General features: G+C 47.4%; 3 protein-coding genes across 5 annotated transcripts; all 3 read right to left on the bottom strand.

Annotated features, from left to right (window-relative positions):
- Positions 1 to 1,106: 1,106 nt before the first annotated feature.
- Positions 1,107 to 5,178, bottom strand: NMB (neuromedin B). Its single transcript, XM_063170157.1, has 3 exons — positions 5,006 to 5,178; positions 4,337 to 4,539; positions 1,107 to 1,373 (listed from the first exon to the last, which is right to left on the bottom strand). Exons 1-3 carry the CDS (start codon positions 5,136 to 5,138, stop codon positions 1,326 to 1,328), a joined length of 384 nt encoding a protein of 127 aa, XP_063026227.1. The 5' UTR covers positions 5,139 to 5,178; the 3' UTR covers positions 1,107 to 1,325.
- Positions 5,179 to 14,896: 9,718 nt separating this feature from the next.
- On the bottom strand, positions 14,897 to 22,469 carry SEC11A (SEC11 homolog A, signal peptidase complex subunit). The gene is made up of 6 exons (XM_063169303.1): positions 22,375 to 22,469; positions 22,154 to 22,263; positions 19,529 to 19,678; positions 16,005 to 16,124; positions 15,517 to 15,574; positions 14,897 to 15,372 (listed from the first exon to the last, which is right to left on the bottom strand). Exons 1-6 carry the CDS (start codon positions 22,423 to 22,425, stop codon positions 15,322 to 15,324), a joined length of 540 nt encoding a protein of 179 aa, XP_063025373.1. The 5' UTR covers positions 22,426 to 22,469; the 3' UTR covers positions 14,897 to 15,321.
- Positions 22,470 to 23,270: 801 nt separating this feature from the next.
- On the bottom strand, positions 23,271 to 63,691 carry ZNF592 (zinc finger protein 592). Of its 3 annotated transcripts, none has more exons than XM_063169300.1 (9): positions 63,608 to 63,691; positions 57,707 to 60,009; positions 42,119 to 42,297; positions 35,548 to 35,724; positions 34,621 to 34,780; positions 31,769 to 32,047; positions 30,623 to 30,735; positions 26,533 to 26,701; positions 23,271 to 24,989 (listed from the first exon to the last, which is right to left on the bottom strand). In XM_063169300.1, the coding sequence occupies exons 2-9, from the start codon at positions 59,999 to 60,001 to the stop codon at positions 24,474 to 24,476; spliced, it is 3,888 nt and encodes a 1,295-aa protein (XP_063025370.1). In that variant the 5' UTR covers positions 60,002 to 60,009; positions 63,608 to 63,691; the 3' UTR covers positions 23,271 to 24,473. The 3 variants fall into 3 exon arrangements, with proteins under 3 accessions (XP_063025370.1, XP_063025369.1, XP_063025372.1); XM_063169299.1 differs by lacking the exon at positions 63,608 to 63,691 and adding an exon at positions 62,589 to 62,864; XM_063169302.1 differs by lacking the exon at positions 63,608 to 63,691 and adding an exon at positions 62,589 to 62,861 and having other exon boundaries at positions 26,566 to 26,701.
- Positions 63,692 to 70,515: the final 6,824 nt, after the last annotated feature.

Here is a 70,515-nt window from a genome sequence, read left to right as displayed (position 1 = left end):
AGTGTGTGATGGTCACAGGGCCTGCAGCTAACCCTGAGTGTGTGATGGTCACAGGGCCTGCAGCTAACCCTGTGTGATGGTCACAGGGCCTGCAGCTAACCCTGAGTGTGTGATGGTCACAGGGCCTGCAGCTAACCCTGAGTGTGTGATGGTCACAGGGCCTGCAGCTAACCCTGAGTGTGTGATGGTCACAGAGCCTGCAGCTAACCCTGAGTGTGTGATGGTCACAGGGCCTGCAGCTAACCCTGAGTGTGTGAGGGTCACAGGGCCTGCAGCTAACCCTGAGTGTGTGCTGGTCACAGAGCCTGCAGCTAACCCTGAGTGAGTGATGGTCACAGAGCCTGCAGCTAACCCTGTGTGATGGTCACAGGGCCTGCAGCTAACCCTGAGTGTGTGCTGGTCACAGAGCCTGCAGCTAACCCTGAGGTGCCACAAGGACTCTGAGCCACAACCCCAGCACTGCCAGGACAAGATTTTGCTGGGAACATTCCCAGCAAAGAGGGTCACAAATGCTCCAGGGATGTGTGGTGGGATCAGCTCACCCAAGTGTGTCGCAGACATCTTCTCATGAAAAATCCTTTCCTTGGGATTTTTCCTCCTGAGAAGCTGAGAGGCCTCAGGAACAAAATGCAAACAATGATTATCTGCTGCTGTGGAATGCAACAGGTGCATCTGTGATTGGTCTCGTGGTTGTTTCTAATTAATGGCCAATCACAGTCAGCTGGCTCGGACAGAGCGCCAAGACACAAGCCTTTGTTTTTCATTCCTTTCTATTCTTGTCTTAGCTAGCCTTCTGATGAAACCTGTTCTTGTACTCTTTTAGTATAGTTTCAATATAATATATATCATAAAATAATAAATCAAGCCTTGTGAAACATGGAGTCAGATCCTCATCTCTTCCCTCATCCTCGGACCCCCGTGAACACGGTCACACAGGTGTGCTGTTTTATATGTCAGGGTCTCCTTCAGTGAGCAGAGGGTGCAGGGATATCAATCCAACCCTCTGAGCTGTTGGGAGCTTCCCTTCACCCTTCCCCAAGGTGTTCCCCCTGCCCATTCCCCTGCACAAGCCCTGGGCTCTGCCTTCCTCCCCCCAGAGAAGAGTCTGTGCAAAGAACCAATTTTATTCACACAGGCACGTCAGACAGCAAAGAAACACAAAACACACAGGGAGGCTCCACGTCCACACACACCGTCACTATTAACAATATTTCAGAAAGAATAAATAAAAGTGCTGTTGCTATAGGAGCCCACAAGGACGAAGCTCTCCTCTGTTCACAGGCACAGCTGACCTTGCACACCTCATCCTCCCCAGCTGCTCCTCCTCAGTTTGAGAAGTACTTCTCCAGCACCTTTGTTAAAAGCCCTGTCTCCTGCAAAACAAAACCCAACAGTGAGAGAGGGGGCACGCACACAACCAGCACCATCCCCACGCTGGGCAGGGCACACAAACACCCCATGGCACCCTCACTGCCCACTGCCAGCCACAGGCCCCCTCAGGGCACATGAGAAGGACAGAGCCAGGAGCTTCACAACCACAGCTCAGATGTTGAGGGAAACTTCATCCCAGGGAGGCAGCAGCTGCTGGTTGAGCTCCAGGGCAGAGCAGTCACTGACATAGTCTCTGAAAAATCCCTTCACTGGGATTTCTTATCCTGGGAAGCTGAGGAGCCACAGAAATGAAATGTAAACAATAATTATCTAATTGCTTGGAATGTGGTTTGGAGGCTGCTCACCAACAGGAGCATCTTGGATTGGTTCCATGTGAATTGTTTTTACTTCATGACCAATCCCAGTCCAGCTGTTTCGGACTCTGGTCAGTCACAAGTTTTTATTACCATTTTTTTCTAGCCTGATGTCTCCTTTCTCTTTCTTTAGTAGAGTTTTAGTATATAATTATAATATAATACATATAACAAATATAATATAATAAATATAGTATAATAAATAGAATACAATATAAAATATAAAATAAAATAAAACATATTAATTAATATAATTAATAAATTATATTATTACACAATAAATGTAATAAATATAATACAATAACTATAATATTATATCATATGGTATACGGTATAATATAATATGGTATGATATATTATATTATATTATATTATATTATATTATATTATATTATATTATATTATATTATATTATATTATATTATATTATATTATATTATATTATATTATATTATATTATATATCAGCCTTCTAAGAACTTGGAGTCAGTTCTCATCTCTCACCTCATCCTGGGACCCACAACAACACCACAACAATTAATAACCACAAGCCTCATTCAGCAGAGAACGTGAGAGGGCAGAAAGAGGCAGAAAACACAGCAGGGAAGAGGCACAGAGGTTTTGTGGGATTGGCACTGAGCACAGGCAGAAGGGCTCTCCCCAAACCTGGAGCTGCTCCGTTCCGTGGGGAGTCAGTGCCACACACCCCAGGAGATGACAAAGGATGGGGAGAATCCTCCTCTGCCAGCCCCATCTCTGTCACACAGGGCAATGAGGCTCTCTCAGCTTCTCGGGAGAAAAACCCTGGCAAAGGGATTTTTCAGGAAATATCCCAGTGAAGCCTCAGCACGCTGAGAGCCAAACCCTGATGGGACATACGTGGCTGGAAAGCTGAGATGGAACCAACGGATCCTGAGCAAGGCACGGACAGGGAGTTGCAGGGCAGAGCCATGCAAAGGCTGTGAGGGATGAGGGAACACAGAGGCAGCTCTGAGAGGGACGAGGGAACAGCACACAGAGCAGCTCAGGCTGGCTGCTGACACCTGGTGTCCAACAACAGCCACGCTGAGGGCAAAGCTGGCACGGTGGCAGGGGTTTGGAGTGGCGCTGTGACTACCACAGAGCAAGAACAGTTTTTCTAGGTGGGTCACACAGACCAGTACAAGGTGGGCAGCACTCAGAGGCAGTTCTGGAATACCCACAGCAGCCCAGATGTGAGGCTGCCCTGGGGATGGGTGGAGAAAGGAGCAGGAGGGCAGGAGCTGGGCAAGGGAAGTGCTCAGAGGTGCCCAAGGAGCAAAGCCAGAAACAGAACCCAGCAAGGTGCCCAAGGGGACCAGGGCATTGAGCAAGGAGAGGCTCCAGGCTTTGGGGAGAGAAAGTGAGGGGCAGGAGCCAGTTTCACACCAAGCAGCCCAGCTGTGATGGGCACACCACCCACCTGGCCCCAGAGAGGCAGCAGCACCTGCACGGGCACACACAAATCACCCAGCAGAGCAGGGCTGTGGCAGCAGTGCCACACTGGGCAGCACCCAGCCCTGGGCTCTGGGAATGGCACTGCCAGGGCTGGCAGGGCTCTGGCACACCCAGCTGGAGCCTGTGGCACAGTAACAGCACTCTGGGCAGCCCCTGCACAGACACACCTGTGCCCGAGAGGAGCAAGCCCTGCCCAGCAGAAACAGCTTTACCTGCATGCAGGGCTGCTGGATGGCTCCTCAGGCACTGCCTCAGTGGGACAGCACAGGTGGCACTGACCCCGGAGGATTTCATCCTTTTTAGACTCCCAGTTACTTCTGCAGTGACTGGAAAGGGTGAGACACCAGGGAGGTGTGCAGGAGGCAACAGACAAGCAGAGCCACACAGCCTAATTCTATTTATGGATGCAGAAATTCCATCTCTGGACTGAGCAATTCAATCTGTGCATCCTGCCCGAGGATCTGTGCCTGTGCATTGCTCCCAGGGGCAGGTTTTCCACCAGGAGCTGGGGGAGCTCCAAGGTGAAAGCCACAGTGAGGGTGTGCTGATGCACAGCGGCACCAGAGGAGCTCCTGCCCTCTCCCTGCTCCCCCAAACCCACTCTGCAGCAGCAGGAGCAATGCACAGCTACCCTCTGCAAGGCTCTGCACCCTCAGCATCGAGGGATCCCAACCACAGGGACACAGAGCCAAAGCTCTTTGCTTCACAGATGCTTTTCCCGTCGCACACTGTGTCCCCTCTTGGTCTCCTGCTGTGGCAATAACAGGGAGAGAGGATTTCCCTGTCCCTGGAAAGGGGACACCATCCTCTTCTGCATCTGGCTGAGGAAGATCCAGATGTTTATTAACAACCCCTGGACACCTCTGCTGCCACAGCTCCATTGCAGATTTACCTGCTCATCCTCACACCCCTCCCAGGCACCTGGGACTATTTGTCACTGCCCAGCCGGGCACAAGCCTCAGGACACTTCTCCTCTCTCCCTTTGGGGTTGGTCTTTAAAAGTGGCTTAAGAAGAGTTAAAAGGGAGGGTGAAGAGGGGAGTGCACCTTCAGCTGTGCAGGTTCTCCCCTCACCAGCACAGCTCCTCCACCTCCCTGTAGCTCAGTAAACGTTCACCTGGCCAGTGAGGTCGTATTTCCCTTGGTTCTCATCCAGCAGCCTTTCCTGCAAGAGGATTTTCAGGAGCTCCCGGGTCAGCAGTTCCATCATGTCCTCCAGCAGGGCTCGGAGAGAGGGACCGAACACCACGGGCACCGCAGGCTCCTCGGCAGCCTCCAGGTGTGGGGAGCCCGTCACGCTCTTCTTGCCCATGAAGTGACCTGCAGCAGCACACACGGCATGTCTGGGGGGACACGGGGCTGCAGCTGGGCTGGCACCAGCACAGGGAGCACCGAGTGAGCTAATGCCCAAAGCAGCGAAGGGAAGAGAAACCCAGAAACGCCAGGTGCTCGCTAGCTCCACGCGGGATTTTGGGGAAACTTCACTCTGTGTTCGCATTAACAAGATCTCTGGGCTTACAGAGATGCTGAACCTCACACCCAGGGATGCTGAACCTCACACCCAGGGATGCTGAACCTCACACCCAGGGATGCTGAACCTCACACTCAGGGATGCTGAACCTCACACCCAGGGATGCCAGACCTGCTGGATGTGACTTCACCCCTGCCCATCGCGCACTGCCAGCATCCCGTCCCCGGTGGGAGCAGCTCCCGAGGCAGCCACAGGACGGGACGGGATGTGGCCGTGCCCGCACCTCCCGCGTGTCCCCGCGTCCCCGCCCGGTACCTGTGGCCCAGAGGTTGCCGCGGGGGTTGACCTTGATCTTGGCGGCCTGGCTGCGGTGCTCGGCGAAGTCGAGGTGCACGGCGGGTCCGAGCGCGGCTCCGCACAGCAGCAGCAGCAGGCAGCGCAGCGCCATCGCCCCGGGACACGGACCCGCCGCCCGCCCGGTTATAGCGGCGGGAGGGACCGCGACACGGGGAGGGACAGCCCGGTTATAGCGGCGGGAGGGACCGGCACACAGCCCGGCCCCCGACTCCGCCTGGTCGTACCGGGAGCGCGACCCAGCCCAGCCCGCCCGGTCTGACCCGCTCCGAGCTCCGCCCGTGCCCGCCGTGCGTTATCCCAGCACCCCGGGGGAGCGGAGATGTGAAGGGCTCACTGCTGAGTCCGATCCCCGTCCCCACATCTCTCCATGCCCATCTTCCACCTTCTCCTTTCTCCTTCTCTTCTTTTTGCCCCGGAGCTCAGCCCTGAGCTCCATTCCCGGTTTAGCTCCAAGCCATCTCCCAGTACATGAGTGTAGTGGATATTTTTGCCCTCGATGGGAGGGAGAGAGTGATAAGATCTGATAAGATTCCATCTTATCAGACGGCTAATTAATGACTTTATTATACTCTATTATTCTATATTACATTACATCTAAACTGAATCTGCCAAGCACTCGGCTCTGCACACACTGCACAGAATCTCTTCCTGCCGGCTCAGCCCTGAAGATGCAGTCAGGATTCAGAGGAAGAAGCTGACACTGCCCAGACAGAATCCTGTGTTTCAATGGAATTGATGCATCATGTATGAGGTGTATGAATATGCAACAGGCTGTTGTGTTTAAGGGTTAGTCCTCTGTTAACATTTGGGTCCTTTTTTGGGCTTATGTTGCCCAGAAAAAGATACCTGGACCATCTGTAACTCTTTGCTCTTATTGTCTCGTATTGTCCTAAATCCAAATCGCCCAAATTATGATTACTCTAACGATATTGCTATTTTTATGACCATTACTATTATTATTAAACTTTTAAAATTTTAAAAACAAGTGATGGGCGTTTTTCACAGCACTGACAAAACACAGCTTAAAATGGATGGACACTGCCCTGAACCTTTTCTTCAAAACAGTTTTAAATTCACTCATGGTGGCCAAAGTGATGGAAATTTGGGGTGTCTGGAGAGGGTGGGGGATATAGGAAGGGGAGGAGGAGGAGGAGGGGAGGTCCAGAGGAGGTGCTGAGTGTGAAGGAAGATCCTGGTGCTGCCCAGGCTGCTGAGTTTGGCTTCTCCTTGCCCTGGGGATGTTTCTTTGGGAAGCTGAGCACAATCCTGCACTGTGGGGAACAGCAAGCTGAGGGGTTCCCCGCAGGATTAGGGAGGATGGAGGCAGGGATAAAGTGATCCCAATTAGAGAGGGCAGATGGAAGAGCCCTGGGCAATTATGGCACCAACTGAAGCGTGACAGGGTAAATCCCACTCCTTCAGGCAGCCCCAGGGACAAGGGAGGAGCACTGGGAAGCTGCAGGCTTTCAAACAGGATGAAGGCTTGTGCACTGCTCTAATTAGCCAGATGCAGCCAGATGTTCCTTCTTTTCCAGCTGCCGTTGCCTCAGCCAGGGTGGGAGCAGAGGAACAGGCATTTTCCATCCCAGTGGCAGTGCTAAGGAAGATTGGGGAAGGATGGGAAAAGGAAATCAGGGAATTCCTGCCCTTTTGCAGTGCCCTCAAACACTGAGGGGATGTCAGATGGATTGCTCAGTGCCAAGGCTTGGCCTCTTGGTGTGTGTGGGGGAGATGTGAGCCCATAACCCTGATTCAAGTCTGCAAAGAGCACCAGAACAGCTACTCAGGGCTGTGTTGGAGGCTGCAAGCAGGAGCACAATTCAGGGCAGCCAGGGGGGCTTTGCTGGAAAACAGCTGCTGAGAGGGTTCAGCACTCACTGAGCTGCAGCAGCAGTGCTGAGATCCAGGCAGGAGCAGCAATTCCTTCCTCCACAGCAGCCTTGGTAAAAACCAGCCCCAGACACCAACAGAGAAACCTGATTTCTTCTGGATTTTCCAGCCTTCACAAAGAAGTTGCTCCTAAGTTTAGGGGAAATAATTGGCACCCAGGACCTGAGCTCCAGAACCTGGCCATCACCAGCCTGGTGGGGTTTGTGGTAGATTTTCTGCCTCCCACTTTGGTGGATCAGGGCAAGGAGCCTGCTGGGACTTGCAGCATTCCAGGCAGGAATTGTCACTGCAGTGCTTCTCTGCCGCTTGCTGTGTCCAGCTCAGCAGAGATTCACCTTCCCAGCCTCCAAGGGAATCCTCCCAGCTTATATACAAAAAAAGCTGAAGAAATTCCAGTTTATAAATCAGTTTTGCTGGCAGTCAGCACACTGACTTTACCAGGTGACGCAGGAGATGGGGCTGAGGTGACTCCTTGGAAAATTCCAGCTGCCCATGGCTATATCCTCGAGGATCTGCAGAGAAACCCTCAGAGGAGGGTCTGCACAGAGATCCCCTCCCCTCTCTGCAGGATTTACCCTCTGGGGCTGGGTGAGAGCAGCCCTGCACAGCCCCCCACCCTCCAGGAATGTCCCTTCCCACCCAAAACACCTCCGAGTTCCAGGAATCCTCAGCATCCCCTGCAGCCAGAGGGAGCAGGGGTTGTTTTGCTCTGTTTTGCCCAGCAATTGACACACACAGTTTGCTCTGGATGGCTGCTGACCACAGAATTGACATTTTCACATTTTCACAGCACAATCTGTAACAACCCCGATGTTTCAGATGGTAACACTTAACTTGGAACCCGTTGTTTCATAAATAGAGTTAAAATTGGTTTTTCTCCCTGTGCACCATTTTATATTTATGCACATTTAAACTTCATCTCTTTTATTACCCAGTCTCTTCCCTCTTCCCTTTTGTTCTTTACCTTTTAGCAAACAATTTCCCCTGTAAGGATCTCACCTTCTATTCCAGGGCTGCTTCCTTCCTTCAGGAGCCTTTGCTGGGGGACCTTGCCAAATACCTTTGGGAAATCCAGGTGGATGATCCCTGTTGCAGACATCTTTTATGGAAAATCCTTTCCTTAGGATTTTTCCTCCTGAGAAGCTGACAGGCCTCAGGAACAAAATGTAAACATTGATTATCTGCTGCTGTGGAATGCAACAGGTGCATCTGGGATTGGTCTCATGTGGTTGTTTCTAATTAATGGCCAATCACAATCAGCTGGCTCGGACTCTGTGTGCCAGACACAAACCTTTGTTATCATTCCTTCTTTTTCTATTCTTAGCTTAGCCAGCCTTCTGATGAAATCCTTTCTTCTATTCTTTTAGTATAGTTTCAATATAATATATATCATAAAATAATAAATCAGCCTTCTGAAACCTGGAGTCACATCCTCATCTCTTCCCTCATCCTCAGACCCCAGTGAACAGAGATCCCTGTGGCTTCACCTTGCCCATAAGCCTCCAAATTCCTTCCACAAGTTCCAAGTCTACTCTTAGTGTGTTCTGCTCCTTACCAAACTCCTGTCCAAGCAGGGATAAGATGAGCAATAACAGCCCTGTGAAACAGGCACTTGTAGCAAATCCCCTAAATGCACCTAAGGATAAAGCAGGATTTCACCAGGAAAACAAAGGAAACCACAACCAGGCAGAATAAATGGATGTAAAAACTGCACAGCCAGAAGGGCCTCACTAACAAATGTAACAGACCAACCTGAAAATACCCTGGGTTCAAGGGCTTTAAAGCAAGGCCCATTTTTGTTTTTTCCTGTGCTCAGCACAAGGAAGACATGGACCAGCTGGAGCAAGTCCACAGGAGGCCATGGAGCTCCTCTGCTCTGGAGCCAGGCTGGGAGAGCTGGGGGTGCTCACCTGGACCAGAGAAGGCTCCAGGGAGAGCTCAGAGCCCCTGGCAGGGCCTGAAGGGGCTCCAGGAGAGCTGGAGAGGGACTGGGGACAAGGGATGGAGGGACAGCACCAGGGGAAATAACTTCCCACAGCCAGAGAGCAGGGTTGGATGGGATATTGAGAAGGAATTGTTCCCTGTGAGTGTGGTGAGGCCCTGGCACAGGCGCCCCATCCCAGGAAATGTCCCAGGCCAGGCTGGGCATGGCTTGGAGCACCCTGGGATGCTGGAAGGTGTCCCTGCCCATGCAGAAGTTGGGACTGGCTGGGATTTAAGGTCCCTCCCAGCCCAAATCACTCTGAAATTCCATGTTTTAGTACCTTTGGCACTGCTGCACCCTCAGAGAGGTGGCCAGGCTGGCAAGAGAGAGACTCCATGCTGGGGAGCTGAGGCTTCCCAGGCCCTGCAAATATCCACCTGGGCAGGCAAATATGTGCTCAAACTGATGGCTCTAATAAAAAACAAATACAAGGAGCAAAGGCCTTGAATTCCCCTATTTGTCTCCCTCTCAGAGCTCCTGTGCCAATAAAACTCTTAGCAGCTGTTAGGTTGCTTCAGCCTCTTCTTCACCATTTCTCCAAAGCCAGGTCCTGCCACATGCCTGAGGGTCTATTTTGATGCATTTTTCTCTTGTTTACAAAGATTAAATCCCTCTGTTACAGGGATTCATCCACAGGCAATAGCTGTTGTTTATAAAAGATAAAATTTGAAATCTTGCACATCTTGTTTTCAACTCATTTTCAAGTTCCATTTAAGCTGTAAATGAGCTGTGGTTTTCCCTGAGGTCTCCCTTTCACTCCACACTGCTGGACATATACAAATAACTGTTCTGCAAGAAGACTTAGAGAAGAAAATCGTGTTTTCTTCCAGGCAAACCCAGGCCCAGCTCAGAAGTGTCCCAGCCAGAATTATCCAGCAGAAATCTGACATCCCACTTTGAGTGAATCAAGGCTCAGAGAAGTTCATTCCCTCCACATTATTTTTCCTTCAGGACTGTTTCTATGGGGAAAGGGGAGGTTGGGGGAAAAAAAAAAAAAAAGTGATACCAAGATATTCAGCAGAGAGAGATGCAGGAAGGGTGTTTGAATTGCTAAACAGAAGGAGCACAAATAGGCAAAATATGAGGAGCTGGGCAGAAGGAGCAAGAGACTGAGAGCTCCATCCTGCAGCACAGAGGTTCTGAATCACAAAGGGTGAATTTCCAGTCTGCCCCTATTTAGGCTGCTCTCTGTGAAGATGGTTATTTCCCCTCAGGTTTAGGGAACCCTGCTGGATCAGCCACTTACAGGACCTGCTAGAAGTGAGCAGGTTTATGAATTTCCCCGTGAGCTGGAGTAGGTTTGGCACACAATGTGGCCAGCACACAGAGGCAAGACCTGCTCCATGGGCAAGCAGGACTGTGTGTGATGGAGCTGGTGGGTTTTTACAGAAACTGAGGGATAAGCAAATGTGAAGAGGGACTCTCACAGTCCTGGGCAGATTAGGAACCCACAGCAAAGCCACTCAATTAGGGCCCAATAGAGCCACCAAGGCAGATTTCTAGGAAAGCCCCTCTGTCCCACATGAATCCAACCTGCTCAGGCTGGTGGATCACCTCTGGCAGTCCTGTGGCTCCTGACAGGTGAGAATCTGAGTGCAGACAACACAGGGACCAAAGTGTAACGAGGCTGGGGAGAGCTCAAAGGGGCAGGAGGCTGTTCTGAAAACACAGTGTGGGTGCTGCCTCTCTTCTCCCAGAGATGAGAGCCTCAGATCAGTCACCCACACACACCAACTCCCACCTGAGCTGCTGCCACCGTGGGAAAGGCACAGGCTGGGCCCTTCTGGCATCACCCAGTGCACCTTCCTGGGGGATGGAAGCAGGACATTCCTTATCTGATTCAGCCCTGAGTCACTGGCACTGTGGGGGTCACACCAACAGCTGCTCTGGCCTGCACTGCCCTGGCACAGGAGCCATCCCCAGGGTGCTCTGAGCACCTCCTCTCTTCCTTCTCTGCCTCTTCTCCTTCTCCTGGCCAACTTTTGGGCTGTCCTGGGAGCTGCATCCTTTGTGTTGGGCATTGTGGTCTTCAGGCATGGACCAGGTTTCATCTTGAAGATGCTCCTTGGAAAAAAACCACAGTTGATCTGTTCCGATTTTAAGGGCACGAAAATCACCATGAAATTACCCAATCTCATTAAAGACAGTGGGGAACTGACAAAACCTGAGCTCTGTGAACCCCTGCAAAGCAATAAGCAGCAACAGATCTGGATGAAGCACCGTGATGTTCACTGCTGTTCAACCAGCAACCGTGCACTAAAGCGTCACAAATACACAAACCCAGCCTCTGGCTCACAGCCCCAGCTTGCTGCAATCACCCCTCACAGCTCACTTCCCAACCATCACGCTCCTGCTTATGCATTTAGCTTTGACACAAAAAGAAAATCACCCCCTGGAATTGCAGCAGCCATCAGACGGAGCCCAGCATGGCTTTGCTTCATGGAACAGCTCCTGCCCGTGAAGGAATCTGTGCCTGCACTGAGGATGTGACTGAGCTGTAATTAAGCACTGGAATTGCTCACAGAAAACCTGCCCTGTTTGGCTCTAACCAACCACAACAGACACTGCAGCAATCAGCCCTGGCAGATTTTTCCTTCCTTTTTTTTTTCTCCTTTAGAAACCAGACCTCTCAACACCCACGTACTTTACAAGCAAATCCCATTCCTGTGGTGACATGAGGATCTCCAGCCATTTCCAGAGCCTCCAGTGGCACTGGCTTTGCTGGAGCTGCCCAGACAGTTTCACCTTTAAAAAAAAGTAGCATAAAATTGAAATAAAACATAAACACATCAAGTTCTATCACTGTGACAGTGTTCACAGGGGTCTTAAGATGGGGGAAGAGACGAGGATCTGACTCCATGTTTCAGAAGGCTGATTTATTATTTTATGATATATATTATATTAAAACTACACTAAAAGAATAGAAGAAAGGATTTCATCAGAAAGCTGGCTAAGAATAGCAAAAGAAAGAATGATAACAAAGGGTTGTGTCTGGGACAGAGAGTCTGAGCCAGCTGACTGTGATTGGCCATTAATTAGAAACAAATCTATGAGACCAATCCCAGATGCACCTGTTGCATTCCACAGCAGCAGATAATCATTGTTTACATTTTGTTCCTGAGGCCTGTCAGCTTCTCAGGAGGAAAAACCCTAAGGAAAGTACTTTTCATAAAAATGTCTGTGACATATCACCAGGCACTCTGGCTCTGTGGGAGCTCAGCACTGCTCCCAAACACCTCAGCATGAGCACCCAGCCAGCCACACATCCTGCTCACTCTGTGCCCTTTCTGCTCAGCAAAGCAGAATAAATCTGGTGGGGATGGAGCCAGCAGCAGCTCTGTGTCATGCTGCCCCCATATCCCCATTTTCCAGCCTGGGCAGGCTCATCCCAGCACTCCCTCACCCCACTGTGGCAGGAAAGGTTTGGCTGCAAGGCAGGAGGGAGCTGGCACGGGAGGTGGCACAGGGGGTGCTGGGTGCTGGAGTGTGATGGGGTTGGCTGCCAAGTTATCCTTTGCCTATTGGAGTCAGCTCCCCATTTCCCAGCTGCAGGAAGCACAGCCACATCCCCAGCTGCACAGAGCTGAGAGCAGGCACAACAGGGCTGCAGAGACGAATTCCCAAATGCCACATGGCAGCAGCCCCTGCTTCAGGGCAATGGTTCCTGTTCCCCAAGTGCCTGCAGAGCCTGGAGAGCAACCTCTGAAGCTGGGCTGCAGCAGGGGCTCCCATCACCCCTCACCACAACCACCTTGCATTTTTAAGCACTTGTGATATTTTATGAAAAATCCCTTTGCCAGGATTTTTCTCCTGAGAACCCTCAGAAAATAAATGTAAACAATAATTGATTGCTTTGCAATGCAATCTGGAGGTTGCTCACCAACAGGAGCATCTTGGATTGGTTCCACGTGAATTGTTTTTACTTCATGACCAATCCCAGTCCAGCTGTGTCAGGACTCTGGTCAGTCAGAGGTTTTTGTTAGTCCCTCTTTTCTAGCCCTCTGATGTATCCTTTCTGAATGGAATGGAATGGAATGGAATGGAATGGAATGGAATGGAATGGAATGGAATGGAATGGAATGGAATGGAATAGAATAGAATAGAATAGAATAGAATAGAATAGAATAGAATAGAATAGAATAGAATAGAATAGAATAGAATAGAATAGAATAGAATATCAGCCTTCTGAGAACACAGAGTCAAATTCTCATCTCTCACCTCATCCTAAGGGACCTCACACCACCACATTTGCTCAATTCCTTCCCACAGCACCAGGTGAGAGCAGGGCACACCCTCTTGCAAGAGCTCACCTTGTGTCCCCCAGCCCAGGGACTCCTGACAGCAGCTGCCACCCTCTGGAACTGTAGGCTCAGCACTTGGAGAGTTAAACCTTTGTGTTTCAGCCTTTTTTTGTTGTTAAATCAGCTCAGCGACAGGAATAAACTGCTTTCACACACTCAGAATTTTGGAGACAGTCTGAAAGGGAGAGAACTTGGAGAGCAGCAGCAGCAGCACTCCCAGTGAGTGTTCATGGGGAGGTGTTGGTTAGCAGCTTTCAGACAAGCTCAGCTCAGCCCTTTGGTGTGTAATTCACCTCCAGAGATGGGAGAGGCCTGACAAACCCAAAGAGAGACGTGCAAGAAACTGCAAACAGCCATAAACACCCCATTAGGGTTTGTCCTTGCTTTTCCTGACTGCTTTTGCTTCACACAAGCTGTTTGTGAGGCTGCAGGAACCATCTGCAGTGATTCCTGTTGCTCTGGAATCCTGGAGCAGTCATGGAGAAGAGCTGATCAGCTGCAGCATCACTGCCTTGCACCTCCTGACAACACCTCCACCAGCAGGATCACAAGGCTGAAGGAGAAGCTTAGAAAAAGCAGTGGTGACAAGTGGGTTTTTTATTTCAAACCCCATGGGTTTTTATTTCAGATCCCAGTGGGTTTTTTATTTCAGACCCCAGGGGTTTTTATTTCAGACCCCATGGGTTTTTATTTCAGATCCCAGTGGGTTTTTATTTCAGACCCCATGGGTTTTTATTTCAGATCCCAGTGGGTTTTTATTTCAGATCCCAGTGGATTTTTATTTCAGACCCCTGTAGGGTTTTTATTTCAGATCCCAGTGGGTTTTTATTTCAGACCCCAGGGGGGTTTTTATTTCAGATCCCATGGGTTTTTATTTCAGATCCCAGTGGGTTTTTTATTTCAGACCCCATGGGTTTTTATTTCAGATCCCAGTGGGTTTTATTTCAGACCCCATGGGGGTTTTTATTTCAGACCCCAGGGGGGTTTTTATTTCAGATCCCAGGGGGGTTTTTATTTCAGATCCCAGTGGGTTTTTATTTCAGATCCCAGTGGGTTTTTATTTCAGACCCCTGTAGGGTTTTTATTTCAGACCCCTGTAGGGTTTTTATTTCAGACCCCTGTAGGGTTTTTATTTCAGACCCCTGTAGGGTTTTTATTTCAGGCCCAGGGCAGTCTGTAGCTTTCAGGTGAGCTGTGAGACGTGGCCAGCTCACAGGCCACCTGAAGCCCCTTTTTCAAAACAATTTTTGGCAATTGCAATTTTCAATACATTTCAATAAAATTGCAATGAATTACCATTTTCAATTTGCAACAAAAATTAAGCAATTTTTATTATTGCATCCTGCTAAGTCATCCCTGTCAAAGAGCTGTGGGTATTTCCCATCTCAATCCTTCTGTTACCTAGTGGCACAATGCACAAAGTAATCCTTTGGCATCTTCTACCCCAAACACTTTGCAGTGTTTGGGCAGATTATTTCGGTGTGATTTACAGAAACACAGAAATTTTGAATATCTACAGGTCAGGACAGATTATTCCCCAAAAAGGGGTGAGATGAGCAGCTGCTACTGCTCTGTGGAGAGAGAACAAGTCAGATGGTGGCTTTCAGCAAAGCCCAGGTATTCCCCAGAACCTGGGCAAGGAGGCTGCTCTCATCAGGGCAATAACAAAAAACATGGCAAGAGGCAAAATCTTTATTCCAGTTCTGAATTGGAAAAGAGCTGTCCTGGCCACAAGTCACCAGAGGACAGTCCAGTGAGCACAAGGGAGGGGGCACCTGGCCCTGCCAGGCACACACTGAGCACACGGTCCCAGAGGCACTTGGAGAGGAAGCTCAGCTTCAAAGTACAAGCACTAAACACTTTGGCTCAAATTTTTAATATAAAAATTCACTAAAAAGGCTAAAATGTGACAAACCATTGGAAATACTGTGACAAACATTCGCCCTTGAGCAGTAAAAACCAAAACAAACCCAAACTGGCACGAAGCTTTGAAATGCATGCTTTCTTCTTTCTCCTGGTACACTGGACCATCAGCTACTTTAAAGGTTCATCTAGAAAATTCCATGGCACCTTCATCTTCAGTAGTTCAGTGCAAGGGATTACTCTCGATGGACCAGCACAAATAAACCCAGTAAAAAGAGCACTGCATACTGGAAGAGAGAGCAGAGGAGACACAGCAGTGCACACTGACAGCTACAGCAGCAAACCTGCAGGGCACAAGGCTCTGCCTGTGTTCACATGAAGGAATTATAGCTGGGGTGGGAAAAGCAGGCAGGGAAAAGAAGAGTTCTTACCTTAAATTTTGGATAATCGTTCATTAAGATAGTCACTATTCCAATGTAGGGCACAAATCTACAAGAATAAAGGTTTTTTTTAAAAACAAACAATGTTCCAGGGTGCAGAGGGAGAGTAACTCAAGCATCTGAGGGCTGTAATCAAGGGGCTGGTGACTTCTTCCTGCCTGTGGCAGTGGGTGACAAGCAGCCCAGAGGGTGTTTCAGTCTGTGCCTGGCTCAGATTTCACCTGCCTGCCAACACTGAGCCTCCCAGGAGAAATCTGATAATTCTGACCAAGTCTGAGCCCACCCACCCTTACATCTGTGTCCATCCAGCACCAACACCTCAGGACACAGCCCACACCTCAATGCCTTTGCTTAAGCCAAACTGAGAACTGAACTCTCCACACTCTCAGGCAGGTTACAAAACCCAGCAAGGGAGGATTTACCAGATGGCTTTTGGGGACAGCACTGGGAAAAGCCCCATTGTTTTCAACTCCACTCACCCTCTTGCTCGTCCTACTACATCCTTCTTCTCCAGCCAGTGCTGCCCCTGCTTGTAGAGCCCTCTGTCATCCACAGCATTGTTGTCTCCCTTTGTCAGAAATTTGATGTCTCCATTTTGCCTGGTAAAGACAAGACAGCCGGGTAAGGCAGGGGAGAAAGTTGTTAAAACAACAACATAAGGGCACCAGAAGCATCCATGTCCACAATTCAAGGAGGATAAAAGAGGGAAACTATCAAATGTAGCAGAAAGCAGATGGTCTGGAAAAAGCTGCCATGGGAAGAATGAATTCTGGCCCCAGCAGAATTTCAGAACAGTTTCTAGAGCAGGTGCAGCTATTGCCTCTTGCCTTTTAACCCATCTTGTGTTGATGTTTCTCTTGCTTCACACAAATATTGAATTCTGGTATCCCTACTACAACACAAAAGGAGAAACGGGGATTGAAGCACACAGCTCTACTCAGCAGTGGGCAGAAGCAAGCTGAAAATTAGAATTGATTAGGAAAGGGGAACAGAAAAACCCAGATAATACCACAATGGCACTGCATGAACTCACAATGTGCCCACACCTGGAATGCTCTGGGCACTGCAGAGCCCCCCAGATCCTTTTCTGCAATGGAGAGAAGAACTGGCAAAGGTTGAGAAATTATTAACAAGGTCTGGAACCCCTTCCATACAAGAAACTACAGACCAGGACCCTCCAGCCTGGAAAAGACAGAACTGATGGGACAGATATGACACAGTCCACCACAAATGACAGCAACAATCAAATAGATTTTCTCTTCCAATGCAAGAGCCAGAGGGTACCAAAAGGAGCTCAGAAGTAATGGGTTAAAGCCAGGCAGGGAAGAACTAAACCATGTCTCTCTGCAAAGGTATTTTGGTTGGCAAAAAATTGTATTGGCTGAAAAACTGACCCAATATTCCATATAAAAGAGGAAATTAGGTTGTTCATAAAGAACTAGGACTTTGTGCTTGAAACTGTAACCTGCAGAAAGCAGGGAAATTATCACTACATGCTCTTTCTAGCCTTTAATTAATCCTGAGATGAATTAGCTTGCCAGAATCAGGACTGAGGAATAGATGAATCTTTGCTTTGACCAGGAAAAAGATTCTTTCCCTGTTCAGGTGCTGAGCAGGAGCATCCTCAGTGCTTGAATCTCAGCTCTCCCAGAAATGACAGATGGAATGCAAAGAGGAGAGCAGTTCTGTGGAGCTCAGGCTGTTTTCATCATGCCTGAACACCAACAGGCTCCTTGACAGGAGAAGCCTGGGAAGGAAAAAGGGAAAAAACCCACATCTCTTTCTCCAAAGCACATCTGGCTCGTTGTGTGGGAACAACAAACACTGTCTGGGAAAAGATAAAGATCCCCAGAGGTGCAGACAATGAAGTTTAGCTCTGAAGAGTGATGGTGTGGGAGTGCAGCACCTTATTGAGCAGAGTCAGGGCTCTGCCACCATGCAGCATGAGAAGCCCATGGTGCAATCCTCTGCTGTCTGAGGTGAGTGACCCTGCTCCAAAACCACTAAGTAAATTTGGAATGCAGACTCTGTGTTAGTAATAAAGAATGAATTCAATTTAGGGCTGAAACAAGAAGAAAAGGCCAGCAAATAACAGACATTTTCTCACTGACAAAATATTGATGTGAACTGGGGCCTGAGTTGCCCCAAAATCACAGAGAACACTGTTTCTGTCTTCCTGCATTTTGACACTCCTGTCAGCTTCTGCAGAGACTTTTCACTTCCAAACTGGCACTGGAAAATTATTCTTTAAGTAGTGAAAGAAGCAACTGACACCCAAATCCTGCCTTCAGCTCCCAGGTTCAGGTTGCAATATGGATTTTTCAGTTTATCTCTCCTAATAAAAAGATTAGGCTTGTGTTTGGTTGTTTCATTTAAATAAAACCTAAAATACTGCAAAACGGTTGCCCTGTTACATTTAAACAAAAAATAGTGCTGGATATCCTGATATCTAGAGATAGAGCCACAAAAAAAAAGAAGGGTGGGCAACATCTGGAGAGAAAATGCTGCAACATCTGGAGAGAAAACAGGGGAGGAGAAAAACTGCATTTCACTTGAAAGAGTTCCCACAACATGACAAAAAATGCTTGTGCAACATCAGGTGTCAAATTCAGCCCATAAACCGAAGTTATTTTTAAATCAGTGGTATCAAAGAACAGCACTTTGCAAACTGGCACTGTTCAAAGGTCTGGGTACAGAATAAACCTGAACAGCAAAGAATGGGTGAAGAAGGAATCTGAACAGCTTTGCCTGCTGGGAGAGGCATTGTTTCACTGCCTCAGAGCCAGGATTCCAGCTGGGTATTCACATGCACAAGGCTGGTCACCCTTCAGCTGGAGCAGACAACTGGTCTGGATATTCCAGCAGCTTTGGGAAAGGAACCTTCTCCATCCCATGGACATCTCAGCCAGAGGAATCCTCAGGTGCCACCTGGCTCAGCTCCAGCTCCCACCAGCAAACATTCACTCAGCAGGAACAGATGCTGGGACCCCAACCAGCCTGCCAGAGATGCACTGAAGAATCAGGGACTCAGTTCTGGATTCAGTTGTCACTCAAACAACTCACATATATCCCCACAGACTGGCCTGGAGAGGTCACTGCTCCACCCAGCAAAGCAGGAAAGCTCCTGGCTGCCGTGGAAGCCTTGTCTGGAAAGCTAAGCCCTGATGAGCCATGAAAGCAATGCCTGCTCCATTCCTTCACACATAAAACCTCCCCAGTGCTGAGAGTGAGCAGCACACAAAGACTGAGCACAGCAACACAACCTTCTAGAGAGATGAAAGGCTCTGAGTGTGCAGGACAGCAAAGACCAGGACAAGCTCTAAAATAACACACAAAACACCTTCTGCCACAGCTGTGCCCCACAAACAAGACTCACACACAAACACAGCCCTGCTCCAGCAGACAGCACAGCAGCTGGGCACAGAGAGGATGGCTCAGGAGACAGGCATGGTGTCACTTCCAGTGCCTAAAGGGGCTCCAAGAGAGATGGACAGGGACTGCAAACAAGAGCCCTGAAGTAACAGGGGTAATGGTTTCCTACTGCCAGGGTTAGATGGGATAAAATAATTAAATTCCTCCCTGTGAGGGTGGGCAGGCCCTGGCACAGGGTGCCCAGAGCAGCTGTGGCTGCCCCTGGGTCCCTGAAGTGCCCAAAGCCAGGTTGGACAGGGCTTGGAGCACCCTGGGATAGTGGAAGGTGTCCCTGCCATGGCACAGGGTGGAATGAGATGAGCTTTAAGGTCCCTTCCCACCCTAACAATTCCATCATTCTACAGTTTGGAGTGTGCAGGGCACTGGCACAGCTTATGATCTTTACAAGTAAACAAAGCAGGACAGATTTTGTCTGTGTGAAACTCCTGTGTCACTTCCTACAGTGGAATAGGAGTGTCCTACACTTCCTATACCTGCATTTCCATGACTGACATTCCCCATCCCTTGTTTACCCATGAAGAACACCAGACAGGGACACAGCAGCAGTACAACCCCCAGACCCTTCACATACTTCTCATGGATCTTCAGGACACGATGGACAATGGGAATTTCCCTTCCTTCTATCCTGAAGACAACAATTTCTCCCACTCTGATGGGATCCTCAATTCGGTTGGTGAGGAACAGCAGATCCCCTCTGTGGAAAGCAGGCTCCATACTGCCACTGAAAAACAGGAGAGGAACAACTGAACAACATTTCAACACTCAGTACCAGGTTTTCATGGCCCTTTAAGAAAAATCTCACAAGAACCTCCTGAGAAAGAGAAGCTGTGGATACCCCATTGCTGGAAGTGCTCAAGACCAGGCTGAAACCCTGATGAAGAGAAAACCACCCTGGGGATTGGGCAACTGTGTAATCTCTATTGCAATCAGGTTTTCAGTCATCATACTGTTTGGACTTTGTTGGGAAAAGAGCACTGTATTACAAGCACATCCAAAGGGAAAAGCTTTTTTTATAAGCAAAAAGCTGAGGATGAACACTGCCTTTTGATTCCTGAGCTCACCATTGGCAGGGCAATGCTGGCAGCTCTGTAATGATGGGAAGCTTTTTTAAATTTAATTTATTTTTTAGAGATAGACAGATTATCATCAGAAACAAAGCACTGAAAGCATTCCCATCTGAAACAGACAAAGGGACTTGCCAAAAATTTGTTACAATGATTCATTGCTCTGCTTAATTATCTCATTTCAGGCACCACGACTCAAGTTATTTTTCTTCTGTCTTGTAAATGGCAATTGTTACCAACTACTTATCCCTCCTAATTCCACATAAATAATGCAGACAGAACAATGAACTTTCAGTACCGCGTGCATTTGTGTTTTATCTTCACAGAGCACAGCAGATGCAGCTCAGAACAGCAGATCAGTCACTGCAGAGGGGCTGTGACCTCACCACCCCGTGTTACTCACTGCGAGGAGCAGGGGGAAACAGCTGCCCTGCACCTCATCAGGAGGGGGTGTTGGTGAGCAGCACTTGGTCATGGCATTGCAGCATTTCTGCATCAGGAACACGGAACACAGAAACAGAAAGGAAAGGGCAGTGTGGCCACAGAACAGGTGCAATATCCATGCACGGGGCAGGTGCAATATCCATGCACAGGGCAGGGGCAATATCCATGCACAGGGCAGGGGCAATATCCATGCACGGAGCAGGTGCAATATCCATGCACAGGGCAGGGGCAATATCCATGCACGGGGCAGGGGCAATATCCATGCACGGGGCAGGGGCAATATCCATGCACAGGGCAGGGGCAATATCCATGCACGGAGCAGGTGCAATATCCATGCACAGGGCAGGGGCAATATCCATGCACAGGGCAGGGGCAATATCCATGCACGGAGCAGGTGCAATATCCATGCACAGGGCAGGGGCAATATCCATGCACAGGGCAGGGGCAATATCCATGTGTAGGGCAGGGGCAATATCCATGCATGGGGCAGGGGCAATATCCATGCACAGGGCAGGGGCAATATCCATGCACGGGGCAGGGGCAATATCCATGCACAGGGCAGGGGCAATATCCATGTGTAGGGCAGGGGCAATATCCATGCACAGGGCAGGGGCAATATCCATGCACGGGGCAGGGGCAATATCCATGCACAGGGCAGGGGCAATATCCATGTGTAGGGCAGGGGCAATATCCATGCATGGGGCAGGGGCAATATCCATGCACAGGGCAGGGGCAATATCCATGCACAGGGCAGGGGCAATATCCATGTACGGGGCAGGGGCAATATCCATGCACAGGGCAGGGGCAATATCCATGCACAGGGCAGGGGCAATATCCATGCACGGGGCAGGGGCAATATCCATGCACAGGGCAGGGGCAATATCCATGCACGGGGCAGGGGCAATATCCATGCACGGGGCAGGGGCAATATCCATGCACGGGGCAGGGGCAATATCCATGCACAGGGCAGGGGCAATATCCATGCACAGAGCAGGGGCAATATCCATGCACAGAGCAGGGGCAATATCCATGCACGGAGCAGGTGCAATATCCATGCCAGCACCCAATGGCAGCCCAGGGAATCTGTCCCAGGCAGTGGGAAGGTGGGATAACAGTGGAGGCACCCACTGCAGGAAACTGCATTAAGGACAATGTGTGACACCCAAAACTTGACACAGTGACAAATGTTAAGCTCAGGACCACCTCTGTAATGGAAACTCATTGAACCATCGCAGATAGGCTGGAAGGCACTTTACAGACCATCCCGTTCCACCCCTGCTATGGGCAGGGACACCTCCCACCATCCCAGGGTGCTCCAAGCCCCATCCAACCTGGCCTGGAACACTTCCAGGGATGGGGCAGCCACAGCTTCTCTTTGCAGCCTATGCCCGGGCCTGCTGCCCTCACAGGGCAGGATTTCCTCACACTGGCCCGTCTAACCCTGCCCTCTGGCAGGGCTGTCCCGTCACTACCTGCCCGGGTATAAAGTCCCTCTCCCGCTCTCTCACCAGCCGGCTGGCAGAGCCAGGAGAGAAGCTCTTTCTACCCGCTCCCTCCTCCCTCGCTATTGCTGAGCCTGGATTCCTGAGGAGCTCCTGGCCCGCTGCGGCTGCGGCTCCGCCTGAGCCGTCACTGCGGGGGCCCCGGTTAAACCCGCTGGGTTCAATCCCCCGCATGCCGGCACTGACCTCAGCACCACCACGATGGGGCTCTCGCTGCCCGTCACCACCATGAGCCCCTTCCAGATCATGAGGGCGGAGGACACGATCATGCCGAAGTTGAGCACCTGGTAGTAGAGCTGGGGAGCAAGGGGTGGGTGAGGCCCCGCCGCCCGCGCACGGCGAGGCGCACCGGCCCCGCCCGCCCGCCCGCCCTCCCTCCCGGCGCTGCCCCCCGGCCCCTCCGGCACCTGCCGCTTGTTCATGCGCCGCACATCGTCCAGAAAGTCCAGCGACAGCATCGCCGCCGCCACCGCCGCCGCCGCGCCCGCACGGCCCCGCTTCCGCTTCCGCCTGCCCGACACGTCACCGCCGCTTCCGCCGCGCGGGAACCGGGCACCGGGGCGGGAACGGAGCGGGGCGGGAACGGAGCGGGGCGGGAACGGAGCGGGGCGGGAACGGAGCGGGGCGGGAACGGAGCGGGCCTCAGCCCACAGAGCCCCCGCACCCGGCACCCGCAGCCAGCGCAACACCCGCAGCCAACACAGCGCCCATGCAGCCAAACACCGCAGCCAGCAATGCCCCGCTCCATCAAAAGCTGTCCAACCCGTGCCCAGTTCCATCCTGCCATCCAGGGAACACGCAGCGAACCAAACACACAGTGTACCAAACACACAGCGAGACAAACACACACCGAACGAAACCCACACGGAACCAAACTCAAATGGAACCAAACACACACTGAACCAAACACACGGCAACCCAAACACACATTGAACCAAACTCTCATCTATCCAATCCCACACTGAACCAAACCCACACAGAACCGAACCAAACACACACTGAACCACACAGCGAACCAAACCCACATTGAACCAAACTCAAATGGAACCAAACCCACAGCGAACCAAACACACAGTGAACCAAACCCCCATTCAACCAACGCCAGACACCCCTTACACTCCACACCCCAGTCGGCCAACATTTCATCCAACCTACACCCCCCTACGACAGCCCTCCCCACCACCCCCCATCCTACAGACACCCCACATCCTACAGACACCCCACAGCCAGCCTTTACTCGTCCAACCAACACACCATTCAGCACCCAGACAGCTCCGTATCCAAGCATCACGAGACCACATGGTGAGGAGCCCAAGCAAGGAGATAAATAGTTCTTAAATTATTTAAACATTGTCAGAGTAAACAATAACAAGCGGAGTTCTGGCTCAACAGAATGAAAAAAAATAATGGTATAGAAGGTAATTGTATTACACAAAGCATGGGTGTGACAAGGAATGAGGGAGGAAAGAGAGAGTCAATGTGACTACATGGAAAGAAACATCTCCTAAAGGATGGGAGTGCCGAGCCACAGCAGCACAGGAGCTATGGAGATACTGATGGCTGCAGGATGGTGGCTCCTGCTGTTCCAACACCTCTGTGAGCTGAGCTCTGCTCCTCTCCCCTCAAAATGAGCTGTCAGGGAGCCCTGGCACTGACACATGGGGAGCTCTGGAATAGTTTCACTCCAGCTGACCCCACTGATGGGGGATTTACCCCCTTCTGGTGATGGTGCCAGGCTGAGCTCCACACTGGGATGAGCCACGGGGCCTGGCAATGCCCACCCCAGGATGGCTTCCACAGACACACGGCCAGCACAGCCCTCCTCAACACCCTACTCACCAAGGAGGACTGGGGCCACAAAATCCTCTTTCAAGGATGATTCAGGTCCAAGACATTTTTCATTAAACTGTGTTTTGGAAAAGAATGTTGTTATTTGGGCATAACTAAAGAATAACCAGCACAACTTCCAGCTCGAGGCCATCCCGTGTAACGCGGATCCCAGATTGGCCAGCACGGTCCTGACAAGCGCGTTCGGCTGAGCCAGCGTTATGAGTTAAAATGAGTAACACAAAGGCAGGATGGGGAGAGAAAAAAGAAGCCATAAATAGAAGGAGAAAGAAAGGGAGATTGGGAAGGCGAGGCTGGGGCTCTGGGCAGAGGCTGAGGCGGTGCACACTCAAAGGAGGAGAGCTCATCTGCAGGAAACTGCAGCTGCGAAGTGCTCCTGGATCCTCAGGAGCTGGCCAGACCCCACTGAGGGCTCTGGCCCTGCTTTCCCTTTTCACCTCTCTGGGCTGGCAGAGAGTTAGTGCTTAGGATGCAATGGCAGGGTTGGTTTTTTTCTGTTTTAAATTTCCCTTACAAATAGGAGTTGCAACGTCCATCTCAAGAAATCAATAGAATATTTCAAAGATTTGCCCCATCCCCACCCTGTATTTTGAGTAGAAACCCCTCAACAAAAAACCCCCAATCAACCAAAAGGGCTTTTTTTCTTTTTTTTTTGCTTTTAAGTCTTAAGAGACTTTGAATGATTGTTCTGTGAGGTGCTGTTGGGGCCTTCTGCTCCACACGTCTGACTGTGCTCACAAAGAGCTGAGTCCCTTTTGCACTCTTTGTATTTGCTCTCCTCTTCCGCCGTAGTGTTCAACTCGCCATTGTAGTCCTCATGTCCATTCTTACCCATCTCTATTTGTAACTTCTGCCTTTCATCCCCCTCCTCCTCCTCCTCCTCCTCCTCCTCCTCCTCCTCCTCCTCATCTTTGACTTTATGAACGATGAAGAGGTGTCTGTTGAGGGAGATGTGGGAGGTGTAGCAGAGGCCGCAGAACAAGCACTGGAAGGTGGAGCTGTCGCTCTTGTGCCGGGGGATGTGTTCCTGGAACTCAGTCCGGACGTCCGTGGCAAAGCCGCACTTGGCGCATTTCCAAGGCGCTCGCAGTTTTTTGGCGGGCGGCGCCTCCGAACCCGCAGCGCTCTCTGCGTCACCCAGCTCATCCCGTGCCATCCTCTTTGGAGATCTGGCCTTTAAAAAATAAAATTAAAAAAGTTACTTCATCATTTGAACCCACAGAAAAGTAAGTGCTAAAATCCACACGCGAGTCTGGAGATGCCTGAGGGTGAAGTCATGCCTAGGGATCCCTTCCCTCCCCACACCCAAACACCTCACCAGGCACAGAATTTCAGCTGCTGTGCTGTGATGTGAGATGGGAACGCTGGGAGAGGCTGGCTGGGCACAAATATGATGGGGAAATAGTTTAGAATCAAGGAATCATGAAATGGTTTGGGTTGGAAGGGACTTTAAAGCTCATCCAGTTCCACCCCCTCATGGGCAGGGACATGTTCCGCTATCCCAGGGTGCTCCAAGCCCTGTCCAGCCTGGCCTTGGACACTTCCAGGGGTAGCCATGACCTCTCTAGGTAAAAATCTGGTTTGGTGTGGGAAGGAGGAGCCCACAGAAGAGGGACAGCTGAGGGACACAGGGGTGGTCAATAGCCCAGACAACGCTTCTCAGATTACACTCTGAACATTCTCCCCTCCACTCAGATTTTGTCCTTGTGGCATCTTGTCACAGACATTTTTTCCGAAAGATCCTTTCTTTTAGGAATTTTCCTCTTCTGGGAAGCTGAGGCCCCAGAAAGAGAATGTAAACAATAATTATCTGCTGCTGTGGAATGCAATAGGTGCACCTGTGATTGGCTCATGTTCCATGTTTACAATTAAGGGCCAATCACGGGACCAAGCTCTCTGGGAGACAGATTCACAGAGAGCTCTCTTGTTTTTAGATTCCTATGCTATTCTTAGCTTAGAAGCTTCTGCAACTTCTCTCTCTATTCCTATTAGTATACTCATAATGTATTATATATCATATATTAACAAATCCAGCCTTCTGATCATGAAGTAAGAGTCTCGTCTATCTCAAGTCATGCAATAGCATCTCTCAGTAACTCATCCTCTCTATCTTAAAATCTTGCAGCTTCTTCTCCTTTGAGGATGACTTGCTTAAATATGCCCCTGCAGTGATACGCAAAATGTGTATTTTTAAAATAAATGGAGCAAAGAAGGCCAAAGCAGCCAACCCTCCACTCCAATCCAAAACAAAAATCAGTAGAACAGTTACAGCTGCTATATGAAATTACACACTTCTGCTTAAGAAAAATGCAGTTCTCATAGGTAATGGATCTAGCAAGTACTTTAAAACAGAAAATAAATATTTTATAAGTAGCAGAAAAAATAAGGGAGAAAGAAGAAAAATGTGCCATGCTCATGAATGGAGTACCAGGGGAAAACAAGGGTAAAAACATACTTAAATAACAAAATAGACTGAATAAATGCCAGAGAAAATCTGGAGAAATGCAAGATGAAAGGCATGGAGCTGTCATGGAGCTGGTGCAGCTCAGCTGCACTGACACTGCTGCCCCTGCCCCTGCCAGAGGGAACCAGGCTGGATGGAACTGAGTGAGGGAAGGAGATCTGCCCCAAGGGTGGGAGGGTTTGACTGGCACGACGCCACAGCTCGACGTAACACCCCGAATGAACAGCTACTAGCCAAGCACATTTAATTGTACATTTAATTTTCCATGAAAATAGGGATCAGTTACTTCTGCTCTGTCTCTCTCTGGAGCTTTCACTTTGGCCATCTGGGATAAGTCTGGGTTTTTGATGCCGTGCATGAGGCTGATGTGGTTCTCCAGCATGAATGGCTGAGGAAATGTCTGATTTTCATCTGTGCAGTACCTTGGAAATAAAAAAAAAAGAAGACAATTTATTAGAGGATGTGCTCTTTGTATTGTGCCAAATCAAGAGGTGTAATTGGAGACAGACTCTGGTAAGTAATGTACCATCAGATTACCAAAATACACAGCAAAGCAATGTTTTAATAATAAAATATTACATTGAGAGAAAGCTAGAACAGTTTGGAGTTTGCCACAGTGCTCATGAATGACAGTAGGACATGTCTTCTTTCAGTGCTAAATAAATGTAGGGACTAGAGAGGATCAGGCACCTGTGACAGATGCCAAAGAGGATAAATGATCAGGATGGAAAATACATGGGAGAACAACAAAAATGGACTCTGACATGAGAGAACTACACAGAGAGAGCTGGTGACTCGTGTGAGACCTGGGAGGTGTGTGACACAACCCAGCCCTGCACCCAGGGAGAACCAGCACTACACCCACCAGACTGTGCCACAACACAGCTAAAATTCTTACCAAGCTGCTGAAATACCAACTTTTATCCCAAAAATCTAGGCAGAAACACTCATGAACACGTCACTTACATGTAACCCATGTTCAAACCTGGCAGAGCTGCTCCAGAGCTGGCTGACCTCTCAAAAAGGAGCTGGTGATGGGGATGTGCTGTCTGCACCTTGGCTCCTGGATCACTGAGATCTCCTGCAATAGGTGCCAGGCCTTGCAGACATAAACCACCCCCCTGAAGTGCACAGAGGGCTCTGTTAGCAATTGGGGAAGCCAAAATTGAGTATCTGTGCTGTTCTTGCCAGCACAACAGGGTGAAAGTCCATCACACACAGACCTGAGCAAGGACAAGTGACACCAGAGTCCCCTGAAGTGCCCTAATTGCATCTGGGACAGAGCACAAGAGAGAGGAGCTGAAGTGTCTCTGGATAACAAAGATACCTTCTAAAAGAACAGAAGAAGATTCCTACTGATCTTCCAGTATAACTAGAGGGAAATTAAATGATGTGAAAATGCAGACATGCTCTTTGAATACTTCTTGGTTTTAACAGGAATTGCTCAGAGGTTAAATCAATATTTAATGATGATGGAATTTTTCTTCTTCGTGGAGGAAAGCTGAGAGGTTATTAAGTGGTATTTATCAAAAATAAACATGTTGAAAATCAAGTGTTTCAGACACTTTGTACTCAAGACTTGGAAAAGAAGAGTAAGATAACAATAACCAAGTGAATTATGAAAGAAAATACACAATACATCACAGTATTTTGCAATTTGCCCTAATTTAGAATTCTTCTCATGTGAGCAGGGAAAGATGCTTGCCTAACCTGAATGACTCCAGTGACAAGCATGGCAGGAGGGTGTTCAAGCAAGTCCTTCATCACTGGTTGCTCCCTACAAATTTATCCCAAGCCAGAGACCTAAGCAGGGCAGGGGGAAAAAGGGGAAATCACAGCTGGGAATGTTAGAAACCAGAGGAAGGTCACCTACAAGCAAGAGTCACAAAAATTGTCAATAATCAGATCCATGACAGATTTTATTCATGTTTCACATGGAAACCCAGGAGAAGAGGGTGACATGAAGTTAAGGCATCAAAACCCCTGAAGACAGTAACAGGTGAGAGTGACACAAAATGCCAAACAGGAGGAAGGAAAAGAGACACCAGAACCAGAAGAAAGGAGGAGCAGTGGAAGAGTCAAGGATGTGCTGAAGAGTCAAGGAGGAATGCAGAGACTGGAGGGTAAGAGTTTTAGAGCAGTGCTCTATAAGCTAAGAGGGATCAAATGGAAGACAGGACAAGAGACCTCAAACCAAACAAAGAGCAGCTCTTAGAGATGCTGGCAGAGTATTTCAAGGAAGAGGTTTTCTCTGCAGAATGCTGTGATTTCAGTGAGTCTGCCCTACAATGATGAAGAGAGCACAACCACTGTCCAATTAAGACTTCATCCACAGATTTTTGGAATGAGAAAGCACAAGCTGCAGAATTAAATGCAACCACAATTCCCTTATATTGCTAGCTGTGTTTTCTCTGCTGGCATGATCACTGCCCCTTGGGTGAACCAGTGGATCCACAGCTGTGTGTTGTTGTGAAAAGTAACAAGGTAATGCACTGCAGGCTGGCATATCCTAGGCTGTCAGGAATTTCCACACAAATCCTTCTTCCCAGTAACATCTTCCCAGAAACATTCCACTTTAAAAACAACTGACCCAGAGAAAACAGATTTACACAGATCAGGTGAGTGGAACACCCAAGACCATCACCCACAAACTTAAAGCTGAATGAAACACAACAGGAGCCAACATTTCATCTCCTCCAGAGGTTCCAAGTCAGAGCAGTTACAAGAAAAGGGAAGTTTAGAAGTCCTGGATGGAAAAATGTCTCAGGAATGTATTCCCAGTGGTAATGCCTGTGCTGTATCAATTTACTAAAAGCTGCTGTGGCTCACTAGGTAGTTCAAAGAAACACAGTACATGAGGAATGTACTTGTGCTCTTCAGATATTGGTATGAGGTTTTAGCAACTTCAGTGCAGTGAAGTGACAACAACACACATCAAAAATGCTTGTATTAAACCAAAATTTTAGATAAATTAGAAAAATCCTCCAACCATCCATCACTGCAAACTTATTTTCCAACCCAAATGCTTTCATCCTATTTCAAAAGGATGTCTCAGAATGAGACAGGAAGGAATTTTGCATGGTCACTCAGCAAACAACTCTATCTGCAGCAGATATAAAGGTAGATTCATAAGCACTGGGCTTTGTCCTGAACTGAGATTGTATCCACAGTGAAAACACATGGACCAGCAATGATCTTCATTCACCACTGATTTCCATAATTTGTCTGAAGTCTCCAGATCAATTTTCCAGCTTTGAGGTGTGACTTCCCAAGCAATTCCAGCAAGATTAATTCTGTGCAGTCAGTTCTGCCCTTCCACAGCAGTGCCAAGATCTGGTTCATTATTAGGATTTTACATACCTTCTGCACCCAAGGAGAAGGCACAAGAGTGCTGCATGACCACACCAACCACAAAGCAGTGAAAGACTGACCCAATATTTTATTGGCTGAGCCACAACCATGCAAAAAATTAATCTCATTTACCACCTTGTCCTGGGTTGACTATATGATGCTTTTATCCCCAATTCTGTTCTGTTTATGCTGAATAATAAGTTTTGCACCTTTAAGACTTGATCCAAGAGTGAAGGGGGGAGAGAAGAAGCAGCAGTTTGTTTTCAGACACTGCACTCACTCCTCCACATTCCTGCTCCTGGACTGTGCTGTCTGCGGATGGACAGACCGGGACAGAGCTCTCCTTTGCTTTTAGTTAGTTTTAGCTAGCTGAGGCAAAGAAATTCCCTGGACTGTGGTTTTTTCCCTTTTCTTTGGACCTGTTTAACCTGCTCTGGACTGAACACCCAGGGCAGCACCAGCAGCTGCACCTGTGGCCCACCAGGCCGGGCCTGGCCTGTGACATTTCCAGCACTGAGGGACTGATCAGAGACTGAGTAAGCTCAGCTGCAACCCAGGGAGGGGGTTTCTCAGTTTGTCATCTCTTTTGGAGCAGCAAGAGGTTTTATTGTTTAGGTTTTATTGTTTAATAAACAGGTTTTATCACTTTTCTCCAAGGACGTATTTTTCTCCTGGACCAGTTGGGGGGAGGGACCAATTCAATCTGCTTTCCTAGAGGAGCCCCCTCTGGGGATTCTCTCCAAAATTTGCCCTGAACCAGGACACACTGCAGATATCAAACCACACCTTCCCTTAAGTTTCTACATTCACTGTGCAGTTAAAAGCAAGAGAGGTTTTTTCCCCACTGAGTCTCTTGTGTTTAACACATTCTTCTCCTCACTTTCCTTCAGTAACTCACAGTCAGGAGCAGACAGGAGCAGCAGACATGAGTTATTACAAGTCCCAGACTCAGAGGGTGAGGGTGCTGCTGCCAAGGGGCACAGGGTACGTACCAGCAGGTGTAGACCTTCTTTGCTGTGTCGTGGTTGTTGCGGATGTGTCTGCGCAGGCTGTTGGAGGCGTTGAAGGAGCGCTCGCACTGCCGACAGGGGTATCTCTTCATGGACTGCAGGCAAAGAGAAACACCTCTCAGCAGCAGGGACAGGGAAGGCACTGGTTGGATTCTAATTCCCCTCCTCTTCACCTGGACATTACCTCTCTCATGCAAAAAAATCCCGTAATAATATGTAATTCTGCTGATGGAGATCACTAAGGCTTTGAGATCTCGCTTAGATTCAGCCCTACAGTTGGGTAATGCCAGCACTGATCTTATAAAAGCAGGACTACCTAAAGCATTGATTTTATTGATGTTTTTATTAGGAATTACATATATTCACTACTGGACCCCATGCAGAATTCCCTCAGTGGAAGATCCCTTCAGCCTCAGAAGGCAGCAGGACCCCAGTTAAGTACAAGTCCACTTACCCTTCTCACTCCTGTAATTCAGCACAAGAAAAGGGCAAGATGCTAAACAGCATGACATGGGCCTTTCTGTTATCCCTATTCTGTTATCATACATTTGGATGTATGATATCCACATTCCCCTAAGAAAGTCTGTCCTTTAACCAGCCTCCTCCAAATTTTTCTACAGCCCTTTATATAACCTGCATGTACATTCCAGTTAAAATCTTCTTAGACTTGTTTAATGAATACATCTATGTATTAAACTGAAATATTTGTCCCATTTCCTACTTCTGTGACATTCAAATGGGAAAATCCAGCACTCAGCCTGCCCTCATCTTCTTCTCTTGAAGTGAGGGCATCATCAAGTGGGACAACCCAGCCCTCCTCAAATCAAGCTAGAAGGACTCAAACACAATGATCCAGATTCCCATTCATGGCTGGGTGACTCAGGATATCAAACAAGAAATCCTGATGCCAAAGTACTGAGAAATCTGGCTGCACACAGCATCTTGGCCCATGTTCTGCCAGCAACAAGGATTAGCTTGACAAAAGTAGGTCAAGGCTTGAGCTGGATGAAACACACAAAAATTGAGATTTGCAATTCTTGTAATGACAGCCCTGCAAAGGGGCCTGGAATGTAGGAAACTGGTGCTCTTCCCCATCTCCCTAGCTCAAGTACTTCATTCCAGTCTTACCCTTCCATGATTTCTCTTCATGTGGGACACATAGGTTTCCCGATCAGGGATCCACTGTGAACATTCCTTGCAAGTCCAACCAGTTCTTCTCAGCCTGGACTTGGATTCAGGGTTATGTCCTTCCACCCTCATGTCTTTCCTCGTCAGAGGAGAGGGGGAAGTCCCATTGGCTACCAAGAGCTCCTTTGGTGAGGTGTGAACCTGGTTCCTTGAAGCCTTCTCAGATTTCTGCCGAAAGTTTGAGAGCTCCTCAGGATTGCGGGGGACTCCATGAACACCCTGTGTAACAGGAATAGTGGAAATGCAGGTAACATTCACATGTAATTCATATTCCACACCTTTATTTATAAATAAATACCATTCACTATTTAAATACATTATTTAAATCCCCACTGGCCAAACAACGTGTTGTTGTCTTGCTCCTGTATGCTCTCCCATTTCTCCAAGAAGCTGCTGCAGTGCTTTCCCTGACAAGAGATCTTCCCAAGGAACACTACACTTCTATTTCTGTTTCCTGCATGACAACAGCCACTCCTTGGTGCTGCCTGTTCAGCATTCTGGATGAGCCCTGGGAACTCTGGTTAAACAGGGAACATGTAATGGAAGAGAAATTTCAATTGTCATTATTTCAAGAGGCTAAGCTCCAAAAACATAGAGCTTTGGTAAGCTCTGAATGAAATGTTGCTCCAAAGCTGCTTCATTTTTGCTCAAGGGATGGAAGGAGAAAATGTTAAGTTTCTCCAAGTCTATTTCCTTCAATTCCACTCCATCTATTGATATTTACATTTTTCATGGTTCAAAACTTTGCTCCTGACATATAAGACCAAGCATAAAGCCAGGAACCAGCCTTATAAGGAATATAGCTCCAGGCTCTTTGGTTATTCAACAGGCCAGAATCCAAAAGTCCCCCAAAAAATTATTTTAACAAAGAAAATTGAACATAAGGAAAATAATCTAAAAACGAAGAGCTGTGGGAAAGCAAAAGCAAGTAAAAGAACAACATACCAAAGAAACCTCAAGAAACTCCCCCAGGAACAACAACAGTTCATCCACACAAAAGGCTAATTTAGAGGTTTAATTGTGCACAGTAATTAATAACGGGTAAAGTCTCAACACATGAAAGCCCCAGGCATTTGGAAATCTTTCTGTGGGTTAGACACCAAACAAACCTCCAAACACAAGGGCTCAGCTGAGAAGCCTGTGTGTACTTTGCACCTGGCCCAGCTGATGCCCACAGAAGCCACAGCACTGCCAGCTCCTCAGGAACACAGACACATCACCTTCCTCCCCATCTGGAAATCTCTGGAGTGTTTCAGTGCCCATTACACCACTGTTAAGCCACAAATGAGGAGCATGGAAAAATGAAGTGATTTCTCTGCAGAATCAACACCAGGAAGCAGAGTAACTCCTGCTCTGCAATGTTCTAAACCTGAGGAAGATGAGGAGGCACATGGATTCTTTATTTTGCATATAGGCACACACTAGACAGCACCTCCTAAAAAATCTACCACATGAGGGTGATCTCAGAGGGAGTGCAATTACTCCTCTGCCACAGCCAAAAAGCCTTCAGCCACCTCAGAGGTTGAGACAAAGTTTTGTGGTGAAGATCTTGGGGTGCTGATGCACAGACTGCTGCAGGCAGGTCCCTGGGCTGGGATCTGACAATGAACCACAAGGTATCTCAGCCCCAGTTTTTTAGCACTGGTGATGAACACCTCTTTGAAGGTCCTAGCCTTAATCTCAACTCTATTTTCCTAGCTATAATGCACCAAGATTAGCAATCATCAGCTTCACAGGAGGGCTTCAAATTGCAATTCATTACTGCATGCAAAGCACTTCCAGATTTGCAAGTTAAAGATATGGGGGAGAGAGCAAGGAAGGAGTTTTGAATGGGTTTTGCTTTCAGGAATGAGCTAAAAAATCTTCAAGCTTTCTCAGTGTTAGTATAAACAAAATAAAGTCACTGATTAAAAAAAAAATCATTTTTTCCCTCATCAAAGGGCAAGCTCTTTCTTCAGAATGCCACAGAGAAATCTTCTGAGATGATTTTTGTGAGGTGTTGTTGGGGACTGAACATAAAAACATCCTAAGATAACAGAAAAATGTAGTCCCTTTACATTTATGGGATAATCAAGACCTGTAAGGCTGATACTTCCAGGGCAATCACTCCTGCCTCCCTCAGTCCCCTCCTGCAGCCTGGTGTGGTTCAGAGCAGCAGGAATCAGGCTGTTAAATGCCACATAACCTCCTCTGAGGCTGCTGCAAAGGGACCAAAGCTCTCCAGGGGAGCACCCAAAATGGCAGATCCAGCTTTCACTATATAAATTCAGTAACACTGTGGGCAGAGAATAATTGTTCCTGTCTCCCAACCAACAAAAAGCTGCCACGTGAATTTAATTACTTTCTGTAAGAGGTTGGGGACTCCCCATCCCTGCAAGTATTCAAGGACACATTGGACAGCACCCAGAGCAAGCTGGGACAGTGGAAGGTGTCCCTGCAGGGGTAGAATGTGATGGCCTTTAAGGTCTCTTCCAACCCTAACCAGTCAGTGATTCTGTGCTTCCATGAAAATAAGAGAGTTTAAAATCAAAGAACTTTACCTGTATAAACAAGTTTTTGTCATACAGCTAAAATGCATCAAGGTGAGAGGAACTGCCAGCACTAAGACCAACTAACACAAACCACTCCACTGACATTTCCAGATCCTGTAAATCACTGCAGTCTATATTTTCCACCAAGATACTCCTCAAGAATCTTCCACTTCTTGAACCACTTGCCCCACATGGTTGATGTAAATTCTCTGTGAACTCAAAAAATAAGATTTTACACCAGTAAGGGAGAGAGTTACCTACCTTGACATGCTGCATTAGCTGCTGCTTCTGCATATACACCAGCTGACACTGTGGGCACTTAAACACTCCCACTAACAACTTGCTGGGGTTCTGCTGGAAGTGCTCCTGGAGCAGCTTCTTCTTGTTAAAGACCATCTCACAAGAGCATTTGTAGATCACCCTTAAACAATTAAAGAAAGTAAATTCAGTCTCTCAGCCTCAAGAAAACAATGTAAAAAGTTATCCCAGCAACTCCAGAAAGGGATGGACTTCTGAGGAGGGCTGAGCTCTCCATGTATTGTCAACACACACCCACGTGGGCAACTGCACCAGTAACTTAACTGGGAAGAACATCAAAATGCCTCAGGCACATACCACAGCTTGCTAAAAATAAGTTTACTTCTATGCATATGCATAACCCTGTGTGTATGAGCACAGACAGATGGGAGCAAACACAAAGCAAACCAGCCAGAGCTACACACTGCTTTCAATCCCACCTTTCCATAGTTCCTCACTTAAAGCACAGATTTTTGGCACTAGCTCAAGCCTTGGAGGGAACAGCTACAGGGTGGAAAAATCGGGAGGCTTCTCTCTAGTGATTTTTGGGGGTAACACTGCCTGGGATAACTCTCCTCTTCCATAAAGTGCCAGATTCCCTGGGGACATGTACCAAGAGGTGCCACTGAGGGTCCTGCTGGACAAAGAGGTGACAATTAAATTCCTTTTATGAATGTTTAGCTCTTGCTTGTCCAAAGCCCTCTCCTCCTGCCCAGGAGACTGTGTTTGTACCAAGGCATGCTCTGGTTTGGAACAGACCCCTGCTGGCACACAAAGCAGCAGCTCATCTTATACAAGGATAAAAAACAAAACTAGATAAAAAACTGTGAGGGAAAGGGGGAATCCTGGATCCATCCAGCAAAGGAGAAGAGATAAAACCAAAACACTTACTGAGTAGTCTTGTGAGGCTCTGCTGGGTGCTGGCTGGCCACGTGAGCCATGGTGGTGTCAGCAGACTTGAAGGCCTTGGGGCAAAAAGAACACTTGTGGAAGACTTCGCAGTGTTTCTCATGGATGTGCACTTTGAGCATGGCCAGGGTCATGAAGACAACTCCACAGTGGATGCACCTGGAGGAGGCAGGACAAAGAGCTGAGTTACAGCCACAGCACCACTTCCATCACACCCGTGGAATGGCACAGATGGAAGGAGGACCAGGCTGTGGTGGGTCCTTGATTCAATCAGTTCTATCTCTTCTGTGTTAATGTGGAAGAGTCAAGGAGGAATACAATACAGGAATCTGGGCAGAACTCACAGCTAAATGGTACCAACAAGATCTATAAAAGAAACCTTCAGAGACTAAAACAACCCAAAAAAGAATGAAGATGTGGTTCAACAGAATGTCAGCCCTGTACCTGTGAAAGCCAATTCCAGCACAGTGCATAAGTGAAAGACTAAGTACCTGATGAGATCTCCCTGTGGCAAAAAGCAGCACAAATACCCAGTACAAAATAAAGAATATCCAGTCAGGAATCTTCAGCAATTGCTACTGCAGTGAATTCCAGAAAATCACAGCAGCAATAGAAACACCCAAGAAACTGATAAAGCTCATTAAGATACAGGTGCTGCCTAGAAAGTGCTTGTCTGGAAGGGCTGTTTGGCTGCTCAGGGAAGAGAAAGGGAGAAGCAGAAAAGGATCTTCTCAGCAGCTGAAAACAAGGCCAAGAGGAGAGCAGGGCCACCCTGCTGTTCCCAGCTGGCCTCTCCTCCAGACACACACCTGTGACAGGTCCTGCCTCACATTCCCACAAGATGGCAACAATCAGCAGCCTCACTTCATTTCACTTTGACACTCCCCACATCTGCCTGCTGTGCTCAGAGAGGCCACACTCCAGCTCAGAAGGGCATGTGAGGATGCAGTCACCTGTCCCCAGTACACCAGCCACAGGGTTTGGTGCACCTCTGCTGATGTGGGACCAGAAGAGCCTCTCCCAAGGATATTCCACCAGAATGACACCAGTGGAACTCTGCTTAAGCCAGCACTCATGTCCAGCTGTTAGAGCAGGGGAGCCCAGCCTGGCAATGCAAGGGCCAACCTTGCACAGGTGGGATGTGAGAGATGCACAAGGGATGACCTCCTCACCTCATGAACAGGTTTTTGCTCCCTTTCCCTCCTTCCCCTGAGGGCTGTGTCTGCCCACAGCACTGCTGGGGGAGCGTGCTCGGTGCTGCTGGCACAGATGGACCCCAGCTATCGTGCCCTGGCACAGCTCCAAGCCCCTGTCATAAACAAACATATCCTTCCCTCCAAACCAGCCTCCCAGCAGCGTTTAGGAAACAAGCCCAGGCTTTGAAGTTGCACTTCAAAAGCTCATTAGGCAGAAGCCAGCCTGAAGGAGCCAAACCCTCTCCCCCACACTTTTAAGAAAACACAGAATTGCTGTTTTCTTAAATTTCAAGAGGGAAGCAGTGACAGAAGCTGGTGTGACCTTTGGGGAAGCATGAAAACATTCTGCTGGGGTAGTTCTGCCTTCAAGCCTGATCCTCAACATACGAGAGGGGGACAGAGACTTTCCAACACAGTAACTAACACCAGGAACCAGGTTATTGTGGAAGAATGAATTCCCAAAGTATAAATGGAAGAACAAATACCAATCCTGGCAGTAAGGAATATCCAAGGGGCTTCCTCCACAAATACTCCCTGAATTAAAAAGAGATGGTTCTGCCTGATGCTTGATTTTGGGAAGTACTTCATTAAGAATGAGGACTGAAACAAGCACTAACTCAGGGTCAAAGAATCACAGGTTAATTTAATTTACACTAAATGGAAGTCTAAACAACAGCCACGTTGTAATTAAGAATCCCAGTGCCAGAAGGACAAGGTCTCATAAACTAATTAGCTGAACAAAGTGGATGGAGGATGTCAAGGGGCTTGCCATGTAATTCCTGCAAATTGCAAATCCTGCTATCATCCCCAGTGCTGCTGGATCCCTCAGGGCAGGGAGGGTTGGCTGGAAGTCTTGGAAAGCATCCTGTGAGAGGAGATAACAGCTACAAGATGTCGTCTTAACCCTCAGAACGCTTTCTATGCCATCACCTTCCAGCCCCTCAATTCTCCCAATGGCACCAAGCAGAAAAATGAGTCCCAAATTAGTGGGGACACCTGGAAGGGGCTTGGAAAAAAATGGGGAAGGTGATACTTAGAGCCAAGAAGAAAGGAGCATTAAGGACAATCTTGTAAAGTTTCATTTTTAACTGTAGAAGACCATTCTCATTTTCAGTGCATTCACCAGCCATGACTCAACTCCAAATAAAACAACAGTAGCCCAAATTTAATTAAAAGCATAGGGTTATGAGCAGAAAAGGAGACAGAATAAGGACTTATCACAAAGCCAAACCTGTGCTCCAGAAATTCAAGAAAAATAGGGACATAAAGAGAAGCAGCTAAAGTCAAGCTGATCCCAGGAGGGATTTAAAGAATTCCTCAGCTTTTCAGCTCTGCAAGTAAGAAATGTGAAAGAAAAGAATTAAGTCACTCTGTGACTACAGGGCAGATGCCACAGATTATCTAGATATGGTTCTGCAACCAGAATTTATCTCTTCTGTTTTCAACAATGTCAGTGACATCAGCCTGCAGCAGAGTCAGGCAGGATAACAAGGATGGCACAGTCAGACATTGACCTGTCTGGTGGACCCAGCTTTCAGAAATGAGCTTCAGTAGATGTGAATTAGAAGAGAAGTTAAAGAAATTCAGCTTTTAGAGAAGCTGGGTAAAGCTAAAAAATCTTTAAGTATAATTTGTGAGCTTTGCCTTCATTTAGAGCTCCATTAATGTCCCTGGAACAGAGAGCAGGTATCTGCTAAAGACATCTGCAGAAAGATGGAAGCTCTCCTTGCTGGATTCCCAGGTGCCACTGACGTCCCAAGAACTGCACCAAACCCAAGTTAATTTTCTGACATCTCCTCCATACCCCTTTTTCCATCTCAGGGAAAACATTTTTTGCTCCAGCTTTCCCCAGATTAACTCCTTTTCAAACAGCCCCAGTGTCAGAGCCATTTAATATGTGATGGAATTAATTCTTTGTTGTGGGCTGGGTCTCCTCAAATCAGATCCCACATTAAAAAACCTTATCTGTATATAATTAAACTCAGAATTAGTTTGTTATGTGCCTCTTGTCTTCACAGTTGAAAGAAAAAGCCCTTGAAAACCTCAGTGTGATTCAGACCAAACCACACAGCAGAGCTTCCTGAAGTTGCAGACATCTTAAAAGAACATCTCCAAGAGCAGAAATTGCCCTGTTTGTTTGAATTCTCAGAGTATTTAATGGCAACCAAGAGAAAAACAGAACTTTCAGGAAACTCAAAAGATCACCCAGTCTCATCTCCCAAGCAAACCATCATGTGTTAAGGGCTGTGCTGCAGCTCAGGTGATCTAAACATGAAAAGGAGGGAAGGCTCATAGGGAAAAGTAACATGTTATTAGAGCAAGCAGTTTACTTGGAGAAAAGATATTGTACCACATCCAGAACCTTGGGAGCCTTCTCCACCTGTCTCAGCTCATGAGAAATGTTTGGACATTTGCAGGGGCATAGAAGGAAATAATCTGTGCCCTTCTCATAAAGGCATACATCCTCAGCCCATTACAACTGACATAAATATAAATTCAAGCCTTAAGGAGATTTACAGGATTAAGATCTGCAATCTTTTTGCTGTAAGTATCAATCCTGAGACATCCAGCTGCAACATGAATTCAATACAAGAGCTTTTCAGCTCAAAGACACCACAAAATAATGTCTGCTCTCAGAAATCTCTCTTAAATCCAGTTAGTAATTATTTCCCATTTCAAATGTGTCCTGTCATGCAGAAAACCATGCCAAGCTCCAGCTACATCCACTTTCAGTTCTGCTGTAAGAAAGACACAGTTCAGAGTCACAGAATGTTGGGACTTTTAAACTCATCCCATCCACTCCCTGCCATGGGCAGGGACACCTTCCATTACACCCAGTGGTTTCAAGCCCTGTTCAACCTGGCCTTGAGCACTTCCAGGGATGCATGTCCTAGTTTCAGATGGAACAGAGTTCATTTCTTCTCAGTAGCTGCTCCAGTGCTGTGTTTTGGATTCAGAATGAGAATAACACTGATAACACACTGATGTTTTGCTTTTGCCAAGTTATGTTTATCCTAAATCAAGGACTTTTTTTGTGTGTGTGTGTCTCCTGCTCTGCCAGTGAAAAAACACTCAAAACAAATCAGGAGAGAGCACAGCCACAGCCTCACAAGCACACCCAAACTGCAGAGGTGTAAATCCAGCTTCACAGGGAGCCTGAGCTCCCTGGCATGGATGTCCTAGTTTCAGATGGAACAGTTAAAGTCCTCTCAGTAGCTGCTACAGTGCTGTGTTTTGGATTCAGAATGTGAATAACAGTGATAACACACTGATGTTTTGCTTTTTGCTAAGTTAGGTTTATCCTAAGTCAAGGACCAGGTTTTTTTTTTTCCTCCTGCTATGCCAGTGAGAAGAGACACAACAGAATCACAGAATAATGAGGTTGGAAGAGACCTCTGAGATTACAGAGTCCAACCTGTGCCCTAACACCTGACCTAGACTACAGCACCCAGTGCCATGTCCAGTCTGTTTTTAAACACACCCAGAGATGGTGATTCTACCACCTCCCTGGGAAGAGCATTCCAGTATTTTATTATTCTTTCAGTGAAAAATTTCTTCCTAACACCCAAGTCAAGCTATACCTCCCTGACATAGCTTGAGGCTGTGTCCTCTGGTTCTGTCAGCGCTGCCAGGTGGGAGAGACCAACCCCACCAGTCACAACCTCCCTTCAGGGAGCTGTAAAACAAACTGGGAGGGAGCACAGCCAGCACAGCTCTCAGGATTCTGCTGCTCACAGTGACCCCAAGATGTGTCAGAAAGTCGCTTTTCCCAGTCTGGTGGTCGAAGAAGAAGTCAGGACTCTTCTATTCTTGTTCTCAAGGTTGTTTATTGTTTCTTATCTATAAAATTCTTTCTGTGGCCTGCCTAGGTCTGCTCAGCAGGTCAGACAGAGGCACTCTGCCTGCCCTCAGAGGTGGTGTTATCTTTTTATACTAAAACTATGTGTACATTATCGACCATAATTTCCCAATACCCATCACCTCTATGTTAGACAGTGAGCTTCCACTCTAAACCAATCCAAAAGTGCCACCATCACAGCAGAAGATGGAGGCCAAGAAGAAGAAGTAGAAAGGCTGGACACGCCCAGATTCCTCCATCTTGCCTCCTGAACCCCATTCTAAAAACCCCAAAAATCTATTTTTCACCCCGTGACAAACTATTATTCTACTTAGACTTTCATGGTTTGCAGATCCTCATATAAGGTTAGTAATTTTTTCCATGGACCATAATTGTTGACACCCAACCAAACCATGATTGGCAAGTGGGCTCAAAAGAACAATTCAGTCAGCAAAATTCAAAAGAGAAGCGTTGACAATTTGGACCCAAATTGTGATGCAGAAATCTTCCACTGGGCCAAGTCAAAAAGAGCTGCTGTATCTCTGCTCCTTCCATGGGTAGCAGCAGCAAAAGACACAATGTGTACCTGCCTGGTAGGGATTCCATTGCAAGCTGGAGAGCTCACAGACAAGTTAGATACACCTATACTTCACCCAAATCCCAAACCAAATCACACACAACCCCACAATATCCATCACCAGCAAGCTGTAATGATTAAAAACCCCACAGAAGAGTGGCTGCCAAAGTTACCCAGAGCTGCTCAGGAGCCTCAATATTAGAGCTGTTGGGTTCCTCCCCTGCACCACACTGCATACACTTCTTCTTTATCCCATGTTCCAACACCAAACCTTTTAACAACATTAAACATTGAGAGGAATTCACTGCCAATAGGTGCTGTGAGGTTTTAAGCCATGTTGCAGCAGACAACCCGTACCATTCACATCCCAAAAGCCTCCCTAAAGGTTTGGTTTTAATTTGTGGGAATTGGGCATGGGCAGGAATCCCTTCTGCACTTTTTGCATGGCAGTTTTTGCCTCTGAGGCCAGTTCCTTGGGAGAGGCTAGCTCTCTCTCCCCCTTCAATAAATTGAGAAGGGGAGCTAGGTGGTCTTGGCGAGGCCCAGCCAAGGCCTGACCCAGGTCAAAGACCCACACAAGGAATGGAGATCTGCTAGGGTTTTGGGATCACTCTTAATTTCCAGTTTCTGCAGAACAATGGTCCACGCAGTGATTTGCAAGCCCAGGTAATTCCAAGGTGGCATCCTCTGAACCTTGTCTTCCTGCAGGTAGAATTCAGCAGAGGTTAAAACTTTAACCACTAGGTCAAGTGTGTCTTGGAGTATAATGCCATTGGGGGCACACACCCAAGCCCATCACATAATCCAAATCACACGTGCCTCGGGCTCCGTGCCAGGGTCTCTGAGCCCCCTGGGCAGAGGTTTGGGCAATCCAGGACAGCCAGAGGGATGCCTCAGTGCAGAGGTGTGAATGGCAGCTCCCAGGGAGCCTGGAGCACCCACCTGAAGCCAACCTTGCGGGAGTAGTGCAGGCAGTTCTCCTTGACGTGCGTCTGGAAGTAGGCGGAGCGGCACACGGCGCCGCACTCGGGGCAGCAGTACGGGGACTTGTGAGCGTGGATCCTCTGGTGGGCACAGAAACTGCACTGGTTGGGCAGCATCATCTGGCACACTTGGCACGTCTGAGGGAAGAAAGGTTACATTTGGGAGTTATTGTCTACTTGGGGTTTTTTTCCCTCCCTAAATTCACCCTAGAAAACTTGCAGGTTTGAAGGAAGAACAGGCATACTGCGCTAGCAGCAGCATCAACTGCACAAAGTCTTTAACTAATCTATCATCTTTTCCCAACATCTTCCACAGTTAACCATTCCATACTTAAACCACACTTTTTATTGTTTATTTCCTTTTTTCCCCACAGAAAAGGAAAGCAAACTCACCTTTTAACTCTCATGAGCAGCATCAACTTCACAAAGCTCTTTAACCAGTCTCCTATCATCTTTTCCCAACATCTTCCACCATTCCATATTTAAACCACAGCTTTTATTGCTTATTTCCTTTTTTCCCCATAAAAAAGGAAAGCAAACTCTTTCACCTCTTAGCTCTCATGAGCAGCACCTGCTCAAACCTCTTTAACTAATCTCCTATCATCTTTTCCCAACATCTTCCACAGTTAACCATTCCATATTTAAACCACATTTTCATTGTTTATTTCCTTTTTTCCCCATAAAAAGGAAAGCAAACTCACCTCTTTGCTCTCATGAGCAGCACCAACCGCACAAAGCTCTTTAACTAGTCTATCATCTTTTCCCAACATCTTCCACAGTTAACCATTTCATATTTAAACCACATCTTTTATTGCTTATTTCCTTTTTTCCCCACAGAAAAGGAAAGCAAACTCCTTCACCTCTTAGCTCTCATGAGCAGCATCAGATGCATAAAGCTCTTTAACTAGTCTCCTATCATCTTTTCCCAACATCTTCCACAGTTAACCATTCCATATTTAAACCACATCTTTTATTGTTTATTCTTTATTTTATTATTTTATTTTATTATATTTTATTATTTCCTTTTTTCCCCATAAAAAGGAAAGCAAACTCACCTCTTAGCTCTCATGAGCAGCATCAACTGCACAAAGCTCTTTAACTTGTCTGCTATCATCTTTTCCCAACTTCTTCCACCATTCCATATTTAAACCACACTTTTTATTGTTTATTCTTTATTTTATTATTTATTCTTTTATTTTATTATTTATCTTTAATTATTTCCTTTTTTTCCCCATAAAAAAGGAAAGCAAACTCTTTCACCTCTTAGCTCTCATGAGCAGCATCAACTGCTCAAAGCTTTTTAACCAGTCTCCTATCATCTTTTCCCAACTTCTTCCACAGTTACCCATTCCATATTTAAACCACACTTTTTATTGTTTATTTTTTGTTTTATTATTTATTCTTTTATTTTATTCTTTATCTTTTATTGTTTATTTCCTTTTTCCCCTCATAGAAAAGGAAAGCAAACTCTTTCACCTCTTAGCTCTCACGATATTCTGAACGCTCAGCACTTTCGTTTCCTGACTTGAGAAGGAGAGCACTTTTCTCAACAAGAGTTCACCCCACACCAAAAGATCACAAAAAAGGAGGAAAATTACAGCCTGACTCCAAGCACCTGCTGCTGAAGGCAGTGCAGTCCTCATGTGCACCTTCCCCATCAAAACAACTGCTGAGTCTCTTGCAAAATTTCTTTGTATCAGGTGAAATTTCAACTTTCCAAGACCACAAACTATGGTTCCCTTACAGAAACTTCCTGATGACCAGAAATAATACAAAGCCTCTTTCTCTCCCTGTTTCATCCTTAATGAAATCCATTTTTACACACATGCTTGCTACCAAAACCTCTTTGCAGAAGCGTCATTTATTTGACACGTAAAGTTTTTATGTGGATGTATCACCGCATTTTCAACAGCTGCCAAACCTCTGCTCCCTTTCACAGGTGTCTCTGCACTCCTGCAAAGCCCAGGAGCAGCTACTCCTCCTCTGTAGGAAGCACATTATGGGATGCCTGAGCAGGAGTAGAGCTGGAGCAGATCCCAGCCCACTCTGAGCCCTCCAGGAGCAAAAACTGTCTCCCAACATTTATCATCCCATGCAGAATCACTCCTCTAACTTAAGAATAAACAGCAGCATGCAGCTAATTATGGATTATCAAATCAAGTAATTTAACTAAATAATTTACATGGATTTCACTGCTGGCAGTCAGGGTAGAAACATGAGACAGAAGCCCCTAAATCTGACAAAAAAATAGAATAAAATCAATGGCCAACTCCCTTTTCTGTATCATTGCTATTTCATGCAGCACCTCTGTGATGCTCCACTACATAACACCCATCAGGGAAATGTCAAAACCCCTGCAGCTAAGAGAAAGCATCACTTACAATAAAATGCAAAGCTGTGACAAACCTGAAAGGTTCACAGGGTGGAAGGGAATAAAAAATTAGGCACTCAAAAGTGAAAACTGCAGAAATTGCCAAATACCTGGAAAGCTTCAGATGTGACACAACTTAAGTTTAGAGGAGAAACTGTTTGTCCAGGAAGGAGAGAAATTAGTGGAAAAACCACATGGTAGGACTGCCATGTACACACCCATGGGCAATTAAAGGAAGCTCAAGAGCATTTCAAATGCTGCTGAAGTCCCCTAATTTCAGCAAACAAAACCAGTGCAAATGGGCCATGGGAATGGGAAAATGAGAAATAGAAAATCCCCCAGGATCTCTCTGCAAGGAGCTGAGTGGGAACTTTAATTCTCCAACGCCCTCTCAAATCCCCAAGTAAGAGCTACAAAAGTAAGTAATAAGCAATAAATTCATAGTAAATAAGAGCAGTAAGTAATAAGTAAAATCAGTTTTATTGTGTTTAAGATATTTTTTTCTAACTGGCTTGAGAATGGAGAATTTATCTCCCTGGCATTATTCAAATGGGACTTCTTGCTGTGATCTCAACTATTATGTAAGGCAGAGGCACCACAAGCACAAGCTGAAAGCACCTTTGCCCCAGTAACTCAGTGAGAAACACTCTCTCCAGATCCTGCTTTGTCAAAGCCAATTTAGTTTTGATTTTAAGTCAGTTTGAGGCTCACCTCTTCCTCCCCTGCGTGTCATACCCACTGCTCCCAGAATCAATCAGCATTTTGAATTTTCACCATCCTGTGTGTTCTTGTGCTAAAATATGCCAAACCCACTGAGGATTTGATGAGCTCCATGCCTGGGCACTGCTCCTGGGGATGTCAGAGGAGCAGCCAGCTCCTGTCACCTCCTGCATTATGTGAAAGGGTCCCAGGGACCAAAATCATACCAACACAGGCCAGGAAAGCTTGGGGACCAAAATTGTGGTTATCTACTTCAGGCCTAGCAAAAGCCTGCCAAAAAGTGTGGACACATGATACAGGCATAAAAAGCAATACTCAGTGAGGATAAAGCTAAATTAATTAATTCATTGCTCCTGCAGGCACCACTGAAGGAGCTAAAAGGATTCCCACACTGACACCACACACCACAGGAGGGACATAAACCAGCCCAAGCCTCCAAATTCACATTGTCATGTGAAGAGCCAAGACATTGGACAGTAAACAGAAAAGAAGAGAGATAAATGAGTAAGAATAAGGAAAATCTCATCCTCAAGCAGCATTACTTCTGAACTTGGGAAAAGTCAATGCAGCTTCTCCCTTGTGGCCCCAGGGAACAATCCAGGCTCTCCTGAGGAGACAACAACCACAAGGGTAAGGAAGATCTGAGCTCCAATGGATCATCAGGATACCTGGATTTCCCAAACAGCTTTGCAACATCCTTCACTACAGGATTTTGAGGAGGTACCACCACATAAAAGAAGGAGTTTGCTTGGATAATTCAGTGGTTAGAAGAAAAGACAGAGCAAGGTCCCCAGGAAGTTCTGCTGGCATTTTGGCTCTTCAAAATAACCTCCAAATATCTGGGAAAGTTAAAGAGCAAAGATTGATGATCATAATCCAGTAACTCAGCATGTTATAGATAAGGGCTGACCACAAGGACTGGCTGCAAAAAGACACAGCCATGTGTCTTGGTTCATTTTATTACCCTCAGCCCTACACACAAATGAGTAGGAAGGAACCAAGCAAGTAGGAAGGAACACATTAGAGCTGAGGAAGGTTCCAGTAAGAGAAAAAAAAAAACACCATAATGGTGTCTTCCTGCTCACACTGATCCTTTTCTCAGCAGCTGCAGGTACAGCTGGCAGCCACCCTGCCAGGAGGATCACAGGAGGTTCTGCTCACCCCTTTGGCACCAGGAGCCAGGGTGCAGCCATGCTGGGCTCCCCACCAAACACTCAGTCTGGGACTCAGACTGGTTCCTCCTTCTGCAACTCCTCTGCTCCCTATGAGAAATTATTACTTGGTTCCAGATGTCACATTTTTATCTCTCTCCTAGTTTTCCATGACTTTTCAAAGAAGTCTGGCAGCAATTTGAGACATTCATTAGTCAGTTATTTCTAAAACATGTTACCAAGACAGGATTCAGTTGTGTAATGTCTGTGTTTTTCATACTCCCATAGCCTATGCTTTAATCAAGAGTTATTTATTACAAATTTTCTTTAATTCTGGTTTGCCTGCCACATTTCATTCGGGCTTTTCTTCCACAAGTCACATTCACACACAGACAAATGCTCAGAAGCTCAGCCATTTTGGAATACTTGAGCTGATTCCCATTTTTACTTATTAGCTTCTTCAAAAGGGGAAAAAAATTAAATATTCACTGAGATACAGTGCAGATTGAAAAAAATATCCACCACTCAAAAAAGTTTGTCTGTTAAACCCAACTCTGTGGCCACAGAGGTGTTTGCAAATTAGGGCATTTATAGTAACACAAGAGTTTTGCCCCAGACAGTGCCTGTGGAAAGGGAATTGGCATGAGCAAAGAAACATTCCAGCAGTTTTAGTCTCTGCAGTTCCAGAGTTAAGTGATGGTCATGGAGCTCACATCCACTTAAGAGCTGCCCCCAGACTACAAGGATCCACCTTGACATGATCATCATGGAGCATCAGCTAAAAACACCTGGGCAGCAACCCTATGGCATGGAACCAGGGCTTGGAAAAATATTCACAAGCCAAATTATCTCTTAAAAAAAAAAAATACTAAAGACTCAAAGTTAAACAGTCATAGGGGAACAGAAACTGTATTTGCAGACTGTTAATGTTTCAAAAAATGCTTACCCCTAATATATTCAAACCAAAAATCCCCTACCAGTGGTGCCCTAAAACCCCAGTTCTTCCCAAATCCAGCCTTTTGCAAGCTGTAATTTTTCTGCTTTGGGCAGAACTGCTGGGGCAGCCAAGGGATCACAGAGATTAGCAGGATCCTCTTGCTATTAAAAATAAAAAAAAAAACAGTGACCAATTACTAGTTGAAGTCAACCTTTAAGTTCTCAGTAGCTCTCCCTGCCTGCCTGGCTGGGATCAGTGCCAGCCCCGTGTCCCTCAGCAGGGTGGCACTGCAGGGCTGCCATGTGCTGCCTCTGGGGCACAGCTGGCACCTCTGCCCCCTCTGCTCCCCTGCCCACAGCCCTCTGGGGTCACTGGCTCCAGATGCCTGCAGGGCTATTTTGGACTTATTTCAACCATCCAGGTGACAGCACTGCCACACAACATTTTACCAGTCTGGGGAGAAGCAGCAGGCAGAGAACTGGATCTGCTGCTGCTGTGATAACTGAACTAAACTCCTGCCAAGGTTCTCTCTAAATGAACACACATCATTGCATTAACATGCTCAATTCAGGGATGAAAAGAACAGAAACTCAAGATTATTCATTTGAAGAAGAAAAACCTAGAACCCTAACGTAGAGATTTTATTCTAATTTTTTTCTAATTAACCATATCCAAGCATGACAGCAATTGTTATTTCCTCAGATTATAGCTGCCTATTTTGTCAGCCACTGAGGGAGCCTGCCTGACCTTCAGCTCCCTCCCACCTCACATCAATTCATCCTCAGCCTCATTGTTGCATCCCTCCTCCTCCTCCTCCCATTGACCTTTTGTATTTGTATCCTTGAACCTCACTAACTCTTCAACACTCCCAAATCCAGTGTCCTCCTCAGACCTGCACCAAGACCAACTCCTACACACACATCTCAATCGTCCCAACACACCTGCAGCAAGGCACTCCAATAAAAACTTATCTCTGGAAACTAAGGCTATTAAATAAACACAAAATGCATTTTTTATACATGGAAAAATCCCTGGTTAAAGCATTGATGTAAATCTAGAAACTCGACAGCTTAGAGTAACAAAGTGGAATTGCAATGGAAAAATCCATCACAGATCTTAGACAATATTGCATCAAATCAGCTTCCTTCTGAATTTGCAAATCTGCAGCTCTTTTCTCTTTATGATCTCAGCTGTAATTTCAAGAATTTCAGTTTTGACATATTTTCTTTTGACTGTAGCAGGTTTATGTGGCAAGGTTTTGGTTGGGAGGGGCTGCAGGGGTGACTGTGACCGTGTGCACTGGGGTCTGAGGATGAGGGAAGAGACGAGGATCTGACTCCAGGTTTCAGAAGGCAAATTTATTATTTTATGATATATATTATATTAAAACTATACTAAAAGAATGGAAGAAAGGATTTCATCAGAAGGCCGGCTAAGAATAGAAAAAGAAGGAATGATAACAAAGGTTTGTGTCTGGGACAGAGAGTCCGAGCCAGCTGGCTGTGATTGGCCATTAATTACAAACAACCACATGAGACCAACCCCAGATGCACCTGTTGCATTCCACAGCAGCAGATAATCAATGTTAACATTTTGTTCCTGAGGCCTCCCAGCTTCTCAGGAGGAAAAATCCTAAGGAAAGGATTTTTCATAAAAGATGCCTGTGACAGGTGACCTCTGAGAAGACACCAGAAGCTGTCCCCATGTCAGACAGAGCTCTGTGATGCACATGGAACCGGCCAAGCCCAAGCCCTTGAGCAGCACCTCTGGGATAACAGATCAGCAGAAGGTAAAAGATGCTGGGCAGCAGCTGGGAAAGAGGAGAGAGAAGATGTGAGAATAAGAGCCCAGATGCCAGAGCACACCGTCATGAATCCATGGTGACACTGGCTGTCCCCCTCTGATCCATGGAGGACCACAGTGGATGTGCTCCGTAGGACACTGCAGCTCCTGCTGGAGCAGGATTTCTGGCAGGATCTCTGACCCCATGGGAGGCCCATGCTCTTCCAGCCTGTTCCTGCAGGACTGCACCCCATGGAAAGGATTGATCCCAGAGCAGATCCTCAAGAACTGCACTGTGGAAAGGACTCATGACAAAGGTGTTCGTGACATGGGAAGGATGTCATAGACATCTTTCATGAAAAATCCTTAACTTAGCATTTTTCCACCTGAGAAGCTGACAGGCCTCAGGAACAAAATGTAATCAATGATTATCTGCTGCTGTGGAATGCAACAGGTGCATCTGGGATTGGTCTCACGTGGCTGTTTCTAATTAATGGCCAATCACAGCCAGCTGGCTCGGACTCTCTGTCACAGCCACAAACCTTTGTTATTCATTCGTTCTTTTTCTGTTCTTAGCCAGCCTTCTGATGAAATCCTTTCTTCTATTCTTTTAGTATAGTTTTAATGTAATATATATCATAAAATAATAACTCAAGCCTTCTGAAACATGGAGTCACATCCTCATCTCTTCCCTCACCCTCAGACCCCTGTGAACACCATCACAGAAGGACTCCATGATGGAGCAGGGCAGAGTGTGAGGAGGAAGGCTGGGTGGGCACTTAGTTCCAACCAGAAATCTGAACTCCCACTGGCTAAAATGATCCCATAGTGGATTAAATGACTTTTCACATCCACACTTTCAAGCCCCCAGTGTGACCCCATGTGTTCATAGGAACATTCCCTCTCTTTCCTAACAGTGGTGATGTTAAAGGCCTGTACCCTGCAGGGACACTTCCCACTGGAGCAGGTGGCTCTAAGCCCTGGCCAATCTGGCCTTGAACACTTCCAGGCATGCAGCAGCCACAGTTTCTCTGGTTGGAGGTTGTGTTTATTGTCTGTGGTGTTTGCAGCATTAGACACTTCAGAGGGCACCCTCTCCTCCCAGCAGGACAGAGCAGACCATCACCACTGCCTGGGCCCTGTCACCCACAGAGCTCTCCAGTCACAGCTCCAGCTTGCCTGGGGCAGCAGCATGGGTGCCTGTCGCTGTCTCGGCTGTTTGGGTGGCCTGGGAAGGCCCGGGGTGGCCTTGGACAGCCCGCGCTTCAAAGGACGAGAAGAGACTTCAGATCTTTCCTCAGTCTCGGTGTTTATTAATTGTTTATCTAAAAGATTTTCTCTCGGCCCGACAGAGGTCTGCACAGCAGCCAGCCATGGGCACACTGAGAACCCCCAGGGCGGTCACCTATCTTTATACCCGAAGTTACATATACAATATTTATCATTTTTCCCCAATACCTTTTACCCTTATTAACCAGTGCACTTTTAGTAATAACCAATCCCAAAGTGCCAACATCACCACAGAAGATGGAGGCCAAGAAGAAGAAGAAGAAGGACAGGACACGCCCCAATTCCTCCATCTTACTTCTTTAGACACCCCTGTACAGAAATCCCAAACCCTGTGTTTCACACTCTAATTAACCTATCCCTTCACCATTCACCCAGTGAAATCCTCCCATCCTCATACAGGTGCCATCTCCTGTGCAGGATCAAAGTCCAGCCCCCAGACACTTCTGGCAACATTCCAGAACTCCCGAGCCCCCCAAGGGTGGTCTCGGTCACTCTGCACCTCAGTCCTGAGGTGCCCAGCTGGAAGAAGAATGCAGGAGCAAGACTGTTCCTTTTAGTGCAGACACCAGCTTCCACCCCATTTCCACCCCACCCAGGACAACCCCCCTGTCTCCAGCTTTCCCCTCCTCCTCCTCACTCTCAGCCATGTCCTGGCCTCCAGTTCCTGCCCCTGCTCCTCATCCTCCTCCCTCCAGCTGCTCCCAGTCCTCTGGGCCTGCAGGACCACCAGCACCAGGCATGGGTGGGGAAGGAGGAGAGGGTGGCATTGGTCTCTCATGGCAACAGATCACAAACTGATTTAAGCAGAACATGGAGCCACACCCTGGCTTTTCTTCCTCACCAGCCTCTCCTCCTCATCCTCTGCCCTGGTTTGGCCTTGATGCAGGTTCTGCTAATCCTGCCACTTTGTCTTCTCTCCCAGCAGCTCCATTTCCCCAACATGCTTTCATCAGAACATCTTCCATCCCTTTGCTTCTACAAAATCCACAGGGAAAATTTCCATAAAAAATAAAATCTATCCTCACTAGTACCAAAGGACTGCATTAATCACTCTTGGTTTGGGACAGGGAGAAAACAGTGCTTTATGGGGCCAAGGGAATTTTTTGCTGATTTTCAAACCTCTTGTTTTTCTAAATTAAAACATGAACTTGAAGGGGGGAAGGAGGAGAAAAATAGGAAAAATACAGCTGCTGCCTTTCTTTTTTTTGCTGCTGGGAAATTATCAGGGCAGCATGTGGTTCTACTAGCTCCTGGCAAGTTTTATCCAATAAATTATAAAGCATTGATTTAAGACAGGGAAGGAAGAAGAAAAAGAAAAGGCAGCAATAAAATTGCTTTTAAATTACTTGTGTAGGTGGTACATAAACAGGAGACATCACAACTCATTGAAAAATTCTTATTGGACAAAAAAAAGATAAAAGAAGAAGAAAAAAGTAAGGAGAACAAAAGGTTCAAGAAAATTCAGAGGTCCTGAGTTTATGTTCTGTACTTTATTAGAGTTGGTAGCTACCTTGGTGGATTTTGGGTGGTCAAGTCAAATAAGAAAGGAAAAAGGATTAAATATCTCTGGTTACCAGTAGATAGACAATTATGCCCAAGAGGGTCAGGAAGTACTTTTAATTCTTGCACATGTTATTGTGATCTCTCCTTGCCAAGAAAACAAATAAGCTCTGTCTCAAAACCAGTTTGTGTCCTTTGTTCCATTCCTTCTGCTGCAAACTCTTCCAGAATTCATTCCTGTGCTGATCACAGACTGACCTCTGATTTTTTCCATAAATCTATTTCAGTCTCTTTTGCATCATTACTGCCCCTAAATTAAAAAGCTCAATTCTACAAAGATCACACCAGATACAGGGTGAGAGTGGATAGAGAACACCCTGTAATGAAAAGCACATCCCAAATTCAGGCACCAGGAGCTGTATGGGCTTTGTTCCTCTCCTGTAATTTGAGCCCTGAAAACTGTCTGATGCTGATGAACTGCCCAGAGCAATTCCTCTGAGTACAGGAAGCATTTCTTGAGGGCAGATTTACTTTCTGGTGGGGGGAAAAAAGTGCCACTATCCCCCCCTTAATCCTTTGTCTGCTTCGGTGCTGAAGGACACCCACCCACCCTCATTTACCAGGCCTTTGCCAAGCTAAACTCATAAAGTGCTTTTAATTTCCCCTCAAGAGATCATGTTTCCATTTCTGGTCATTCTTCCCTCAGTTACTCCAAGCTATCCTGATAAACAAATCAATACACTCCTGTCCAACTCGGTTATTTCTAGCACGAGGGAGCATTACCACAGATTGACAGAAATCTCCTGCACAGTTGTGTCACCTCAGTCATTCAGAGAGTTCTCAAGATCAAAAATCCTGCCTTTGGGTGCTTTTCATACCATTCCTACTCAGTCTCAAAGATCATCTAGAACCTCCTGTAAAATACTCCCCATTTTCCATGACTTCTTTCTTTGTTAGTTTGGTTCAGCAAATTTTTTAACACAGTCACCCTACAAGGTCTCCTTAACACAAATATTAACTCCACAGATATCTAAAACCATCCCTCAGGAGATCTCATAAAATCCTGATCCCAGGTGCAATTATTTCTGGGAGTTTACCTGATTCTGCTCCAACCTCACAATCCAACTTCTCCTTTATATTCATTCTTCATGCAACCATCTCATTGAACAGCAAGGAGTTGAGGATAAACTCATTTCTCTATTCCAAAAACAAATATAATTTGGCATAAACTACACCTACTTATATATCCTTCCCCTTCCAACGCCCAAAACTCTTGCTCTAGAAGACACCAGTGTATCAAACCAAACAGACCTGAAGTTACATGGAACATCTGGTACCACCTCTTCAACATCTGTCAAGGATAATGCCTACACAGAGCTCAGCTTCTGCTTTGAACAAATCCAACCTGCCAGTTATTCTAATTCCCATACTGCCTCCTTCTTGCAGTTCAGCAATGGAAAAGCAGCACACAGGTCCCACTGAGCAGCTTGATTCACAAGCTTGAAAAAATTGCAGAATTGGCCTCACTAGGTTGCTAAAAAAGGCATCAAGATGATCCATTCAAAACATACGTCTAATAAACCCAGTTCTTTATGTTTCTGAAGTGGATTATTCAAGCCTGTATCCTCCCTGCAAGCCATGGAGATCCCACCCCATCCCACCACAGTACTCAGCTGGGAGGAACTGCCTTCATCCTACACATATTCTGTACCAAAATAAACCCTGCTGTGCTCTGAGCAACTGCAATCATGTACATGTTTAAAAATACAACATTAAGGTCAAGCTCTCCATCATTTTTTTAAAGGTCTTTCCTTTAGAAAACCACAGCACCTTCTCAACCACATCATCATCCCCCTCTCCTCCTCCCACTTGCTCCAAATATCCTCTTTTCCCTCCTTCCAGACCACATCACTATCTTTCTTCCTTCCTGCAATAGAAATGTGACCCAGCCATGTCACTCACATTTTGGCCACACCTAGGAAAGTAATTTATCCATCCTATTTATGCAGGATTTACCCACAGCCATGTAACACCAGGTATTTCCCAAGCCATCATCTGGAAAAAAGAGAAAAACCAACAATCCCCTTTCAAGCAGCTCTGAGAAACCTGAAAATGTCAGAGTAATTCACAAAGTCATGGTAAGAAATTCCAATTGAAGTGAAAAGCCTTCAGTATCAGCACAGGGTAAGTTTTCTCACGGAGCAGAGACAGCTCAGGCTCTTCCCCCTCTCCAATCCAATCATTCCTGCCTCTTATCACAGGGTGCTTGTCCTTCAGCTTCTAGGGAACTGAAAACACCACACTGAAAAATAAGCCTCTCCTGCTGTTTCTTTTCTTCATCAACCCCACTGGATCAGCCCTTCCTTCTGAGCAAGGTGCCACACCCTTGTCACGTCCAAAACGTTTTTGAGTTAAAGGCACCAGAACTGAGCACTTCAAAGCCCGTTTGGTCCCACAAGGTACAGTCACAGCAGATGTGCGTCCAGATTTGGTGTCATTTTACAGAAAAGCTTCCAGGAACATGGATCAAAAATCACCTGGCTTATTTTGCACAGCTCTCCACCTTCTAGTACAAACCCAGGTGCTGTGGATAAATTGCTTTTACCTTTTCCCTTCAGCTGAACTTGCTCTTTCCATTACACATTCATCTACCCTTTCCAAGCACCCTCATTTTTTAGGGACAATCCAGTAGCAAGCATCTGAACAGTCACAGATTAAAAGCTTTTGGCCATAATACAAAGGGGACCTGCCCTGCTGCTTCTGGAAGCTCCTTAGAAGGCATAAATCAATCCAAGTCTTTATGTGGAAAGCGTCAGTACTTCCTAGTTTCTCAGTGAGGCATGGTAAAGAGTTTGTGCCTGAGTTCTGAAATTGAATAAGAAATTAATTTGGAAATTTTTTTTGTATTTTTTATCAGAGTGCAGTTTTTTGCTGTCTTTAAGAAACTATGACAACCACACCCCATACCACCACTTCTAAACCAACATTCCAACACAGTGAGACAGACATCAGGTATGGAGGAAGAAATACACAGTTTTTATTCAAAATGCACAAAATTATGCTAAAACTCCAGATAATTAGTCCCTTGAGATCTAGGGATGTGGTTCATTACCAGGTTTGCCCACAACAATTAATGCTATTTCTGCATCTTGACAGATTGTCCCACCACTGCAGCTTGCTGTGGATCAAGCACAACAGCTGCTGTGGACTGTGGTTTTAATTAGATGTACCAATATGTAAATCAGCATCTTCTGCCCTGTGGACATGGTGGTTTTGAACCACTACTAGGGCACTAAAATCTCTTTATTACAGGTGTTACATCAATGCCTTCCTCAGTAACCCAATTTCAGAGAATCAGAGAAACTCAGACTGGTTTGGTTTGGGTGGGAAGGGACCTTGAAGATCATCTCATGGCACCCCTTGTCATGGGCAGGGACACCTCCCACTATCCCAGGCTGCTCCAAGTCCCATCCAACCTCACCTTGAACATTTATGGGCATGGGGCAGCCACAGCTTCTCTGGGCAACCCACACCAGAGCCTCCCCCCATCACAGGGAAGAATTTCTCTACACCTAATTTCTAACAAAAAACAAGTGTCCTGGCCCAACTCTGCAGAGTTTTTAACCACTTCTACCACGTAAGAAAGTGTTGCAAAATCTGTCACTTGATCCTCTCCTGCTTATACCAACACTTCTCCTTTTTCTCACCAAAACAGAAAGAATTAAGTTAATGCAGAGTCAGGGTATCTCTCAGAAAGGGGTGGCCACGTTCTCCTCTTCCAGGAGTTTATGGCACAAATTCCAACAGCTTCACCTACAACCTTCTCACACCATGATTAATAGTATTACATTCATTAATACTCTATATGCAAAACCTTCAGCTTCTCAGACCTTGGTGCTGCTGGGAGCTACACATGATGTGAAGGTCATCCCCAGCTTTTCCCTTGGGCAGCTCAGAGAATCCCTGTGAGACCACTGAATTCCAGCCATCCTTTTACCTCTCAGCCCAGCGACACCAAACACCTGGGCTCTAAAAAGGCAGAGGGATGGTTTCCATCAGCTACTGCCAAACCCACACACACCATTACAGGCATGGGGCACAAATGCTTATTTCCTTTAGGACTGTAACAACTTTATTGAAACAGATGTTCTGGGAACAGCACGGAGCAGCACTGGGCAGCCTGCAGGACAGCAAATACACAGTGGGAAAGGACTCCCAGAGCAGTGCATGCATCCTGTGCATTGTAACCATGGGAAGATCTTACAGGGAGGAAATGGTTTCAGGAGCTCCAAAGTAGCCTCTTTTTCCAGTGCTTCTCTTCAGAAAAATACCCCAAAAATAATCCCACATCTAGCAGAACTACTTGACATGAGAGGCGTAAACTCTATTCTTGGTTAAGTTACAGAATAAATTATTTGATTCCAAGCTAAAAATACTTAATATCACACATTCTTTTCCTCTTTAAGGAACTCCTGAATTGATAATCCCACAATAGAAATAAGGAAGTACATTTTTAATGCCACTGATTAACATTTTAGATCACTTTAGAGCACTCAGTGCATCCCTTCTCCTGGAAGTTTTAATGCCAGACTGCTGACATTTCCCAAAAAAGCATTAGAGTTGAAAAATAAGTTGGTGTGTTGACAGAGTGCAGTGCTCACTGACCTGCCTCAGGCAAGAAACCTGATTACGTGGCCACACTGATCCCTTTTGGCCTCACCATTTTTTACAACATCAAAACCATTCAGCCATAATCTATTTTTTTTTTTTTTGGTGGCCGATGAATTTAAGATAACAAACTATCTAAATGAGACCACAGTAACCTCAATACTCCTGCAAGCCGTTCAAACAGCACAGGGAGGCTCTGGAGAGTGCAGGTGCTCTCACAGCCATGGCAGAGACGTGGTCATCCTCCCAAATGCTGGCATGGAGCCCTGGTTTTTGCAGCCCTTGGAGGGGGAGCCAGCTCTGCTGGAAAGCTTTCACCTCTTCCAAAGAGATAAGGAGAAGGGAGTACTCCTCCTCTTCAACTGCAGCTGGTTAACACTAAAACAAGACTGACCACGTCTTCCAAAATAAAAGCCATAAACTAAGTGTATGGTCCACAACAACAATTATTTTCTCTTCATCAGGGGAGCCTAAACTGGAGTTTAATTTAAGGGGATTCCAACCAGGTCCCTAAAGGTGGTGGAAAGCTGAGCAGGGCAGCACAGGAGGAAGGCAGGAAGCCACTAACAAGGCTCTTGAACCCTGCCATGCACCCACAGGACAAAAGCAGCCAGAACCAGCCTTTCCCCCACATACCACAGCAGGCCTGTCCCACACACAGCTGACCACACCAACAGCAACAATATCAGCCCATGTGCAATGCCTCACACGGAAGGTTCTGGCACCAGCTGCAGGAAAGGCAACACTGAGCTTGCCAGATCTCCTCCAGCCACGCTTACAGCACAAAAACCTGTTCCAGGTAACGCTCTGCTGAGCCTCCCCTACAGCTTCTCTGCACGCCTCATCCAAGGATCTTTCATCTCCATCACCTTTCTCTGACACTCAAGGATCTCCACAGTCTCCTTACTATGCTCTTTTTACTGGCAGGGGGCAGAAAGAAGGCAAGCAAACAATGCTAAACATCTCCTCACACGCACGCGTCTGGGCTCATGTGCATTCCAAATTCTCCCCATAAGCATTTTTTAGGCAAAGCAACTCATCTGCCACCACCATGCCTACTTTTCCCCTTGAGGACAATCTCTTTAAACTAGGAGAGATTTAACTAATAACATTAAAATGATGACTTACCAGTCTCTCATTATCTTCTGAGGTTCTCTGGTAATGAGCTGCTAAAGAAGCGTAATCCTGCTCCTGCTTGTTACACTCCAAACACTTAGATCCATGACGGATTAGCCTCTGTGGGTCTGTGTAGAGAGGCAAGGCTGGCTGAGTGCTTGCAGAAATCCCTACCCCACCTCCTGAAGCAGCACTGGACTTGGGTGGAGGAGAGGAGGAGAGAAAAGTCTGAGAAGCTGGAGAGGCTGAAGAGCTTGTAGGAGAAGGTGAAAACATTTGGTCTATGGAAATTGGCTTCATGAGCAGCTGAGAACACTGCATGATAAATCCTTTGCTCTTGTGATCTCGTGCATGTTTAAGCAAGCTACACTTATTAAAAAAAAGGAGCATAGTTGAACACTGAGTGCACATGACTTCAATGTGAACGCTTCGCCTACTATAGTGTTGAGTCAGGCTTTTCTCTAAGGCAAACGAGTCCCCACATTCCAGGCAACAATACCCAGAGGCAGGTAAATTAATACTAGTATCAGCTGGGGGACTGAGGTTTGGAGTATATATGGGCACTGGATTGGCACTGTGCAGCACTTTGTGGAATGCCTCCATGACAACGGGAGCAGCTTTCTTGACCTGGTGCACCAGCGGCACCGACATCTGCGTCACCTGAGGCTGGCTCCGCCTCTGCGCCGATGTCTTGGCCGTAACGGAGGCAGCAACGCTGTGGGGGACCAAGTTGAGATTAGCCAAGTGCACAGCTTTGGGAAGGAGGCTGGAGGTGCCCGTGGTGGATGGCTGCTGCCTCTTGACCCCCACCTTGATGGCACCGCCGCCGCAGTTTGGCAGGGGAGATAAGGACACGGTGCAAGTGCTGTTCGCAATATCCATTTTCACACTGTCTGAGTAAGGACTCACTACGTTTGACAGCTGGATAGCCACAGCAGCCCCGTTTTTGGTTGAATTCCTGCCAGCCTCACCTTCTGTAACTGCACTAGTATCAGGGGAGGGGAAAGATTTGATAAACTCTTCGGCAGAAGAGGTTTCTGCAGGCGACTCTTCTGAAGACTTGCCCAACTCATCATTTTCTGGCAAAATTCTAGTTACAGTCCTTTTAATTTCACCGGAAGATGTCTTGATAGTCTTTATTCTGACTTTGGGAATGGCTGGCGGGGAGCCAGCTGCCATGGAAGGGGAGCCTTTCCCACTGCTGTCGCTGCACACGCTGCGAGGACTCTCGGGCTGCTTGCCAGCCTTCCTCACCACCTCCAGGGGGCTGCGGGGACTCTTTGGCGACTTGGGCATTTTTGGGCTTCCCTTCGTCCCGTCTTTAAAAGGACCAGGTTCCTTGGTAAAATTTGGCTGATCGTTTTTTGGGATGCACACAACCTTTTTGGCCTGAAGAGCTACTAATGCTGCCACACAGGAGGACAGCTTGGAATGAGTTGGCTTTAGCCTCTGCCGAGGTGGTATGGATGAAGACATGTTTAGCTCGGGCACAGACCCCTTGCCATCTCCTAAATTGTTGTGAGGGAGGTCTCCAAACACCAAGCCTTCCCCAAGAAAGCTGTTGGTATCTAACAAGTCCTTGCCTGACTCTGCAAACCTCTCCACTGCTCTGTCTTGCTCTCTCCTGCTCATTTCCAGCCTATTCTCTGGCTGGCAGTGGATTTCTGTCTTCTGTTCCTTTTTACAGTACTGATCAAACATGCTTAATTCAGGCTCTGGCACCTTCCTAAGATGATCCAGGACTGAAGCCCCTGTTGGGACATATATTGAAGGTGGTGGAAAATAAGGAGTTTGGGCATGTTTGGGTTTATCCCCAATACTGTTCTCTTTGAATGTGTCCTCTGGTTCAGGGCTGGAAATGGGGCTAAACTGACTAAATGTTGGCAAAGGCTCTGACTTGGACTCGTCCAGTTTATCAGAGTAACCTCTCGAGCTGTCACCATTAATAAAAGTTGACTCAAACTTGCCATAATTATGGACTAAAGCATGAGCCTCAGCTGGCAGATCAGAGCCACGAAAGCCATTGTGTAACAGACCAGTTCCAAGGTGATTCCCCTCCTTTTCTGCCTCAAAAGACTCCTGGCGACTCGTGTTCTTCACTATCACACTGACAACGGGTGCATCGGAGGGAGGCAGAGAGTGGGACAAGGACACATTCTCATCCATGCACATTCCTGAGGACTTCAGGTGATTCTCATTCTCCTCCCCAGCTGATGGAATGGTCTCCTTAGCATCGAGACTAGTTGGATCAGGGATGTCAAAAGCAGCCAAGAGGTCATCAAAGTCAGGGGTTTTCATGTCCCCCATGATGAAAGCTACAATCAAAAAGCACAAAAAATACTTTGTCAATATATTTCCCCCATGGACAAACTTTGTAAGACTCATGTGCATCAAAAAATCAGGATTTTTTTTCTGTGACAAAAATCCCAGCTGCACAAAGCCTGGGGTGTGGGCAGGGCTGCTCCTCAGAGGTGCTCCAAGCAGCACAGTGAGAGACAGCAAGCATCCCCTCACCCCAGGATCCCCCAGAACAGAGCTGGCAACAAGCATCACCTTGGAAACCACACCCAGCTCATGCAGGGGACATCTCTGCATTAACCCAAAGCCAGCCATCATCATCAGCCTCGACAGAAGGTTCTGAAGTACATTAGCAGAGGGGTTTTTGTATAGCTAATAGGCAGCAATGACTGCTGATCTCTCCACAGATTGCCACATTTGAAGAATTCAGTCTTTTCTCAAGGAAGAAAGGCAGGGGCAAACAGGTGGCCCAAGAGACACAGACCTGAAATTGAGATGACTCCCTACCCTGAGCAATTTAAATAATAGAAGTCTTCAGTAAATATTTCAATACAACAGTTCCAAGAAGGATTATCTGAAACACGGGCAATCCTTAAGTATGATGTGAAGCAAAAACCGCCCAAAGATAGAATAAAGAACTAAATATCCAAGTTGAAAGATGAAATTGTGTTCCCAGCCAGCACCTTCTTTCTAAGCTCTTCAGAAAGGAAGTGGGGACTCAACAAGCAACCTACAAGCTCTGGTGAGATGCATGAAAACTGACAGCACAGAATTACTAGAACATTTGTGTTCTCTACTGTCAGGGATACTGCATTTACACTGATAACCAAAATATTTTCCAGTTGCTACAATACAGAGACTTCACAAACATTTAATGAGTCATTATTTAATATATTTCATTTAAACCCCAAACTTATGTGAACCGGTGCATGCTGTACCTAAGGGAGGGGGAAAAAAAACAAAACGTGTCAACAGAACTAGCAGGGCACCAGTTCCTGCTTGGCAAGGAGCATCCACAGGCAAGGTGAGTCCTGCCACACTCCACTTGGGCTGCAACAATGCTGCCAAAGCCAGCAGCAAGCCAGGGAGGCCGAGAGGGTGGCAGCATTCCAGGGCAGAACTGGGAGCAGAGAGCAGGAGCATAGCACAAGGCAGAGGGACAGAGAGAAACCATCTGATGCTCCCCAAAAGGGCCAGGTTTAAGGCTGCTGTCATTATGGACAAATCAGTTCAGAAGTCTGTCAAGCACCACATCCAAACCAAACAAAGCTCAACCCTTCTGGCCAGGCTGCTGGAATGGGGAACAGCTCCTGGGCCAGGAGAAATCACTTGGAGTGGAGCACAGGGACACAGTGGTCTTTGAGCTTTACACAGGTCCCAGAGGTGCTGCTTTGGTTAATCTGCTGCAAAACACTCTGCAGAGATTTACTTGGCTTAGAAGTGCCTAGCTGTGGCTGAACTGAAACTCCTTCTTAAATTAAACCACAAATATGAAGGTCCACAGAGGGCTATGCAATAATTTGCAACCACCTCCCTCAAGGAATCACAGCTGGGCATGAAATCCCTGGAAGCCCAAATTATCCACACACTCCACATCCCCAGCACTTGATAAGGACTTTGGAGACAACACAGATTACTGCACTTGGCAGAGGCATGGACCTGAAACTTCCCATTCCTTTGGGTGGGAAAAGTTGTACCAGCTGGGAGAGAGCTAGGCACCACGCAGCTCCCAACATTTCTGGCACACAAATCCTTCTGCAAGGAAGACACTTCGTTCCATAACCTGGCATGATTGAGTTTTGTACAGAGAAAAATGAGCCTGCCAATCACTCCTGACCTTCCCCTTCCCACTCTGGAGCACCTCTCTGCATGTGTTTAAAATGCAAGACAAATCCCATGTATCTGCAGCATCTCAAAATATCCTTTTCTTGGATGAAACCTTGCTTTTTCAGAAGGATTTGTGTTCATCTTTGAGTCTTATAAAACACTCTTTTACTGGCTTTGCAACCATGAGGGCACAAGTCTCTACCTAAATATTTCTCCACAGACCTGCATCTTAAACTTGTCATACACAAAGCTACACTTTCTCAGAATAAAGCAAGTTTTGACCCAGATTCTAGAGAATAAGTATCTTATCAACAAAATTGATTTTTAAATAACATACACAGCACTGTACACTTCTGATCACAGATAACAAACAAAAAAAGGATATTAAAGAGAATTATGTAAACTGGCCTGTGAGGAAAGCTAAAATAAAGACCTTTGTCCTTACTCCATCATTCTTGTGCAAAGGACTGCAAACCCACACTTGGGATCCAATGAAAACATGGAGGTTGAGACTTGCAAAGCAGTAAAAGAGGTGAATAAAGTGAGCAAAGGAGAAGGACTTATGGAGTAAAGAGTGTATTTCAGTGTGCAAAATCAATCTCACTACATATACACATTTCTTCAGGAATCAGGAAACCTGGAAGGCTCCAAGCCATCCACAAAAGCCCTGGGGAAGGATGTCAAATCCCATGGCCATGTGCTATGGATAAGCTTCAAAGCCAAGGAGAGGCACCACAGGAGCCACTTCCTCCACTCACTCCTTACAAACCTTTTGCTGGCAGGGCTATTCCCAGGGACTTCTGGAGACTGGGAGAAGATGCTCTGCAGCTTTCAAACTAGGGAGGAGATTTGAGATTGCCACTTAATAGTGAAGCACGAAACCCCAGTTACACCAAGGAAATTAATCAGAGAATGGATTAGGTTGGAAGGGACCTTGAGGACCATCTAGCTCCAATCCCCTGCTGTAGGGGATTATTTATCATGTACATTGCCATTACTAAATATTGGTCATTTTAACCATTTTAACCATTGGTAATTCCTCACCAAAACAGTGTACAAGGGGAAATATCTGCCAAGGGCTGCTCAAGCCCGGCTGGCGTCTCCGGGAGGGGATGCAGAGACTGCATGACACCGGAATCCCATGGGAAGGCAGGGATGGCAGGAGCCAGAAGCGCGGGGAGGGCAGGGGATGGGGCAGAGGCCCTGTCAGGGCTGCGGGGAGGGGCTGAACCGGAGGGCGGCTCGGTGGCATCGGGACCCGGGGCTCTGAGACCCGCGAAAGTTTCATGAGCCCGGTGCGGCTCTCGGTGCGAACGGGGCCGCCGGGCTGGGGACCCGTCCGGCCCGTGGCACTGCCGCACACACGGAGCCGCACACCCACACCCACATCCCCGCACACCGCCCCCAGCCCACGCCGTCCCCACCCGAGACAAAGGCCGGCCCCGCCGCCCCCCGCGCTGACAGCCCGGCCCGGCCCGGCCCCGCCGCACGTGGGCCGCCCGCCGAACTTAGTTTGTGCCGGCGCCGCCGGGCCGGGCCGCCGCGGGCAGCGCAGCCCATCGGGGCACGGAGCTGAGGAACGGGGAGCGGCGGCGGCCTGCGGGCCGGAAGAGCCGGTGCGGGCGCGCAGGGCTCGGTGCGCCGGCGGCGGGGCCGCCCGCCCTGCCCGCGGGGCGGCAGCACCGCCCGGCCGCGGGGCCGGCGGGAGGGAGGGAGCGCGGGAGGGCGGAGGGCAGCGGGAGGGGCGGGCCCGGCGCGGCCGGGCCCGGGCGGGCGGGCAGGACTCACCCACGCAGGCAGCTCCTCCGGGCCCACCGGGCCCGCGCGGCCTCACCCCGCACCGGGCACCAACGGCCGCAACATGGCGGCGGCGGCGGCGGGTGGGGCCGGGGGCGGAGCGGGGCGGGCCGGGCACAGCGGAACCGCCCCCCCTTCCCTTCCCTTCCCTTCCCTTCCCTTCCCTTCCCTTCCCTTCCCTTCCCTTCCCTTCCCTTCCCTTCCCTTCCCTTCCCTTCCCCGCTGCCCCGCTCTCCTTCCGGGAGGCTCCTGCCCGAGGCGTCCGCGGCCCCGGCCCGGTCCCGCCGCCCCTCACGCCGCCGCGGCCCCGCGCCGCCGCTGTTGTACGGTTCCCTCACCAAACCTGCCCCGGGATCGGCTCCGCTGCAGCCCCCGCTCCGCGTCTCCAGCTCCTTCCCCGCTGTGTGTCCCGCACCCGCCCTGTTGCGGTTCGCTCACATTACACCACGGACACGCTGATCTCTCATAAAGGCGAGAGCGGAGCTCCAGGCTGGGGAGCCTCACCCTGATCCTGGCAAGGCGGCGGAGCCAATAACCCCCGGAGCCCTTTCCAAACAGCGAGGACAAGGAGGTGCCTGGGATCTGTCAGCACAGGTTACTGAGGGCTTCCATCCCTGATGCCTTCTGCATGGAAATTACCAGAACGGTAGAATTAGATTAGAGGTTAGGGAGATATTCTTCCCTGTGAGGACACCGAGGCCTTCTTGGTTGCCCAGAGCAGCTGTGGCTGCCCCATCCCTGGAAGTGTCCCAGGCGAGGCTGGACAGGGCTTGGAGCAGCCTGGGATAATGGAAGGTGTCCCTGTCCATGGAACAGTCTGGAACAGAATGAACTTTAAGGCCCTTTCCATTCTATGGCAAATTCAGGGGATGAGGAGAGGGTGGTGGATACTGTTGTACTCCGTCCGTGTCCAGTTCTGGGCTCCTCAGCACAAGAGAGGCATGGAGATACCGGAGGCGCCATGGAGTGGTTGAAGCACCACCCCTGTAAGGAAAGGCTGAGAGACTTGAGACTGTTCATCCCATGGAAGAGCAAAGTCAGGGAGGGCTCATCCAGGTCTGCAAATACCTGCAAAGGAGAAGGTTCTTCCCAGTGCCAGGAGCAGAGGCCATGGGCACACACTGATGCACATCAGGAAATACTTTTTCCCTGTGATGGTAACCACAGGCTGGCTCAGGCTGCGGAGTCTCCACCCTTGGAGGTGTTCAGAAGCAGTTGGGATTTTCTGAGCAGCCAGTATTAGCTGGCCCAGATGACCTCAGGAGTTCTTTTCTAACTTCAAGTACTGTGAGATGCTGTGAAACATTTTGTATTGAGCTTTGGACATGCACACTTCTATCATAATAAATCAACAATATTTCTTGAGGCTGTCTTCCTGTGAACTGACATTTTAACCATCTACCCCCAGCACCAGACATACAGCACTGCTCATACTACATTTATTTTTTATCTAGTTAAATAATTAATTTTTTCTTTGACATCATGGGCAAAAAAAGTCTTTTTTTCTAGCTGACACATGGAGCTTCACATCTTTGATTTCTGAATCAGTGTCATCACTTGTTTTCTTTTGGAGGTGATAGCCAGTTTCCAAAAACGAGCTAAAGGACAAAGGGACTCACAAACAGAAAACAATTTCAAAATTGCAACTGTTACCTCTAATTTTAGCACATGTCTATGAAAACCTCTAAATTGTATCTAGTAAGAGAGCGGACATTTGTTACACAATTTACTAAGAGCTGTCACAGTCCTGAACAAGTTGTAGCCTGCCGGAAAGCTGTGGTAATTTGAAGGATTGTGATAATTAAGAAATGTAATGCCAATGGGAATTCAGCTTCATCCCTTTAGATGGCCAAGGAGGAGAGACAGCCCTGGAGTGGCTGGGGTCCCTTCCTCAAGACAGCAGGTACACAAAATGCTCTAAGGAGAGTCTATGTCTTTCAGCATGACCTAAAAACTACATTAATCCAGTGTGGTGATTTGACAAATCTGGAAGCAAAACATCTTCCTCCTCTTTGTTTTTCTTTTGAAATTTAAATGTGTCCCTTTAGGCTTGCTTTGTAAAGGTCGTGGAATCCCCACCCCTGGAAGTGTCCAAGGCTGGACAGGGCTTGGAGCACCCTGATCTAGTGGAAGGTGTCCCTGTCTGTGACAGGGGTGTGGAATGGGGTGGGCTTTACCTTCCAACCCAAACCAGTCTGGGATTCTGTGATTTGATGTGGAAAAGATAAAACCTGTTGATCTGAGGAGACAAGGCACAGAGCAGCCCTCTGCACTTGGGAGGTGCTGAGGCCTGAGCAAGGAGCAACAGTGGTGGAACCCACCTCAGAGAGGGAAACCCCTGGATGAAACACTCTGAAAATGTGGGACCTTAACTTTTAATTCCTGACCTGCTTGGGGTTGTTGGTGCTTGCTTTTTAGCTGGGGGAAATGGTTCTTCCCAGGTGCCAGTGTGCTGAAAAGTGTATGGAGGCAGGCAGGCTGGCAAGGACAGTGAGATTCATTTTATTTTTAATAACAAACATTACAAAGTCTTGAGCATTCATGTCTAAGCAACTGTCAGTTTTCATATCAGAGATTCATTTGTTTCTGCCAGACGTCTGTGTTGTAGTGAATTACCTTGAGCTGGTTGCAAAACTTGCCTGTTACAAAACTGTAATTAATGTTTCAGAAACTCGGGGGAAGATTTGTTATTGGCAGGGTGAGTATGGATCCCCAGACACAAACATTCCTCCAAGATAACACGTAGCCCTTGGTGTTACCTACACACACATGAAAAAAGGGGTGTAACTTAAATCAGGGTAATTAATTACACAGATGGCTTCTGTATACATTTAAAACCATTTACAGCTATCACTTTGGCTTTTTTGGTCTCACTCACTCCCAGGGCCTGCCCTCTTCATTGCCCCAAACTGGTTTTTTCTGTCTTTTTCCTCATTGACGCAAATATTGATGAGCTGGTGCATGTCTTCACTGAAGATCCCTCTGTACAATCACTGATCCACCACAAACACAGGAAAACCTGCCTCTACTCCACATCCATACAACTTGGAATGGTTGTGACACTCTCTTGCAGTGATGGAGCCCTGACCTTAAATTCCTGAGCCAAATCTAAGAGAACAAAGCCGTGTCTCCCAGCGAGTTTGGGAACGGGAATAAGAACCCTAATGTGGCAAAATCCCAATAGGGAAGGACTGTTTCATACCCTGACATGATTCTGAATCCCATTTGTTGGGATTTGGTGGATTCCCAGTTGGAGGCAAGATGAGATTTCTTGCAGGGAGGTTGCAGGCAAACCCTGCTGAAGTGCCAAGGGTGCACCTTGCCCATATCAGCTTTTTCTGGTGCAATACCAAACCCATTCTACCTCTCTACCAGAAAGCCAGGAGAATAACTTCCAGTTTTCTTCACCATGAGAACTGCAGGCCCCAGAGCAGTAGGGACACCCTCCAAGGTCTGGGCAAGCAAGGACCCTCTGTGCAATCCTCTGAGCTGACAGCAGAGCCCTGAGCTGTGTTGCTCTGCCCAAGAAGAGCAGCTCTGCTCATTTATGAGCACTTGAGGGGCTCCTCATGGCTGCTGTGGGACTCACAGGGACCCCTCTCCTTCCCCAGCTGCCTCTGAACAGACTCACTCCCACGCTCCAGCCTGTGGCAGGAGAACCTTGCCAAGATCCTCTCCTGATGGAGCAATGTCTCCTGTGGCTGCAGTGGCTGGGCAGCTCCATGGTTTCCCCACACATTGCCAGGCTGACAAGGGCTGGAGCTGTTCTTGCCTTTGTGCCTCTATTGCCCCATGTGATAGCAGTGGGACAGCTCTGTGAACCAGCAAGAACTGATTCAGGTTTGTAAACCTCTTCAGGGAAGGAATTAAACTTTGAATCATCCCTCATCATAGAATCGTGGATTCATTTTGGCTGGAAGGTCCCTCTGAGATCAATGAGACCAACCATGCATCTCTGCCATGTTCACCACTAAACCATGTCCCCAGGTGCCACATCCTTGTGTTTTAAATCCTTCCAGGGGTGGGGACTCCCCCCTGCCCTGGGCAGCTGAGTCAGTGCCTGAACATCCTTCCAGTGAAGAAAATTTCCTTAATATCCAACCTGAACCTTCCCTAATACAACTCAAAGTCATTTCCTCTTGTCATCCTGGGAGCAGAGCCCAAGCCCCACCCAGCTTTCCCCTCCTGTCAGGAGCTGTGCAGAGCCAGAAGGTCCCTCCTGAGCCTCCTTTCCTTCAGGCTGAGCCCCCCCAGCTCCCTCAGCCTCTCCTGGTGTTCCAGACCCTTCTCCAGCTCTGTTCCCTTCCCTGGATGTGCTCCAGCCCCTCAACACCTTGTCATGAAGGCTCATGCCCCCAGGATTGGAGTTGAGCTCACCCTTAGTCTGACAAGTGGTTGTGTGGGCAAAAACAAAGACTGAGGTACTTGACTCCCCAGCTGGAGGAACCAGCAGCATCAAGCCACAGCCCACATTGCTCCTGGAAACTCTCCCAAACTTTGGTTAAAAAATTTAAACAAAACTTCGAGAAAATTGCAGGGAAAATAATTCCGTAAGTGTTCTCTGTCTTAAACTGCCCATAGCACACTCCAAGCAATATCAGTGCAGTTGGATCTTGAAAAACTTCCCCAAGAAAGCTCCAGAAATTGCTTAGCATGCTCAGAAAAAGAGGGACGGGACTGTAGATGCTGGCACAAGGTCAGTACAAGGCGCAGGTGTAGCTGAGGGGTGAGTGGGATGTTTTTCCCAACAGGAGTAACAGGCAGCCAGTGTGAGCAAGTTTAAGGTAAAGTAGGAAAGAAGAGGTCAGTAGATTAAATTCTTCTGCTTCAAATTATCACACAGAGCTAGGAGAGGCATTTATGAGAATACATGAATATTCCAGATGTTAAACAAGGATTAAGGGCAACATAGCCCCAAAACAAGGGGCTAGTGAACAGCAGCTATTTCCACTACTAGAGTAAGGACAAAATAGCTCAGAAAAGGAGTTTTTGGTGCACAGGCCCTCCCCAACCTGTGCCACTTCTTCCCTGGCACTTGCATACCTAAATACCCTTCTTCATGCTTCTGGTTGTTGAAATGTCCTCTGGCACTTTCCCAGGTGCTCACAAGGAGCCCTGCTGATCCTCCCTGTGGCACAGTTAAAAGGTCATGGGGGACAGGGAGGCACCTGAGCAATTCAATGTGCAGTTGGGTGTGAGTGGGGTGGGCCCAGCCCCAGGCAGGGCAGCACATTCTCAGGCTTTATCCCACAAGCTATGCTGAGGAGCTGCATTTTAAACTGTTCCCAGTCTGGGGCAGAGGCTTTTCTTCATAACTAGGGACAAGAGGATAACTGGGAGCCAGAGGATTTTTCTTCTTGCTCTCCAAGCCTTCAAGTTTCTAGGAATCCCACAGGTGAGGCAAAAAAAAAAATCTTCTGTGCTTGTCTTCCATGTGACTTATTAATGTCATATTAATGTCATACTAATGGATTTGGCTCAGGAGCTGGGATGCACCTGCGTGGTATCCAATGCATGTCCCCTGAGCAAATCAGGGTGTGCTCCAGGGCACTCTGCTGCTCTCACTCCCTGGGTAATCCTTCCACCAAGCTCTCAGTCAAGGGAAAGACCAGCACCTTGGAAAAATTGCTAAATTTTCTATTTGCTTTCAATTTTGTTAACACCAATGTCTTGGCTTCAACTTTGTGTCTTGTTTTACACACAAGAGCAGAGCCCCCCACAAATACTGCAGGGGGATAAATGTGGATAAATGTAGTTTCAGCCTCCTACATGTCCTGTGCCTCCTGCATCACCTCTGCTTATTGCACCTGCACCTCCTCTTCCTCCTGCATCTTCTCTCCCTCCTGTGTTGTCTCATTCCTGCTTTGCCTTTGGCCCTTGTTCACCTTTAGTTCTGCACCCTCTGCCCCATATTGGTATCACACAGGAGACAGCTCCATGTCCCTGTGAAAGACTTTCTGGAGACCGGCTGGAATTAATCAGCAGGAATTACTCCCCTGGAGAGGTCACAGCTGTCAGCCACATGTTGTGGGGCTGCAGCTCCTGAGAAAGCAGTATTAGATGCAATATCAATTTCCTAAAAGTTAGAAAGTCATAGAATCCCAGAATGGTTTGGGCTGGAAGGACCTTAAAGGTAATTTTGCTGCACCTGTGTGATGGGCAGAGACACCTTCCACTAGATCAGGTTGCTCCAAGCCCCAAAAGTGTATAGGGTGTCATAAGAAGTGCAGGGTTCTGAGTACTTTTTGTTCAAACCAAGCTTTGAGAGAAAGGAAAAAAGATAAAAAATATAAGGGGGTGTGACAAATGGGCTTTTCAGGAATGGGGGGGAAAAAAAGAAAATAAGATTTATTAAGAAGAAAATTCTTTTTATGCCTTAAAAGCATGACAGACGATGCTGAGAAAGCACTGTAATGGCACAGTCAAAAGTCATCTGAAAATGAAGTTTTCCATTGTGGGCCTCCTTTGACCCCATTAACTGCAGACATTAGAGCACTTCATGTCCTTTTTTATCCTGTTAGGCATCCATGGGGCCTCAGTTAAGCTGGGCTGTCACTCAGGACACTGAGCGATGGGCTGGGGTGGCTCTGATGTGTCAGCAAAAGATGTTTAACTGTAGGACAAACAAATGTCTCTGGCCTTCAAGAAACAATTTTCCAAAGGTTGAACTTGTATTGAATCATGCCAGTGTAGCAGAGAAATGCACTCCGCTCTCTCATTGCAGCCTACCAGGAATCAGCAGCATTTCCTGTGAGGGAAAATAGTGGAGAGGAGCCAGGAATGAATAAGCAGCCTCATTGCATTGTGGATCATAAAACCTCTTCCTATGAAAGGGCTAAGTAGGGCTTGTTAAAGCATTGATGAAGGCAAAGAATAAAATTACAATGAGGTATACAGGA

This window comes from Melospiza melodia, chromosome 15 (assembly GCF_035770615.1).
Source record: "Melospiza melodia melodia isolate bMelMel2 chromosome 15, bMelMel2.pri, whole genome shotgun sequence".
NCBI lineage: Eukaryota > Metazoa > Chordata > Aves > Passeriformes > Passerellidae > Melospiza > Melospiza melodia.
Note: the sequence above shows the minus strand (reverse complement) of the source record. Positions and strands in the feature narration are given on the sequence as shown.

Excerpts from the sequence above, each read along its gene's own strand:
- NMB (XM_063170157.1), bottom strand. The coding sequence starts at position 5,138 with ATGGCGCTGCGCTGCCTGCTGCTGCTGCTGTGCGGAGCCGCGCTCGGA. Across the intron at positions 4,540-5,005 it reads CGGCAACCTCTGGGCCACAG|GTCACTTCATGGGCAAGAAG; the intron begins GTACCGGGCGGG and ends GTGCTGCTGCAG. Across the intron at positions 1,374-4,336 it reads AATACGACCTCACTGGCCAG|GAGACAGGGCTTTTAACAAA; the intron begins GTGAACGTTTAC and ends TTTGTTTTGCAG.
- SEC11A (XM_063169303.1), bottom strand. The coding sequence starts at position 22,425 with ATGCTGTCGCTGGACTTTCTGGACGATGTGCGGCGCATGAACAAGCGG. Across the intron at positions 22,264-22,374 it reads GGCGCATGAACAAGCGGCAG|CTCTACTACCAGGTGCTCAA; the intron begins GTGCCGGAGGGG and ends CTTGCTCCCCAG. Across the intron at positions 16,125-19,528 it reads GTCCTGAAGATCCATGAGAA|GCAAAATGGAGACATCAAAT; the intron begins GTATGTGAAGGG and ends TGTCTTTACCAG.
- ZNF592 (XM_063169300.1), bottom strand. The coding sequence starts at position 60,001 with ATGGGGGACATGAAAACCCCTGACTTTGATGACCTCTTGGCTGCTTTT. Across the intron at positions 35,725-42,118 it reads TCCCGCAAGGTTGGCTTCAG|GTGCATCCACTGTGGAGTTG; the intron begins GTGGGTGCTCCA and ends TGCCTCCTCCAG. Across the intron at positions 30,736-31,768 it reads TGAAGAGAAATCATGGAAGG|TCCATGAAGAGATACCCCTG; the intron begins GTAAGACTGGAA and ends CTTTGCCTGCAG.